General features: G+C 37.3%; 3 protein-coding genes and 2 long non-coding RNA genes across 5 annotated transcripts in view; 2 read left to right on the top strand and 3 right to left on the bottom strand.

The window, feature by feature from the left end:
- LOC140137640 (uncharacterized) overlaps positions 1-12,429 on the bottom strand; it is a 13,891-nt gene extending 1,462 nt beyond the window's left edge. Inside the window, exons 1-4 of the mRNA XM_072159374.1 lie at positions 12,356-12,429; positions 8,092-8,201; positions 5,318-5,496; positions 1-1,444 (exon numbers count right to left, since the gene is read on the bottom strand). The exon at positions 1-1,444 is cut by the window's left edge and continues 1,462 nt beyond it. Of these exons, the coding sequence (XP_072015475.1) occupies positions 1,187-1,444; positions 5,318-5,496; positions 8,092-8,146 (492 nt within the window). The 5' untranslated portion in view covers positions 8,147-8,201; positions 12,356-12,429 and the 3' untranslated portion in view covers positions 1-1,186. The remainder of the gene's footprint in view (positions 1,445-5,317; positions 5,497-8,091; positions 8,202-12,355) is intronic.
- A 9,554-nt stretch (positions 12,430-21,983) lies between these two features.
- Positions 21,984-46,610, bottom strand: LOC140137639 (tectonic-3-like). The gene is made up of 13 exons (XM_072159373.1): positions 46,324-46,610; positions 41,045-41,165; positions 39,945-40,051; positions 39,419-39,555; positions 35,673-35,775; positions 34,803-34,921; positions 33,352-33,654; positions 32,880-33,005; positions 30,583-30,692; positions 29,247-29,387; positions 27,390-27,558; positions 25,973-26,119; positions 21,984-24,257 (listed from the first exon to the last, which is right to left on the bottom strand). The coding sequence occupies exons 1-13, from the start codon at positions 46,547-46,549 to the stop codon at positions 23,991-23,993; spliced, it is 2,076 nt and encodes a 691-aa protein (XP_072015474.1). The 5' UTR covers positions 46,550-46,610; the 3' UTR covers positions 21,984-23,990.
- Positions 46,611-48,247: 1,637 nt separating this feature from the next.
- Positions 48,248-57,950, top strand: LOC140137635 (uncharacterized). The gene is made up of 5 exons (XM_072159372.1): positions 48,248-48,497; positions 53,903-54,026; positions 55,195-55,575; positions 56,401-56,564; positions 57,468-57,950. The coding sequence occupies exons 2-5, from the start codon at positions 53,910-53,912 to the stop codon at positions 57,553-57,555; spliced, it is 750 nt and encodes a 249-aa protein (XP_072015473.1). The 5' UTR covers positions 48,248-48,497; positions 53,903-53,909; the 3' UTR covers positions 57,556-57,950.
- Positions 57,951-60,327: 2,377 nt separating this feature from the next.
- Positions 60,328-60,660, bottom strand: LOC140137638 (uncharacterized). Its single transcript, XR_011856877.1, has 2 exons — positions 60,585-60,660; positions 60,328-60,491 (listed from the first exon to the last, which is right to left on the bottom strand). It is a non-coding gene; the product is annotated as an uncharacterized lncRNA (long non-coding RNA).
- Positions 60,661-60,669: 9 nt separating this feature from the next.
- On the top strand, positions 60,670-63,948 carry LOC140137637 (uncharacterized). Its single transcript, XR_011856876.1, has 2 exons — positions 60,670-60,770; positions 60,938-63,948. It is a non-coding gene; the product is annotated as an uncharacterized lncRNA (long non-coding RNA).
- Positions 63,949-72,089: the final 8,141 nt, after the last annotated feature.

Genomic DNA, 72,089 nt, shown 5'->3' with positions numbered 1-72,089 from the left:
TCTACCACTTTGTTGGTAAAGGTCATAGTTTGCATCGAACGTTTTTCCTTATTTGCAGCAATTCGAATGTCTAAACGCTGAATTATTTTAAATTATCATCGTGCGCTCAGTGTCTTACTGAGGATCAGGCTTAGGCTTAGGCTTAGGCTTTACCCAGTATGACACTTCACGCACGATTATTTCCCGTACCGTTTTTAGGAAATGGGGGGTAGGGTTGTCTGGGTTAAGTGTCCCATGTAGATTGCCCAAGTGTGATATCATAAAACGTTAACGTACCGACGCCATTGACCCGCAGAAGTTACAAGACTGATCAATATTTACGCTAGGGGGAATGGGGTAGGTTTCACGGGGCAAACAATGTCACATTCGCTCAAACAATTATATATCGTGTTCCACGCTGATTTCTCAAGTTTCTTCATTAAATATGTTGAACCCCGTTTTCCCACTTTTTACCTGAAAAATTCGTACCCTCCCCCCCCCCCATTTCCTAAAAACGTGTTCCCCCGAAGTCCCCCAATCCACTTCTTACGTAAATATTGACCAATCCGTAAAGATACATAACAATTAAAATTAGAATTCCAATTAACCTGGTCACCAAGTATTACACTAGAAGAGTAATCTGGTTTAGTATTGGTACAGAGGATGTTTAAAGACATTCCCACAACCCAATGGGGTTTCTGACTAGTACGAGGAACCCATACCGTACTTAGCTCTGCTAGTACGAGGAACCCATACCGTACTTAGCTCTGCTAGGGCAGCGTCAATAACGAAAATGTCATACCGATAAATGACACGTCTGTTTTGCCCGGTTTTTTTAAGTTTGCCTTGCGAACTAGTTTCTGACCTTGTATGTCTGGCTTTTGTACACATGTGGTACAGTTGATCATGCCTTGCATTGGGATTGTGTGCAAATATCTGGTGTTTTCATCCTATTATTTAACATTCAAAACATCGAGACTTAGGAATAAAATTAATGCAGTGGGACAATATGAATGTTTCCTGTAAGAAAATCAAATATCAGTCATAAGTCTCAACTATTAGCTTGTTGGCTGCAGTTTTAAAATTACCATTTTGTGTGTGTGGCAATGGGGACTTTGTCTTTAAAATTAGGTTATATTGATCAAATTTCCCAATCATAGTGCATTATAGGAATGCCTTTAAGCCTCCTCTGGTATTGGTACCAGACTTAATAAGCAGTGCAAATTACAAATATAATAGCGGCAACTACAACGGTGAAGTTTGATTGATTAATTTGATTGCCATTATTTTTATTGACAAAGTTGATGGAAGACCCTTTCGTACCGCCATTGCATAAGGTGCTGTTGCAGCAACTCCTAATAACTTGAGCCTTAGTCCCTTCTGGACTATATGAAAAGGTTCCAGCCTGAGTACAAGTACCAGTGTCACATCCTCGGCTTCCATGAGTCTCTCCTAATGTCGCTTTCTGAGAAGAAAAAAAAGGCATTTTCAAGTAATTATTCAAGTGAAGTTGCTGTCAGACCCAGTCCGACGAGTACTGGTAGGACTCGCTTTTCTTTGTTTCCAGACTAAACTCAGACTTTGATCACAAACTAGTTTATCTCCAATAGCCCAAGAAACACCGTCGATTCGCAAAAGTCCATTGACCGCCCCGCCCGTTTTTTTTCTCGGGCGAGTCGATTAGTGGACTTACGCGGTTAATCTGTCTTAAAGGCCTATTCAGTGATCCCAGTGAACGGTGTAAAAAATTGTGTATAATGAAGGATAAGTCATTGCGTATTTTTTAAATGAAAATTTGGAAAAAAACGAAGAAAACAGCACTTTTGACAAAGCTGAAGCCCCATTCAAATACATGTAGCTAATTTCTTTACTAGAGCTATAATATGTGATATGCTCCACAGCGACGCCCTTAATTTTTCTCAAATTTTTACTTTTTGCACGGTTGTGATGCCCAATGGAGTACAAAAATACCGTGAAACGGTGCTTTAATTACAGTAAAATTTAAGGTTTTTTTTATTAAATCCAGAGATCTCCGATTTTTATCCCGAGTTCACCGATCGAGTCAGTGATGGCTAACACGTCTCGTTCATGCGAGCCCATGTGTATCATTGAATCGTGACGTATGAACTGTGTGTATATCGCTATTCGCCTCGAAATTAAAAGAGGACAATGTGATAGTAAAAACTAACATTTAAATAGGAATCTATTCTTTATGCAAATCACTTATTGTAGATCCATCCTTTGCGCTCATTTTAGTGATAACATTTTCACCCCAGCAGGACCGACCATCAAAAATGACCATAGAGTGGGGTTGGTGAGGCCCACCATAGGTTTCTACAGTAAAATCCATGATTTTTATTTCCCTCTTGTAAAGATTAATTCGTCATACAAAGTGGTCTTATTTGACAAATTAAAATTAGTCATTGCAAATGAGATATTTATCATTCAAGATAAAAATGCTGAGAATGTGCTTTGGATGTTGAGGAAATAATTTGTAGCATTTCAAATTAATTTTCATCATGACAAATATTTTCACGATTTATAAATACAAATAAAATTTGTAAAATGACAAATTAATGAATGACAAATATGTAGTATGACAAATATTTTTAGTGCATTCCTGCATGACAAATTAAATGACGAATTGAATGACTAATTTTAATTCATAATCCATCATCAATTTGTCATGCACTAAAAATGGGTTTTTTTTCAGTGTACTTGGTAGTTAGTTTCAGTGTACTTGGAAATTTCCTTTTATATTTAGGAGAAAATTCGGTGAAAATCGGATGTTCGTAGAATTTTTAGCCGAAAATCAATTTTGCTTTATACTTTTGTACATAGCCAGAAGTTTCCCGATTTTGCAAGGGTGCGATCACAATATGACGTCATAACGACATTATGTGGGGAATGCTTGTACTTATTTTGGTATCACTGGATATAGGAGACACATAACTTTACATTAGTTAGAGAATAAAGGTATTGTTTTTAGCCGCTGGAGTTCATCTATCGTCTCATATAAATGACATTCACGGTATATGACGTTTATATTATTGAAAATTAGGGGTTGCACCCTCTCGTAGTACGTTTTGCAAAATATGGCTCAGTAGATCTAGGGTTAATTAAGCGATTAGAGTCTGAGTATAGTTTGGTAACTAAGAAAAAAACAGGTTCTACTCGTCGGACTAGTCAGGCCAAAGATTAGGGTTGCACGACTTAAAAGTTTGGGGCACTGATCTCACGCTTTGATAAAAGGAAAGACCGAAGGGAAAGCTTAAAAGCAATAAATATATAGTAACTCGGGGAAAATGATCCCTGACTCTTGGGGAATATGAAACCGCAAGGGTCATATGAGGTCAAAGGTCAGGTCAAATTTGAAGTTGCTCCGATTAGGCTGTAACTTGGGGACAATGATCCCTGACACTTGGGGAGTATAAAACCGCAAAGGTCATGTGAGGTCAAAGGTCAGGTCAAATTTAAAGTTGCTGCGATCAGGCTGTAACTTTGGGAAAATGATCCCTGACACTTGGGGAGTATCAAACCACAAAGGTCATGTGAGGTCAAAGGTCAGGTCAAATTAGAAGTTGCTCTGACTGGGCTGTAACTCGGGGGAAATGATCCTTGACTCTTGGGGAGTATGAAACTGCAAAGGTCATGTGAGGTCAAAGGTCAGGCCAAATTTGAAGTTGCTCCGATTAGGCTGTAACTTGGGGACAATGATCCCTGACACTTGGGGAGTATAAAACCGCAAAGGTCATGTGAGGTCAAAGGTCAGGTAAAATTTAAAGTTGCTTCAATTGGGCTGTAAGTCGGGGGAAATGATCCCTGACACTTGGAGAGTATAAAACCGCAAAGGTCATGTGAGGTCAAAGGTCAGGTCAAATTGGAAGTTGCTCTGATTGGGCTGTAACTCAGGTAAAATGATCCTTGACTCTTGGGAGTATGAAACTGCAAAGGTCATGTGAGGTCAAAGGTCAGGTCAAATTGAAGGTGCTCGAATCGATTGGCGCGAGGTTCATATTGGTGCGTATGCACCAAATATGTATCTTGTGTTAATTAGGGTTGGCAAATAACGACGCCGTTAGTTTTGCGAACTCAGCCTGTTCAATGCGAGTAGCAAGCTTCAAAGCTCGCTAGCTACATGTATACGAGCAGGGAGCAACCCGGTGATGGCGCACTAGTATTTCCCATCAGGCACAAGTGATTTGCTTTTTCCAGAAAGTCTACTCGTTTGAGAAGGGAATGAGTTTTTACAAAAGTAATGTCGAAATTAGGACTTGCTGTCAATAATGCGATGGAAACGCGGGACAGATGTAAGGTATGAAATACAAGTAGTATTCCAAGTCAAGCAAACCTTTGACACTCGGACATCTGACCTGCCAACATGGCGCTGTATTTGTATGTGTGTTTGTATTCCTTTCCTATCCTCATAAAAATTATCAATCTGCAATAATAGACAATAATGGTGCTTGCGGCTACCGGGGTGAAGTAATGTTTTCACAAGTATATTGCGCCAAAAAAGTATCCTTACACTTGGAAAAATAATCACAATTTCAAAACTGAACAATATTGGGGTAAATTTGTTTTTTTAATAGATGCACTATCTAGTCCTACGCATTTTGAGACCACATTGAATCCAATGTGACCCCAAGAAGTAAAGTTACAAGCAATTGAATTGACGAAGGTCCGGTTTTAAAAGTGACAAACTTGCATAAACAAGGCGCAAAAAGATTCCAACAAAGACACAACACAGTTTCTTCAATGAAGCAAGCAATTCAAGCAGTTTTATTTCAGTTTTTACTTCTCTGTACTTTTCATAACTTTCATTTTATTTGTCATTATTTTCTTTCACTTTTCTTTTTGTTCCTTTTATCTTTAATTAAAGGCACGCATACATTAGCCATTCACCACTCTCAAACCTGAACACTAGTCCGTTTAGTTTTGAATAGGCCAGTTTGTCACTTTTAAAACTGGACCTTCGTCTAATCAAATGCTTGTAACTTTGCTTCTTGAAGTCACATTGGATTCAATGGGGTGTCATAATGTGCCGGATTAGATAGTATAAAGTAGTCAATAGAATTTCGAATTTTATGCTGGGTATTGGTACCTGATTTAGCACGATGCGACCCCCCCCCCACCAAAAAAAAATCATATCAATTTTAATGAGAAAAGAGAGCCTTTCAAAGTGATTAAATGTCCATAATTATAGACGTGTTTTCTCAAATATAGATACAATAGCTATACAGTAACCTTAACTCGCCCAAGCAAAACTGACCACAGGAACTGACCCAATCATAACTCGCCATCTTGCCAGCCCCATGGCTCTTGGCCTACTACTTACGAAGCAAAACTTATCATCTGGACATGTCACTATTTGGACCTTAGATGAAGTAATGTAGCAATTCTCGTCAGAACAGACCTCAGATGAAGTAAGGTTGAAATTCTCGTCAGAACAGATGTCTGCCCTCAATCCTTTAATCCATAAACACTGGTAGCATTGCTTTTCTCCTGCTACATGTTCTGAAATTGAAGAGTATATAATAAAAGAACGGTAAAATTTTGTCCCAGTTTTTCCGAAAGGTGACACAGTCAGACACACCCCGACATACCTTTTCTGATACAATAATTATTATGACACACTTTTTATTGAAAAACTAGGGATGTAGAAAGTTATTTCTTTCTCAGCAGGAGCAAGGATATAAGCTTCCTTAGTAGGGGCCTATGCTCATTTCATAAGGCGTAAAAAGGGGAGCATTCGCATAACTTCCTTATTACAACCAGGGACCTATGTTGTAGTGTTTCTGTATTAGGCCGTATATAGCCTGCACGGCCCTGTACTTCTCTATCGCCGTGATAAGAGTTCGAAGCCCTGTCATCAACAGAGGTCAGTAACATTGGCGTATCCTGAAGGCCTTCACCCCGTGGGACCGTCTGAGATAGTTTGTGCCGCCCTGGAGAAAAGATACAGGATGGCGCCCTCCCCCCCCTCCGACACACACCCCCGATCATTTGGGAAGTCTGATGAAAATGTTACCCCCTATAAGAATTTGGACAAAATTGCAAAATGAAAGCCCGATTGAAGCCATTTGGTCGAATATTTTGATACTATTATAGTGTAAATTTATAGGTAGAAATAGTGAAAATGAAGGCCCAAATGAAGCAATTCGTAGACCAAAACTGATTTTGTGTTCAAAGAGAAGAGAAAACGGGCACTTGTTTATCCATACATAGGAGGGTGTCTGCTCAGAAGTTGGACAATTTTGCCAAATGCAGGTCCAAGTTGAAACCGTTTGGTACATCACTTTTGACTTGTTTATCCATTAGCTGGAGGGGGTGTCTGAGGGGGGATATTCCCCCTCCTCCGAAGTTGGAAAATTCTGCCATTTTTTAGTTGTTTATCCAAAAGCAGGGGTGTCTGAGCAGGGATGTTCCCCCATAGAAGTTGCACAATTTTGCCAAATAAAGATCCGAATCGATGCTATTTGGTGCATCATTTTCATTTGTTTATTCATTCACAGTGAGTTGATTGTCTGAGGAGTGACCCCCCCCCCTCATAAATTAGAAAATTTTGCCAAATGAAATTCCAAATTGAAGCCATTAAGTGCATCATTTTTCACTTGTTTATCCATACGCAGAGGGGTGTCTGAGTGGAGATGTTCTCTCTTGATAAGTTGAACAATTTTGCCAAATGAAGGTCCAAATTGAAGCCAGTTGGAGCATAATTTTGGTACATCATTTTTACACTATTATCATTGCTTACTACGTGGGTGGGGAGCAGGGCCGTCGCTAGACCATTTTCTCAGGGGGGTGTCGAGAAATAATTTTTGCTGGTATATGGCCGGACTTTTGCTGGCCCCTGCGCAACATGATTGCCACCCCTGGCTCATCAGATAGAAGACACCTCCCATCTCCAAATCTCAACTGTAATCCAAGTTTTTTTCCAAGCTGTCCCCATCCTTTACCGGGAAATTTTGAAAAAGTGCGCGTGTTGCGAGCGAAAATTTGCTATTTCAAAGGTGGATGTATCGGATTCACCGAGCCAGGGGCCGACATTTCCAAATCGTCCCATTGATTAACTAGGCCTACTAAAAGAACATTACTGGGACTATTTCGCGCGAAGCAAATTGGTATTTTAATACTAAAAGCCGGCTTTGGTTATACATTCTTCACGCACCAAGGTGAAAGGTCACAGTTATATCTCCGAGAGCCCACGAGTGCTACACAGCGTCATCATCCCTATATCTTCGTGTCAAAAATTGCCGTGATAGTACGGCGAATCCGCTCGTTTTCAAAAGCTACGCATGGCGATTTTGTTCGAGATAGGCCGAGCGACTCAGGCTAAGCATACCATTTACACTATATGAGATACCACAGAGTTTCTATTCTACACGTTTTACGATCTGCGCATGATCAGTACCCCATATGAATATGATGTTGCTATTACAAGAAAATTTGATTTGATGTCAGGTAAAATCCAGGTTTTGTTTTCAATACACTAACTGGAAATTCAATACACTAATAGGCGATTGCTGTTGTCGTTATACGCATATAGTTTACTGCATTTTATACGTTAACATTTTGAAATCGTTCGTTAAAATTGTGATATATTCAACTGTTTGAGAATTAAAATCATATAGCTCAATCCACGTGCTGTATAGAATATTAAATCACTAGTTAATTAATAGAAAGTGACACAGATAGACATGGATCTATATACCTGGCAGCCACGCCACGTTGTTACGTGTAATCAATCAGCAACTCTATTGAACTTATTTAAATGAGGCGCCTAAATTAAGGTGGGCGGTAAATAACTGTACATTGAAGGTATGTGTGCTTTTGTGAGCTGGCGACGACTCAATCACACCAGTGGGCTGTATGAGACTGACAAACGGTACCTCTCGCTCAAGTGGGCGCTTTCACATGACATTCTTTTGATCACTTTTGACAGTAGCCTGCCTGGTAAAGCGAATACGCTGTCGATCAGATCAGTTACCGATTTAATGGCGGAAACCTTTTGTCCTGAACAAAAGGTAAATGAAATCGACACAAAGGAACAATGCGTTACGTAATCTATTGCTTCTCCTTGTTATATCAATCCTCTTTGATGCCACTTACCAACTATGGTTAAGACAAATATGGCCAACACCAACAGCCCTTTCATCATGTTCATGGTTTAGTGCTGAGTTTTTGGTTGAGTAGGCCTATACTGAGTTTTGGGTGAAAACCTGAATGTATCAAAAGAAAATTTAAACCTCATTTACTTCACTGAACTAATTAGTATAACGTAGATCGTTCAGAAATCAATGGTATAGGATCACAAGATCCAGCAAATACAAATCGTTTTACAGAAAACGTTTTATTGTCGAGTTATATAATGGTATACAACTTTTAATAACGTTCCAAATACAGTTTTCAGTGACACTCCGAACGCTAGTCACCATGGTCACTCGATAGCTATTTGTTGTAAAAGGCTCACACAATCATTTAATTAGCATATTTACGATATATTGCCGTAAAATATACGGTATGTGGTATAATGTACGGCAGAAAGCCCGTAATTTGTACGGTAAAATACCTGGCAGTTCTATTGCCAACGTTTTCCCGTTAAAATTACAGTAGCGCCGTAGATATACACGATAAATTTTATGAAGTAGTCTTTAAACACAATCTGTCAAAACTATCTCCTATTAAGATGCAACACATTACAAAATAATAAAATTTAACGGTTCTATCATGGAGAGAAATAGTAATTCAGTTTACGGTAAATTACAGCAAAGTTTTACGGTTTATGCCGTAAAAAACGGTGATTTCTATATAGACCCACACGATGTACTTATAGAGTTGAGAAAAATCTTTCTTTACCGAACTATATTAGTTTGAAACAATACAAATGTAAGCCCATAAAAAGCTCATGGACGAAGTTCAGATGTGTAAAAATCAAATAAAAAAAGACACAATTTCATGCCTAATTTTAACACCAGGATGTTTAAAGGTATAGCCAAGCACTATGTTTTTATCTGACATTACTGAAAACAAATTAAAATTATCGTTTTTGATTTGACTGAGAAAATTAATTTCAAAACAAAAAGGTACATCTCTGAATAATGTGTTGATTTCAACATGTATCGATGGTCAGTGGCGTTCTGCATGTTCTGAGTGCCTCAGTATGGATGGCGGATACCTTCAAAATACGCCTAAGATAATACGCCTAACCTTAGACGTCTAAGATGCAATCTTAGACGTCTAAGATCGATTAGACGCCTAAGATTCAATCTTAGACGTCTAAGATGCGATTCTGAACGCCTAAGATTCAATCTTAGACGTCTAAGATGCATTCTTAGACGCCTAAGATTCAATCTTAGACGTCTAAGAATTTCATGATAGACTTTGACAGGATCCGAAATCCCAAACAACCAATCATCTTAGGCGTATTCAATTATTGACCAATGAAATCTTAGACGCCTAAGATTTTACACGCCTAAGATTTTTCTTAGACGTCCAAGATTGACCATTTGACCGTGACTAGTGATGGACGGTATCGCAAATTTGATCAAAACGTACGACGGACGCTGTAGAGATCCTCTCACTGGCGCCTGTTGTTGGTCAGACCCTGTAGATGATGCTGCAGGCTGTGTTGGCATGGTTGGCGGTCGTGCTATTTGGTCAAACTGATCTACTAGTACCAGATACAAAAAATATTCGAAACTTAGGCCTATATTACGGTGTACCATCTCCGCCAATTCCCCTTCTTTATTTAATTCCCCGATTTTTTTTTATTTCCTTTTTATTATTCAATTCCCCGATTTTTTTTTTAATTTCCCCTCTTTTATTTATTTCCCCCTTTTTTTATTTCCCCCTTTCTTTTAAATTCAATTCCACCATTTTTTTATCCTCCTTTTTGAAATATTAATATCTTTTTTTTCATTCATTCATTTATTCATATTTTTTTCCAAAATAGTTTATTCTTTTTGGAATAATTTCCCCTTTCTTCATCCCCCCCTTTTTTTTAATTTTTAATATTAACATAGTTAACATATCAAATAGTTTATCTATTTTGAAATAATTCCCCATTTTTTCAATTCCCCTTTTTTAATATTAACTTTTTTTTTTCTTCAAAATAATTTATCCTTTTTAAAATATTAAATTTCCCTTTTAATTCCCCTTTTATCGCACAAAGCAGAATCTCGGCTGAGTTACAAAATACATGAAATACTGGTAGTTGTCCAAGAATATGCTCGCTTCCCGCTACGTTTGCTGGTCTTCGCGTGTTCCTTTGTGTGACTGAGAGACCGCATGGTCAGACCCACTGTATGGAAGTCAATGGTCAGACCATGTGTGTGTTTATTAAACACCACTGACCATGATAGCCTGAGTGTTAGGGAATAACCCAAACGTTCGATGAAGCCCTGTAAACGAAAATCCGTTCGTTAGGGGGGTCAAAAAGTTTGATTACGTTTGTAAAGAAGTAGTTAAAACATCGGTCAAAGTTGATCTTTTTTTAAAGGATTTCATATAATTATACATTGTAAAATTTTAGTATTTTCTGAATTACGATGTTGACATTTTACAGTGGTTGCTTCAAAATGATTTCAACTAAATATAGAGTGCAGTACTCGCAACCTGCATTTTTTAAAGCAGCTGTAAGCCTACCGCACTTTGATTCTTCAGCAAGTCTTAATTTTTATGAAGAAAGATATTTCGAAATAAATGGAATTATTGTTTCTTACACGTGATCAATATCCTAGCAATGTCGCACCCCTCCACAACCCCATCGACCAAAGCGACGGCAATATGCCCAATGAATATGGGTTGGAATTTTCGATATTTGACACTTACGTTTAATAGAGGGGAGGGGGGAGGGGGTTAGCCTTCTAACGAAAGGACTTTCGTTTATAGGGCTTCATCGAACTTCTGGGTTGTTCCCTTAGAGCCGTAGACTTATTTCAAGTCACGGGACTAGTAAGAATATTTATGATCGATCACTGCGCATGGTATCTGTAATATGAGCTGCTAGAAGTCTTCTAAGGTGCTTTGTGAGCTAGGCGAGCTATTGGTGATACCGTCCACCACTAAAATATCAATCTTAGACGTGTAAGAAATCTTAGGCGTGTAAAATCTTAGGCGTCTAAGATTTCATTGGTCAATAATTGAATACGCCTAAGATGATTGGTTGTTTAGGATTTCTGGTCCTGTGATTCGTTGATTTAAGTATACCGCGAAATTCTTAGACGCCTAAGATTGCATCTTAGACGTCTAAGGTTAGGCGTATTATCTTGGGCGTATTTTGAAGTTATCCGCCATCTATACCTCAGCGTAAATCACGGCTCATGAGCAGCAACTCTGCTTGTCAACTTCTCCACGCAGACTGAGACGTTTATGGATTTGCATATCTACCCAGAATTAGTAGTATTATTAAAGCCACAATAAGTGTTTGCACCACATGCACAGCGACGCCCTCAATTTTTTTTTCTACTTTTTGCATGATTGTAATGCCCAATGGTGTAGACCTACTAAAATACCATGTGAAAGACTAAGCCTGAAGTGCATTACAGTAAAATCGGCGAGATAATGCATGCATTGTAGGTGCTGAAATGAAATAGCAATTTTCTTCGTTTTACCTCATTTGTTTGGCTCGAAAGGGGACAAATTATGTAATCAGTTGAAAAAAAAATAGGAATCTATTCTTTATGTAAATCACATATTATTGCTTAAGAGACTGGATGCTCAGCCAAATAAGCTGGTTAACAATAGCCTAACAATAACAGTCTTGACCCAATTTAAACCTATATAGGTCCTACCGTAACGCACCTGGGCATCTGCAACAAGAAATCAAGAACGTAAACCCAAAAACCGAGACTATATAGCCGCATGCATGTGCATAACACCAGGATGTTGTACATGTTGTACAATATTCAATCAAGATCGAGAAGAAGATCACAGTGACAGTTAAAGGGCATTTCGTGATCCACAGCCTCATCCCCCACTTTTCCCCAAAAAAGTTGAGATTTTTACACCACTGGATACCTCTGGCTACATAATGTTTATGTACCAAATATTTCTTGCAGATTAATTCGTTTAGCAAAAATATCGTTAATTTGAATTTCGTTCTGGTGCACCAGAACGAAATTACAACGCATTGTCTATGGAGCAGTGTAATACGCATAATCATGCATAACTCGCAAACGCAAAATCGGAATCAACTGAAATTTTGGAAATAAGCTTTTTTCGTGGATATCTACTGAAAAATGTCATAAAAAGAGGATGCTAGGATCACGAAATCCTCCTTTAAGTAAAAGATATTAAAGCAAATACCTAATTAAAAGATAAATGAACATATAACGAAACATGCTAAAAGTAAGTAAGAAATTTCGACACCTACTTTCCAAATGATGCGGCACGGTCTGAACAGTGTATCCTCAAGACCTCATGTTCACAGATTATAGAAGGATTCCTCCTATAATCTGTGGTTTTATAGTTATTCTTTTGCGGAAGTTATAAGGTCGTTTCCCCTGCTACATGACTTGCAAGATGAGAAAAAATGCATGTCACAATCACAAAAATGTTCAGATCATCAAGAAAAAGCGCGGGCGTCAAAAACGGGCGTCATGTTAGATAATAACTAAAGTTAGCTTGACTGAAAAATTCATGAAATTTTGTAGCTGTATTATGCCTAGTCGTATATTGAACATGTTGAAATATTGGCTTTCAGAGTATCTCTGTGCGTGACTATTGTCACGCGATATATTACAGGGTGTAACAATAAAATGTGTACAATTTGGAAAATAGAATGAAGCCGGTATGCCGCTTATTTCTTGGTTTGATATTTACATGTCTATCAAGATAATTTCTTTAGCCACCAGATGAACTTTTTTCTAATAAAATCGATGGTATACAAGTGAAGATATGGCCAATTATGTAAACTAGTCTTAAAACCGCTTGGGCCACTTTTGTCTGAGTATGACAAGTGACTGAATAGAGTTGAACCATGGACCAAATGGTCGGTGCTCTTCTAGGGTCTGTGTTTAAACAATGGGGTATTCGAAATGGTAGAAATTATTACATAATAGAATATCTGCTTGAGTTTTTGAAAGTCACAACTAAGCACTGACATAACAACCTCATTTACTAGGAATCGTGGCTGCAGCTCATCAACTTCAACCCCAATTCACGTTGGAAGAGCGCATTTTTATGGTTCCATTTCGGTCTGAGACGTCGGTAGCACATGGAGCCAAGCAGAGACCATGATAATTATTGCTTATAGCTCATTTTCCAAAGTCACGTCTTTCATCAAGGCGTAGTACAATTACTTATAACTAGAATGCTGGCAATAGTGGTCGCCCAATAGCTACATGATGCACTTATGGTCCACGGCAAGCCCGATTCGACCTTTGTGGCATTAAACCCAGTTAACAGGAAATTAATCCAGTAAATCGATTCAGTAAAGCAAATAAGCTCATGCATTCGATCACTAACGGCAACCAGCTTCGATCAGCGCACTGAATGGTCTATTGTTCTATTGTGTCCGATTTGAGCGCTGACATATTGGAAAATGTTGCCAATCAATATTCAAGAGAGTGTACATTCAACGTCCAATTTTCAAAATTGGGTGACTTGTGCTTGGCAGGTGTAAAATACATCTGACTGGGCGTTTTAAATACGTAACGCATAAAGGCATTGACATCATCGAATGGCTGCCTATAGTGCTGTTACTAGTGTTAGGCCTATGTGGGAGGGGGGCTGTGTTTAGTTTCTATAATAATTATTATAAGGCCTACATTTATTTGTCAATCCTTTCTTTTCCTTTCTCTGTACTTATTCTTTCCTTGCTAAAGTATCACTCCCTCTTCTTATCTCCCTTCCCTTCTCCATCCCCTCATACTTTTTGTCCCCTCTCATTCCTACCATTGTCCTTACCTTTCTATTCATTTCTTCCTCTTTCTCTCTTCCTCCAGCCCCTCTCATTCTTCATGTCCCCTCCTCCACCTCTTCCTCCCTCATCCCCTCCCAAGACCTCTCACAAAAGAGCTGCCCCCCTTCAGTACGCCACTGTTTATGACATTCTCCTTCTTAAAATAAAATAAAATGTCAATTTGTGAAACAACTTTTATATAGGCCTATACCGGTATACTTATTATATGTTACATGTATACGTAGCTATTACCATTATACATTACTATAGACATGCAGACATGGCAGCCTTGATGTGTAATCATTCAGCAAGCGCATTCAATTTATTTAAATGAAGCACCTACAGTCAGTGGGGTGACAACGAACTGTATATCAGCGGCTAATGTGTGCCTTTTGTGCTTGCGGCTACTCAATCACACCCTTCGGTGTTATGGTAACAAAGGGTACTTTTCGTTCCAGTAAGCGCTTTCACGCGACTTTCGTTTGATCACTTATTGACAGTAGCCTGCTAGGTAAAGCGTTAATACACTGTCGGGTCAGCTTACCGATTTAATGGCGGAAGCCCTTTGTCCCAAACAAAAGGTACCTTTCGATGAATAGCTTGTCAAATTTCAAATCGGCACAAGTGAACAATGCGTTACATAATCTATTGCCTCTCCATCTTTAATAGCTCCATGGCTTCGATCGATTACCCCAGCTGCAGCGTGTGTAAACTCTAATTTGCATAGAGGCTGTACGTGAAATTATTGATTGGCTCCAAACAAAGTGAATTTTCAGTGAAAAAATTTAAAATCGGGTTAAGGGCTGGGGTATGAACGTTTGGACAGTATTTATTTTGGGACATTAGAGCACATCAGACATATCGAATTGCATTCTGAATACGAAGAATGTCATTCTGATATCAAATAATTTTGATTTTTTGAAATTCGCAATTTAATACACATTTTATGGCAAATCATTAAAATTGATATTTTGATATTTAACAGTACTTGCAGTAAATTTTATAAATCTGATGATTTATACTTAAAGTGTATGTAGGTGGGATGAAAAGCCGACGATCAATTGAAAATGTTGACCTTTCGTATTGAAGATATGGAATTTTTTCCCAAAACACACAAAAAAAATTAGGTCTTTTTGGGAAAAAATCCATATCTTCAATATGAAAAGGTCAAAATTTCAATTGACCGTCAACTTTTCCTCCTGCTACATACACTTTAAGAATATATCATTAGATTTATATAATTTACTTCGAGGACTGTAATATATCAAAAATTTGAAAAATATCAAATTTTTATAATTTGTCATAAAATTTGTATTATATTGTGATTTTCAAAAAATGAAAATTATTTGATATCAGAAAGACATGCTTCGTATTCAGAATGCAATTCAATAGGTCTGAGGTGCTCTCATGTCCCACAAAAAATACTGTCGAAACGCAATAAACGCTCATTTTAGATCCCTAAAATTTCGCCAAATTTGAATTTCGTTCTGGTGCACCAGAACGAAATTACAACACATTGTCTATGGAGCAGTGTAATACACATAAGCATGCATAACTCGCAAACGCAAAATCGGAATCAACCGAAATTTTGGAAATAAGCTTTTTTCGTGGATATCTACTGAAAAATGTCATAAAAAGAGGATGCTAGGATCACGAAATCCTCCTTTAATTTAAATAAATTGAATGCTCTGATCGATTACACATTAGAATGTACGAAGGCTGCCATTTCCACATATCTATATTACACTATAATGGTAATCGCTATACGTATACATGTAAGTATAAGTATAGGCCTATAAAGGTTGTTTTTAAGAAATTTCCATTTAATTTAAGAAGATTGGCATAGAAATAGTGGCGTAACCAAAGAGGGGAGGGGGTTGGGAAGGGTCACCCTTGTGAGAAGTCTTGGAAGGGGAGGAGGGAGAAAGAGGGGAGAAGGGGATATGGAGAATGAGAGAGGGCTGGAGGAAGGGAGAAATGGAAAGATATAATAAAGACAAGTAGATAAATAGAAATATAAGGAAAATGATGGGAATGAGAGAGGGGACAAGGAGAGCGAGGGAGTGATAAAGTGTAGGCCTAGGAAAGAATAAATACAGAGAATGGAAAATAAAGGAATGATGAATACATTTAATAATAATTATTAGGGCTATATAATAACTAAACACATAACAGCACTGGGCAGCCATTCGATGATGTCAATGCCTTTATTCGTTACGTAATTAAAACGCCCAGTCAGATGTATTTCACACCTGCCAAACACAAGTCACCCAATTTCGAAAACTGGACGTTGAATGTACACTCTCATGAATATTGATTGGCAACATTGTCCAATATGTCAGCGCTCTAATCGGAAACAATAGAACAATAGACCCTGCAGGGCGTTGGGTCATCTTTGTCACTTTCTATAATTAACTACTTCGCAACTATTATGTTGTTATCATGGTTATAGAATGGTTCAATAAAATCAAACGGATTAATTCTTAATATCACGAATATCCATTTTAAAAGCCAGGTCCAATTGAGGTAGTGAAGGAGGGGTCGAGAGGTGAAAAGAGGAGAAGCGGATGGGTGATCGAGATTGTATAGGGAGGGGAGGAAGACACACAAAAAGAAAGGAAGGGGAGAAGGAGAGAAGGGAGAAGGTACCAATGTATAGCTATGGGTCTCTTCTATCCAGTGATACCAAAATAAGTACAAACATGCCCCACATAATGTCGCTATGATGTCGACATGTCGTAATGTGAGGCCGCCCATTCAAATTTGGGAAATTCTGGCTATGTACAAAAGTATAGGTTATATTAGGCTAGGCTAAAAATTCTACAAAAATGCGCATTTTACAGGAGTCAAATGAAAATCACTGATTTTACTGCAGAAACGGCAATGGTGGGCCTCACCCCCCCCCTACCCCGGGTAAGGTGCTGGGGTAAAAATGTTATTACTAAAATAAGCGCAAAGGATGGATCTAAGATTAGCTTAGGTCGTTTGGGCGAAAACGTGTGCGTTTTTTTGTGAAATAAACAATTTTATGTCGGGGGGTTGGTACCTCCTTTGCACCCCCACAGGATCGAACCAGACCAAATTTGTTAGGTGCCTGAGATGACCCAAAAACATAATCAGGATGTTCCCAAGAATATAAATTGGCACCAAAAGGGCAAAGGTCATCGAACTTTGCACAGGGTCGAATTTCAAACTTGCTCAAATTGTGTTAAAAACTATTCCTTGGAGCCAGTTTATATTTGTGGGAACATCCTGTTTATGTTTTTGGGTCATCTCAGGCACCTAAAATTTTGGTTTGGTTCGATCCTGTGGGGGAACAAAGGAGGTACATGGTCCTAGCTCGCCCCAGTAAAAGGGGCCTTTAAAATAATTGATTGAATATGGAATTAATTCCCACTTGAAAAAAAGGTCTATTAAATAGTGGATGAACTATGTTTCACCTGGCAAAACAAGGTAACATTTCTGGAGCAAGTTCACTTGACACAATTTGTTGTTCCGGCTTTGCACTGTCTATCCTCCCTGAGAAATGACATCAAGGTTTTCACTTCCCTCATATAACCCACATCTTGTTTGTGTCAACTTGACTTGAGATCCTGGTTTAAAATCTGAAATTGTTCCGCAACCAGGAAACCAAATGAAAACAATGCCTTCCTCTGGTACTCTATACTATTCAGCACTGTCATAGACCCTACGCAACATCGGTGTGACACTGGTAAAATAACATTAACCTGACAATTTTAGGATGGAACCAAGCTGGATTTCATCCTTGGGTCAATGATGGCACTACACTGGAATTTCAGTGACAAAAGACTAGTTATTGATTTATTGATCAAATATTGGTTTTCCCTCATTTTTGACTGTAACTCCACAACTGTTGTCTGTGCTGAAATAAAATTTCCAGTGCAGTAGTTGTAGTCCTTGCCCATATAATATACATATCTTACTTGTCACCAATGCGCTATAATTTTTGAGAAAATTGCAAAAACAGGCACAAAATTGGCCAGGGGTGTATAATAGTACCACCCAATAATAAACTCCAACCGAACAGCCTTTGCAAATATAAAAAAGACACATGCATGCTTTTAATATCATACGATTGTAACAAATAGTTGTATAAATCGGCAGCAAAAACACTTGTGTGAACCGGGTCCAAGTTAAGTATCCCCATTTTTGTGACTTTATCATTGAGGTATGTCATACTTAGAATAGACCTGTGATTGAAGTTTCAATGATTTTGACCTTTGGTTTGGGCTAATCTATTTAATATCCAAACACCCCCCTATGAAATGCATAACCTTGAAGTCTTAAGGTTAGCAACTATTTTAAACTGTTGCAATTTGGTAGTCCACAGTATCTTGCGAATGGTAGTGAGCTTTGGCAAAAATTGCATTGATCATTTCATAGCGAGTGTGTAGAAGAATTCAAATATCACAGATATACTTTTGTAGGTCGTGTGGTTCTTGAGTTATGTTGTAAAGAGGGCTGAAACAACAACACTTTTGTAAAACGTACATAACTCATTAACAACAATAATAAATCAAGCAAGTTTTCAAAGTATATGATTTGTAGAATGAACTTTTTTTTTGGCTGCTTTGACCAACAATACCTAGTCTATCCTTAACCATATTCTATTACCCCCCCCCCCACCCCCACCCCCATCAATTATATGGCACGAAATGGCTTAATATGCATGTAAAAGAATTATTTACACAAATAAGGTATTATCTTTTGAACAGTTTTGATAATTTATCAATTCTCTATCAACAAAAACCTTTCTTCCTAATAAAACTACCATTTACGCATCATAAAATGGTTTAATGTTGGAAACTTGCATATTTTAACCATTTTAAGGCCAAATTATGCCCTAAAAATAGCCTAAAAATTTTCATAAACTTTTTAAATATAGTCCAAAGTAACTCGAATTTCTTTTTATTATTATGTAGAAACATGGCAGTGTATTTAAAACTGTGTGAAAATGCCACATTGATGTACTCATACACTTCAAAATGTAAATCAAAATGTTTTTTTCATCATATTTGGCTATGAGCTCATTTATTATTCACGAGCTAATTTGCATAATATTTACATACTTAATTTTTAAATTTGTTTTTCTAAAAGCTTAAAGTCCAAGCTTGCCAATAGTATGCCACTTATTGGTTTTTACCCAACCGATAAGGGGCTGTGCAATAATTATGAGCCCTGGGGAGGGTAAAATAGGGGAGGGCAAGAAATTTTGGCGAGCGAAAGGGGGGCAAGCAATTTTGGCCAGCCGAGGAGGGGGGGGGCAAGCGATTTTGGCACACATTCATGGGGCGCGTTTTTAATAAAACGCTCTAAAAAGGCTTCGGAAAACAGTACGGAAACGCTTTAATATGCAAATTTTCCTGCTCGCTGCGCTCGCAACATATATCTAGACCATTTAAGGTTTGCAAATTGGGATCCCAAAAATTTGGCATGTGTAAGGGGAGGCAAAGATTTTTTGGAGAGCTGAGAGGGGGGCAAGCGATTTTTGGCAGGCCGAGAGGGGGGCGCGATTTTGGCAGGCCGAGAGGGGGCAAGCAATTTTTGGCAAGCCGGGGCTCATAATTATTGCACAGCCCCTAACACTGCAACGCAGTAGATACATGTAATATGATAACTCTACACTGCTCAAATATACCACTTATGTGGGGGTAATAGAATAGGGTAAAATAATGTGTGATTTGCACTAAGAATAGCTTCCTATAAATGTTAGTATTCACTGATAGCTACTGATCACATCGTCCCCTTTTAATTTGAGCCCAACAAATGAGTCAAAACAAAGAAAATTAATCATTTAATTCCAGCGCCTACAATGCATGAATCAGCTCGCCGATCGTATTATTGTTATGAATATTGGCGTAGTTTTACACAGCTAGGACGAACAAACAAGACATAAGACGAATATCAATATGCACACAGATTATACATCATTAAAACGGACTGCGCCAACAATGCGTGTATAATCTTGCTGATCTTATTATTATCATGATTACTGGCAGAGCTACATGCAGCTGATGTGATGTACAAACAAGACGCAAGACAAATAGCGATATACATACAGTTTATGTGGTACGTCACTGATTCAATGTACACGTGTACGCGATGTGTTTATCCATCACTCGATCAGTGAGCTCAGAATAAAACCGGAGATCACCGGTTTTATTATTAATGTTAAATTATACTGTCCGGCTTAGTCTTTCACATGGCATTTATGTACACCAATGGCCATTACAACTGTGTAAAAAGTAGAAATTCAAAAAAAATTGAGGGTGTTGCTGTGGAGCAAATCACACATTATGGTTTTAATATATGATTTTGGTCAAATTTATTTTGGTTATTATTTGCCAAATATTATAAAATATTATTAGCAACAACTGTCAGGAAAGACTTCCAAGATTCCAATGAGCAGGACTTTGGGCTATTCCAGTTGAAATCCATACACCCCCTATGCAAATTATGTCCTTATTAACCCCCCACACAAGGAGAGTGAATTTCAAATGGGTGACTGAATGGGTGACCCCATTTGAAATCAGCATCCCTTGTGTGGGGGATTAAAATTCATGTCTTACATAGAGGGTGTAAGGAACTGGAATAACCCATTTAGCATTATTTTAATATATTGTACTCTTACTTTTTAGGATGTTATATTTAAACAGTGCCACAAAAATATATTGCAAAAAAATGCCTCACCCCCTTGCTGCCAATAAATGCTTGCCCTTCGTTCATAGTATTCACCCCTAGAGATGAACACAATTATTGCACCTGCCCCGAATTCTCACTAATAATAGGGATGACCATGAAAATTTCAAGTTTCTCCTGTATTGTAGAATCATACCTTAAATTAAAGAGCTCATTAAATGGACCATTTCAGTCTTTAAATGACCTCAATAGGATAAATGGTTCTGAAGTTATATGGCCAATTTTATATGCATGTTTTGAATAGGCAGTTTGGACAGATTATGGACACCAAGGAAAAATGGCACAAAATTTAATAATTTCCAGTTTCAAATTCAGTATTTTCAAAAAACACCTTTTCAGTAACCCTTGAAAATGGATTACATAATTTATACAAATACTCACAAGAAGAAATCATTTATAAATACAGGTTTTCATAAATGCATTCGGAGATCTGGTCTTGTGAAATTGCCTTTTTGTTCTTTATTTCTTTGTACAAATCCAAGATGGCAGTCACGGAAGAAAAATTATGAACAAATTTGACCAAAAAAATGTATCACCAAATTTTGACATTTTGTTATTTAAAGGAGTATTTCGTGATCCTAGCATCCTCTTTTTATGACATTTTTCAGTACATATTCACGAAAAAAAAGCATATTCCCAAAATTTCAGTTGATTCCGATTTTGCGTTTGCGAGTTATGCATGATTATGTGTATTACACTGCTCCATAGACAATACGTTGTAATTTCGTTCTGGTGCACCAGAACGAAATTCAAATTTCATGATATCTTTGCTAAACGAAATAATCTGCAAGAAATATTTTGTACATAAACATTATGTAGCCAGAGTATTCCAGTGATATAAAATCTCAACTTTTTTTGAGAAAAGTGGGGGATGAGGCTGTGGATCACGAAATGCCCTTTTAAGGGTAGACAAGGTGTTGTTGGTCGAAGCAACCAAAAAAAGCGATTTTCATTCTCTAGATCAATAAATTATTGACCAATAGCACCTTGATGTTTTGCAAAAGTGCATTCTACAAATTATATAATTTGAAAACTTGCTTAATTTATTGTTGTTAATGAGTTATGTACATTTTACAAAAGTGTTGTTGTTTCAGCCCTCTTTACAACATAACTCAAGAACCACAGGACCTACAAAATTATTTCTGTGATATTTGAATTCTTCTACTACGATCGCAAGGAAATGAGCAATGCAATTTTGCCAAAGCTCATTACCATTCGAAGATGTTGTGAACTACCAAATCGCAACACTTTAAAATAGTGTATTACCTTAAGTCACAAAACATGTAATAAAGTTGATTTGTAGTGACGATTTTTTGTGCGAGGTTTCCGAATTTTGCATCCAAGGCTCAAAAATTATCTGTCCAAAAAGTGCAAAATTGGAAACCTTGCATAAAAATATGTCACTACAGATCAACATAATTACATGTTTTTCTACTTAAATAACAAGTTGTCAAAATTTGGTGATACATTTTTTACACATGAGACTCATCCATGTGCTCAGTTTCTCATGGGGTGTTAGACATATGAACTATGCGACTGTTAATGGCCGCTAGCTGAAATCTACAGTATATCTGAATCAAAATTTGATTTTACTGCAAATTTTCTCTAAATTCCAAGTTATATTGGATGAGTCAAGTTTTGTTTATTATAATAACAATATCGAACCAATTTCATGTGCAATGTCAAGGTCATTGCAGAGTACATTGTGCATGTAGGCCTGCGGTACTGCATAATTAAGAGGGTCTAAATTTCATCATCCAATATGCACCCCTAAATAGTAATGATATTTTATGAAATTGCACATGGAATTAGATAAATATATATAGTATAGTATACAAAAAGTTTACTCACCTAATATATCTTGGAATTTGGAGAAAATTTACAGTAAAATCACTCTTTTATACAAATAACCTGTAGATTTCACTTTAGCTAGCTGTGGACGAAAAATTATGGGTAGTTGTAACTGAAAGCATAAACTCAGCTTTACCAGAGGGGGACTTCCTGTCAGCTGATTGGCCAAGTTATAGATATATTAATTGATATTTAGGGGTGCATATTGGGACTTTTTCAAAACATGTTTCTGCCTATCTGACAAACAGCCTGATAATAATACTACTGATGCATTGTGTGTGCACTCAAGCCTGCAACCATTGGTCAATGCAGTGAGATAGTCTCTACATGGACAGCCCCCCAGGGACAGCCCCATTGAAATTGTGTGTGTTCAGTGCTGCATGTTAAATACAAAAGATGTCCAAATGAGTAAGCTGTTGTGCTGGTCATCCCTACTAATAAGTGCTCCTAAACACACTTACAGGTTACCACAGGGCTTCCCAAATTTCCTGTGACCCAATTTGTATAAGAAATATTTGGAACAACCCTCAGCATAATACAGATGCTGTTACTTTCCAAACTGAAACTTATCAGCAGCGTACTGGGCAAAATTTCCAAAGGGTACAATATTCAAGTCATCCCACCGAGTTTCCAGAATGACTTTATTGGGACAAACGCATGCGAAAACGTTTGCACATGATAAAATGGGTCAAAAGAGGGTTAAATGACCAATACACCCTGCATGGAGATGTATTTTTTAGAAATTTTCCCGGCAAGTCCTGCGACCCATTTGGAAAGTTTGGGAACTGCCGGGAAGTTCTCGACTTACATTGTAATGTAAAACATTATATACAAAATCAACATTTTGTATTTTTCAGTCTAAGGCCATAAACTTAATGAGAATTATTGCATTCCAATGGAGAACATGGCAAAACACAACAATAATGTTACCAATATGCTTTTCACTGTTTTGTCCATGTTTATCGCAAGAACATGTACTGATAAATAATAATAGCCATGTGCAACATGGCAAAACCTACCAGGAGAAAGTTCAACTTAGCAATAGTATCAACCCAGGATGTTGAAATAGGATATGGATTGTTTCCGCAGGGTCGGACAGTGAGATCAGCGACCTACATGGAAAATGCTCTCATTAAATATATGCTGTTATCCATATGAGTACAACTCGCATCTGTGAGTTACTCAAAACTGACCAAAATGTGCATATATGTGATCATCTACCACAAATCAGCTGTAATGTCAGCATTTACATTTTTTGAGATATTGGACAGCTAGGCAACTTTTCATCAAAATAAGTTTTACATTGATAGATTACACGTCCCTGTAGTAAAAGAGTTAGGAAATCCTTTGTTTTTTATTGTTTTTTGAGGGTTCAATAGACCATATCTCAAAACAAGCTCTGCTAACATTACAACCCATTCGCGACAAATTTCAACAAAACAGAAGAGTTAAATAACAAAAGGAAAGACCTAATCAGTATCAACCTAGAACTAATAACAATAAATAAATAATATTCTACTTAAAAAATACAATATCATAACCTAATATCCCATGACTGTACATATACTACAACATAACAACATATTAGTACATAGAGTAACCTAACATCTAATTGTAATCTAGTGGAGCTACCAAATGTGAATGGATAGAAGAAATCATTTGGCAACTTGGAGTCGAAGCTTGGTCTTTCTGCCAAGACTGCTTCCGGATAATCGGATGTCTCTACAAAGCCTACGGAGGAAGCGACTTCGAAACTCTGGGTAAGAGAATCTGCTCCAACTTGACAGTAGGCACCAGAACACTGAAAATCAATTAAATTGAAAATAGTTAAGTAACAATTAAAAACTAATGACATTACTTTATATTATAGTCCCTAAATGCATGTAAACATAGTATAAACTGGATTTCATGTAATTATTGAGGGGTATTGATGGTGACTTTTGCTAAATGTATTACTAGAGGAGGGCAGCAAATTAGATATCATGTCATTATTGACTGGAATTGATCATGTTGACGGTGACATTTGATAAAAGTATAACTATATTATAGAGGGCAGCAAATTAGATTTTATTTTGTTTTTGACTGGTGTTTTGTTGGTGACTTTTGCTCATTTGAAGTATTTAAGCATTTCTACTTTGGGTGAGTGCCCGGGGGGGGGGGGTTCACTCCCATTGTGACCTGTACACCATCCGCGATAATAAAAAGCAGCGTAAAAAGGGTAGTTTTTCGGGAGTAGGCACGATACGTGAGTATCGTAAATAGGGTGTCAAAAACACGAAAAATTGGAAAAAAGGGTAGCAAAATTGCAATTGCTAGTACGCGGAAATGAAATTTAGCGTATGAAATTTGATGCAAGGAATAAAATCCCTGTTTATGATGTGAAAACAGGCGTGTGTTACTTGTTTAGGGTATCATTTAACCAAGGGTTAAAAATCCTTATTTAGGGTACTTTTCAAAAGTTGATTATCGCAGATGGTGTACAGGCCACAGTGGGAGTGACCCCCCCCCCCCCCCAGGGGTGAGTGAGTATTTAATTCCCAGGGTAGTCAATCACCCTTCATAAACAGCTTGGCTATAAAAACAGTTAACCAATTTGTCATGCAATATCATATCACGACATGGACAAATGTGTACTGCAAAACCAACATGCGTGGCAGTTTGAGACATACTATTTGTTTGATTAACATACCGTAAAAACTCGATGCACAATTAGCAACCTCTTTAGTACTTTTTTTCTGCGACAACTTTTCTGCGACCTTTTTCACAGAATCATTTAATGAATAACATGTCAAGTTGACTAACCACCCTGCTCCCAATTTCAGCAATGTACAGCACTAATTGTTTTGGGATTTAAAAAATTTTTGCTCAAATGAAAGATAGCTTTTTTGAATCCTTCAGCTGCAACTAACTGGCAATAAAAGTCAAAATGATTTAACTTTATATTTGGGCCCTCCTTCTACTAGTCTTCAATTAATTCATACATGTTAAGAACAAACAACAACAACAAAGCTTGTAATGATTTGAAAATCAATGCAGAATGCAGGTTTTTCCCCTTCCGGCTCAAAACTTTCATTCTTATCCACATAATGAAAAATTTCACCAATTTTTCACTTAAATTTTGTTTTGTTTTTAAAATCTCGAAGACAAATGTGTACTGCAAAACCAACATGCGTGGCAGTTTGAGCCATACTATTTGTTTGGCTAACATACCGTAAAAACTCGATAATTAGCATATGTGCTTACTATCGAGCGCTTTTGAAAACATAAAATTGTACCAAAGTCCCACGCTTTACCAACTGAGCTAATGGGGTTGAGACACACATTTTGTATATAACTATGTGTATCGATGATTTGCTCAAAACACCTTACACTTTTGTGGATGGGGCTCTTCATGTTTGCATGTTTTAAAAAGCGCTAAGCACATATGCTAACTATCAAGTTTTTACTGTCTGCCAAAATAGGCTTACTGGGTTAAAGAAGTCCCTATTTATTATGACAGTGATAGTAATTACTTACATGATATTTAAGTATCTTTCCTTCAGCATAGTTGTATCTCACACCGATGACTTTGGCTTGAGGATTAGCTAAGGAGCCTACGTTGGCATATAACACTTCTATATGCAATGCCATGACCATGTTGATGCAAGTACCAGATGATGGACTCTGAGGTAGGAGATATAGTGGAAATTAGTGGTTAATTGCAGAGATACTTGCTAGCATCATGCTACTTAGTTTTGTCAGAACAATTTTAAGGTATATAAATACTTCTGACATACAGTCAGTCTGCTCTGAAGTACGAAGTACCGACACGAACGCACACATTGTGCCGACTATGAAGGCACGCATACCTGCAGCAGAGACGCAGCACTGCGCCCTGTTTACGCGCTGTATATGCGCGCATTGTTACGTTGTACTTCAGAGTGGACAAACCATAATGCATTGAGGATACTCTATTGTGCAAGACAGGGCATGATGAAAATGAACTATATTTACTCGCCAACACACCCCCACACACACCCCTCATGTGTTTGTCAGCAAACATGGACCCTGTATTGTTTCTGATTTTCTGTGTCTAACCAGGGACTTTGACCCAGTTTTACACATATTATACACAATTTGTTTGGATTTTGAACAGTCTACCAGGGACCGATTTTTATATCATCAAGTACCAAAACTAAGACAATCCCCGGTGGCAGTAATATCCACAGTTGAAATATCAAGTTTCATTTAAAAAATGTCTGCGTTTGACAGCAAACATACACAAATACAAACTTACAAAAATGTAAATTAATTGCCATGTAACAGATGATGTAAAAGACTACAGAAGTCTGGACAGTATATCTGTTTTATTACAATAAACGTTTTACACAAATTTTATAGAAACCTTGACCTGCCATCTATATTCACTATTCCATGCATTTTTATATTTTGTTTATAGACCATGGCACATGAAAAGAGATCACTGACTTTCCACAAATGAATACACGCCCCACAGATGGCAGGTGTGAAAACAGGTGAGCATCCTTGAGTGACAGCGATGAGTGTACAATATATAAAGACATACACCCCTTACCCAAATTGTGTGAAAACCAGGGCAAACTGGCCATCTTACAAAAACTAAGAAACAAACATGAACTAAATAAGGGATGAAATCAAAACTCGACTGCCGGTTCCGGGCGGTTCAGTCCGGTTGGAGCCGGTTTCTATTGTTCTACACAATGGAACACAGTTCAACCGTCGGTCAACCGGCGGTCAAGTTTTGCTTTCATCCCTAAGGTCACCATGTTTGACCATTGTAAGGTGACCAGTTATAATATTTTAGGGTATTTGCGCATTGAGATTTGACTGGCATCATGTCCCCATATGGATGGTGTCCCCTGTTGGTTGATAAAAGCACTTTGCACACCTAAAACTATTTTTGCTGTCTACTTACCGATGGCAACCCTAATAAGTCATCAACAATAATTGGCACCCAGTCACCAACAACTTCCACTGCCGAGTTTCCAAACATGGCTACATATTCAGGCATCTGACCAGTCAAGGCGTTGAGAGCACTAGCTTGGATGAATTCACAGATGTTGGATACGTTCTCATACGAAACTCTGAAAGATGAGATAAAATACAGGTAGCTAGGCTAAGAAATTGAGTTTTGATTAATTTCTTCATGGCATCATACCTGAGTTGCATTAGACTATTTCGTTTCAAATCCACGCACTGTGAAAGATGCTAGAAATATCTTCCACAGCAGGGAGTAAGAATTTCAAATGGAATGAACACGTTAGGTCCATTTGAATTTCATACACCCTCTGATACAACCCAAGAGAGAGCGAGTTTCAAAAAGAGTTAATGTGCTAAATTCATACTCCCCATGTGGAGGAATGTCCAAAATCTTCCACAAGGGGAGTTTGGACTTTAAACGGATTACCCCATTTGAGATAGCATTATTAAAGAAGTGACTTTCTCTTGACCCAAAGGCTGCGAGTAAAATTTCTCATCTGATTTATTAGGAATAACCATCTTTCTTTAGTCTATCATCTTCAATGTGTATCTTTCTCTTCATTCAATACAGGTTAACATGTTTACAGGCTTTGTCATGGAAACACACTCACCCAGAGGGTAGCATTTGAGATTGAATCTGAGATCAAATTCATTCACTCACTTATATCTGCCTAATATGCTTACAAAAGGATGCAATGGGCTATTCCAGTTGAAATCAATACACCCCTATGGAAGACATGGCCTTAATCTTCCTCACAGGGAGTGTAGATTTCAAATATAGTCTCCCATTCAGGTAACCCCATCAGGGTTTTCTTTAAGCATTTTGCTGAAGGGGTATTTTCAAAAAATTTTGACCCTTTCAATTGTGAATTTTTCCTCTGAAGGAGTCAAAAACATTGCCCAAGGGGTATTTTTATAATATTATTTTTGAAGACATTTTTACCAATATGTGTGTTTTTGGAGCCATAGGCATAGATCCGGAGGGGGGGGATCTCCCCCAATATTTTGCCATGGGGATGGTCCATACAATCATCCCCCAATGTTGACGCCTGTATATTTGGCCAAGTTTTGCGTGCTTCGCACGAATTTATTCCACTTTTGCACCATATTTCAACAGTTTAGCTTCAAAATGGCAATTTTTTTGTACCATAAACTTATTCTTTCTCAAAAAGGTGCTGGATTAACAATACTTCCAAGACATTTTTTTCACCCTCCCCCCTCCCCGAGTCAAAAAGAAATCTATGCCACTGTTTGGAGCAGTGGCGGATCTAGAGCAGTCAGAAGGGGGTGGGGGCAATTTTAGAAGAAAATAATAATATTTAAAAATGCCCCCTGAGAAGTAAGATGCTGACAAAATGTGATGGACCTTACATATCGAGAGTAGGTCCTAAATGCCAAAAGCCGAGAATAAATGCACAATATCGGGTGTTTCTCTATTCAAATCTTGCAATATCTGAGCAGCGTGCGTTTTCAAGATTTTATGCGCATTGGACTTTGGGGACTATGGATTTGAAGGAGTCAGAAAAGTGCCTGAACGCGTAAATATGCGCGTTTTGTGCATTAAAGTAAACCCTGAACCCCATTTGAAATTCACCCTCTCTGTGTGGAAGATTAAGGTCATGTCTTCCACAGGGGGTGCATGGATTTTTACTTCCCACACAAGGGGTGTAGATTTCAAATGCAGTCTCCCATTCAGGTAATCCCATTTGAAATTCACACTCCCTGTGTGGAAGATTAAGGCCATGTCTTCCATAGGGGGTGTATGGATTTCAACTGGAATAACCCAATTTACCTTATAGTACACCCTGATCTGACGTCTTCACCAAAGGTGACAGGTGTCCTAGAGTCGGCATCAGTCACACATGTACCATCTGCCGTACCTTTCACTATGGTCAACCAGTTGTTCCGATCATTGCCAAGCTCAATGGATTTTCTACAGAACAAAATATGAGAGTAGTTTTATCAAATCAACATGCTGCCAATGTGACATATACAAAGAGTCAAGGACAAAACATTGTAGGTTTAAAACTTTTGTAGGGATACACTACTTGGGGCAACACACGTAACTTGAGTCATCAACAGGTGGTGTATGACGTGCATTCCCTAAATTCAGTAAATTTTCATCGTCAACCGTGTAATTGAATGGGATTATTTTGAAATTTTAAAACGCTTGAAATATCACAAACAAATAGGCCTATGTTGATAAATAATATAAATACAAGCTAAAACCGTTGGGGTTCGATAATGAACCCCACAAAACTAACTGAGTATATGGAAAATGCCATACGGCGAGGCGGTTTCACGAGTTGCCGGCTCGATCATGTCATCCGCCGCCTGGTCATCAACAGGCATTGCATAGATACAATATTGATAAGGTATTGACACACAATGATACATCATAAGATATGGGAGGGCGCAATACTGCATTGACTGGATGAGATGAATAAAAACCGCACTTAACATGAGGCATTAACATCTTATACAAAGGACTCCATATAATAGACATTTTCAGCACACATCCATTTACACTTTTTGAATCAATTAATTGTCCTGGATAACATCAAATTAATGCAATAGAACTGTACCATATATGTTATGCATGTAGGTTTGCATGTTTAAGTTGTTTTTCTTCAGACTGTATATTTCAAGCTTACTCTTTTCCAAAGGGTTTAACAGTAATGCAGACACCAATGCAGTTTGACCAAGGTAATGGACTATTCCAGCTGAAATCCATACACCCCCTATGAAAGACATAACCTTAAGTATGGGGATTTCAAATAAGATTACCTGAATGAGCAACTCCATTTGAAATCTACACTCCCTGTTTGGAGGATATATAAGGCCATGTCTTCCATAAGTGGTGTACGGATATCAACTGGAATGGCCCAATTATATCAATTTCACAAAAGACACGGTGGTGTATGTAGCTCCAGGATTGTTTACAGAGGGAGTTATGGGCTACAGTGATTGTCAAAGACCCACAAATCTAAACAAATCCTGGTGCCAGCATCCCAGGGTGGGGGGGAGGGAGGGAGATGAAAATCCCACAGGGGAGACAGGTGTCCCTGGCCATCCCACTGTAAAGACAAATACTCCTAAAGAAACTTGCAATAACACTTTTGACCTACTTGATAATACCATCAGGTTCTGCCAATTGCACCAGGTTTCCTGCCATTAGGGGCTCACCGATGACATATCCAGGGTTACCGCTACGCTCAAATACATCAACTTCATCAAACTAGAAGTAAAGGAAAAATACAATCATGATGATGAGTGCTAAATGATTATCTGAATTGATACACATACCCATAGTGGTACAAAACCAATAAAAAATCACCTTAAATTACAAAGAACATTGATGTGAAATATAAATCAGCGGGTATCTTTGAAAGTGGAATAATAAGATGATGAAGGTTTTAGCCTGGCATCCAATCAATAACAATCACATACGCACAGACTGCTTGATGACTGTTCATGGAAAATATTGTGAAGCAAAGTATAGTAGGAAACTTTGCAATACATGGCTTCTGGTGATAGAAGTTTTCCTCAGATGGCTACCCCATCTTTTATCGGAGAAAATTCTGAAGAAAGAATAATTTTCATGTGTTTGGATCAAAGTTTCAAATTTTAATCATTCAATATAAAAACCAACAAAGATGTTCTTTCATGAATGTGGATCCTGAGTTTGTCCTCCAGAAGTCTCAATTTGACTGAAATTCCTTCCCACAGCAATAACAAAGAAGATGGATTAACCTCTGAGCTGTATTTTATGCAATACACCTATTACCTTGTGGGAAATAATTTGGTACAAACTGACTTCCGGTAGTGAAACCCACGATCCATGTATTGAGACAGAACCACAAGTTTTTCAGCATTAAATGTGTAACATTTGATCAAACTGGTTAGAAATAATTGGATGCATCATGCATGTAAATTCCATGAATAGTAGTACCCCAGCTTTGAAATTAATAAAAAAATGAAATCATGCAAACAAATAATTTATGCCAAAATAGAGCAATGTCCGGTTGTGATTATTTGAAATAATTTTTAACAAGAATCGTACAGTAGTGTACTCTGCAGATGATGTATTTGATGTGTTAAAGTTAGTTTTATGTTAGTTTGACAAACTGAAGGCAAACAAAGTGACTGAAATGCAATAGCTGCCCTGTGAACATTTGGCAATTTACACACAGTATATTGGGCTCATCTACACATGGCAGCTACACACGGCGGCTATTGCACTTACCCACTTCTGGCACTGAGCAGTCGAAAGGTCAAAACAACCTCTTTATGAAAATAATGATAATAAAATTAAATAAAATACAACATTGTTCAATAACTTGAACAAATGTCCTAAAATTCAGATCAAAGAACTAATATTAAAAATGTTTTTAAAAACAACACCCTTGGGTCTAACCAAAAACAAAAATACTAAAAACAAACAAATTAACAATCTCTTTTAAAAATAATAATAAGATGGAAACAATTTTTTTAAAAAAAAAAAGACAGAGAAAATGAAAACTGCAAAAAAGAAGTTGAAAATTAAAAATAAGTTTCTGCTCTGGTAACAATATTTTTACCTTAGACCATGTAAAGTTATAGGTGAAAAACAAGGAGTGAAACAGGTGCAAATGTTCCATCCTGTATCTCTTTGGTGGGTTACTTTGCTAAAAGACATTTGAGAATAAAACATGTTTGGTTTGTGGATGCGATTGGTATGTGACAGGTGGGATGGCAAGCTAAATATTCAAAGAAACACTCGTAATGAATTGGGACAACCAGGGGTGTTTTCATCCTTCTCTTCTCAAAATTTACTGTGATTTCATGTACAGGCATGGCTTGCTGTTCACAGGCTCACTTCACTGACAGCTCAACATCCCCTCAGAAGGATAAAGAATTCTCATGGATCCTTAAAATTAGTATGGGGAAATATATTTCCATACTGTCATACTGACAAATCTTATCTTTATTTTGCGATAGGCCTTTTCATCAGCTGATCGGAAAACTTTTAAAAAAATCAGTTCATACAGATGACTTATGCGGTAAGCAAAAACTGCACGATCAATCACACACTGGCGACATCGCATTGGTGGTGGTGTGGTATGATTGTTCACACCAGTCATGCACCATGTTGCTATACTTGATGCAGCATATTGAACAGTGTCCACTGCGGGACCAATATGTGTTCAAATCGCAAGAAATTGATTAGTTGAATGCTTTTTTGTAAAATCCTCCCTAACAGGTATATTGCATGGATGACAAGGTATCCCATGGCAAAACTCAAGTTTGTTTGTTTGGGTCCTGATGCGTGCAGGTTCAAGCAAAATGCTCAAGCCTAAAAAGCATATAATTATAAGCATGCTGGCCTATATGGGAAGAAAAGTGTACATTAAGTAAATAGTACTTGATGAATCCATCAGATTACCTTTATAAAGCTAGTCGAGAAGAACTGAGTAAGAGACAAGCCATCCATACTGTGTGAGCCCAATACTAGTTGAACCTCTGCATCCGTAATGCCATTGGTGCCATTGTGAGTGATGTAGTAGTTGACCTGTAAGAGAGACATGAGAGGAGAATAAGAGACGTAGACGGAGAGTTGGTCATCCAAAACATCACATCAGGTAACAGTGTTACCCAAACAAAAAAATACCAAACCTATTTTGGAAATTCCAGGTAAGTTTTTTTTGTTCCTTTCCGAGTCAAAATTTGGACATCCTGAAAACAGTTTTTTCACAGTTCTGAACTGTCTTAAACATGAATAAAGTGGTATACAGTAGAGAAATATCCCAATTCACACCTGTTTGAGCTATTTATAAAAGTTAATGAAGCCTATGCATGTTTTGGCTATGGCTTTAAAATAAATTATAAAAAAAACTGACTGACCACACAAATCTTACCTCCTTAAGGATATACTCGCAAATCCCTGATGTAGAATTATAATCTGGTATTGGCACATTACCACCATCAAAATTGCATGGTATATGCACTCCCAAAGTTGATTCACAAAGGACAGGTTCCCTGACTGTGATCTCCAGGAGTTCTAAACTGTCGTATAATGAATCATTATCTGAAAACGTGGTGGGGATGGGAATGTTTGTTGCGTTCGGATCAGTAGTTGGTGTGGGCCGAACTGTAGGGGTCTCTGTCATGTTCACAAGGCGTGGATCGGGAGGAGAGAAGTCCTGAAGAAAGCTGGGTGTCTGTAGAACAACACAAGATAGGAAAGAACTTTATAGGAACTTATATCTATTGATTATTACATTCCGTACTACATTCATAACCTCATGAATATGGCCGATGTGGGTGATCCAATCATATTTTATTTGTAAACATGCAGATGCAAATGTACATCATTAACACCTCACAATTGACCGCAAGTGCGTAATTGTTCCAGTCTCACACATATATAACCCATATTATTTTTCCTTAACACACAAACAAGCGCGCTGAATCGCAGAGAGTTTAAGCCGCATACTTGTGCATCATGTATCAAATGCGCATTAAAACAGTGAGCGGAAAATAGATTTCCAATTATCTTTATGGCAGTAATGAGTTATAATACTTTGCACCATGTGTTTTACAGTCATTGCGTGAAATTATAAGGGTTTGTGTTAGGCCTCAGAGTGTTTTGTTTTTCCTCAGCATATTACCTGTTGCCGCCATTGGTATGACTGGATTAGATTGTGTCACAAATATAAACATAAATGCACACACGAAAGTCACAATACTATGCCGCAGAATCTCGTCTACAAGCATCTAAATGAGGGTTTTTTGATGAAAGAGATAAGAGGCAGACACCCTCCACAAAAACATTACAATATATAGATTGGTCTTACAATGATACATGTTTGTACAGTCTTCTGTATCTGTATTATAGTTGCTCACACTCCAAATAAGGTTTTTGTGGAAAGTGTCTGCCTTTTGAGTCTTTCATCATAAAAAAACCACATTTAGAGGCATATAACATGATAGTTAGCATATGTGTGCTTACTATCAAGCGCTTTTGAAAACATGAAATTGTTCCAAAGTCTAGTGCTTTACCAACTGAGCTAATGGAGACACACATTTGCAGGTTTACTTGTTCGTATATAACTATGTGTATCGATGATTTCAAAACCCTTTACACTCTTATAGATGTGACTCTTCATGTTTGCATGATTTAAAAGCACTCGATAGTAAGCACATATGCTAACTATCAAGTTTTTACAGTATGCTTGTAGATGGAAAAATCCTACAGTATTTTTTTGGAACTTTTTTGATATCGCATAGAATACACATCCTAGCAGGATGCATGAAATGAAGTAAAATTGATGTCACTTATGCTTACCAACTTTTGAAAATGACTTACTGTTACAATTTTGAATCCTGTATAGTAGGACAAAGCAGACAAGGCTGGGTCTCCTTGGCATTGGTCTTGTAAGTTGGATATCCTCCTAACACACTCTGTTCCCTCATTATACAAGTAAGCTGTAGATATAAAAAAAAGTTTTCAATACCGGTACTTCTTACTATTATGTTTAATTAGATCAACGATATGAATCTTTGTTTTTATATACTATCCTTTATACGTTAACGAAGTGACGTCATAATCAGAATAACTACCACAGCAATAGATGAATACAATTTTTGAATAGATCGCTCTGCACTACAGCAGGTTGCACACCTGATCACCTGTCTTCAATCATATAATAGATTGAATACAATACCGCTCTTTTCAAAGAAACTTATCTTACAGGTGCAAGTGATTAGCATTTCTTTGACATCTATGGTTCAATGCATCGGTACCGCATGAACATTGTAGTGCGGAGCGATATAGTCAAAATTGAATTCATCTATTGCTGTGGTAGCTAATCCGATCAACTACGTCACTTCGCCAGCGTATTGTGATTGCAGATTGGCAGGTAAAATAATTGTATCCCCTCGCTCCTGGCCCCCTCACTCCTAATTTGCAGCAGGTGCATTGCAACAGATATGAAGCATAAACAGGTACATTGACTTGAAAACTAGACCTATTAAATAATGTGTTCTGTAAGATACCAGGCATATATAGAGATGAACAGGGTACTGTACCAGTTTCAACCTAATTAGTGCCTGGAGAGTTTAAGTCAGCCTTTTCAGTCAGAATCTGTAAAAGGCACTACATAAGGGCCAGGCACAAATTAAATCCAATACAATAGACCTTATTCTTGTTGTTTATTTTAGAACTATATCAACTTACAAGCTGGATTGCCATCTTCACATTCACTGGTATGTAGTGGCGCTGGTAAACCAACGACTCCTAGAGACAAACTCTCATAAATGGTGTAAATTGCATCTCCTGACTGCATTGTATAAGAAAACAACAAGTAAACAAAAATTGATCAAAATAGTCTGTACATTCTTGCAAATATATGTACATCCATATCAAAACGATGCACTTGTCGGCTGCTACATGTGTCTCATTTCACATAATAGCTAGGAATAAATACCAGACTATCTAAAGTGGACGTCACTTCCCCAGATCACATAGTTTAGGAATATGTTCTCTGTATTCCTAAATCAAGTGACTTTGGTATGATTTGAGGTGACCTCCACTTGAGATGAGTCTGGTATTTATTCCTAACTATTATGTAAAATAGGACACATGTAGCAGCCGACAAGTGCATCGTTTTGATATGGATGTACAAATATATTAAATTGTCCCATTCATGTCGCACAGTGTCGACTTCCTATTCGATAAATATAAATTTAATACTCCGTTGATGGGCGACTGGTATTTCACCGAACGCAAGAAAAGGAGTTCTGTCTGATTGGCTAGCAATCGATCGCTTAGGTCGCTTAGTAGTCAACTACAAACTCAAAACTGAGCATCGTATTCAATTCGATTGAAATCGATATTCTATTATTGCCGTAGATAAAGAGAGTGATAGTGTGTCAATAATGTACATTGTATTGCAGCTGGATTTCACATGCATTCTTTTATATAAATTTTTTCTCAAAGAGTTGAATATGATCAAACTTTTTACTCAGGATTTCAAATTTTTTACCCGCAAATTGCAGTTAAACATATCCACAGCAAAATACCGGTCCTCACTAATTAGTGTATTTAATTTCCAGTTAGTGTATTTAAGATAAAACCTGACAACAAATAAAATTTTCTTGCAATAGAAATATCATATGGGATACTGATATGGTAGGCCGCAACCGCCACAACGTGGAGCTGCTACGCGTAGTTGACTTTTTGCTCCGTGGAGCCAAATTGACCAATCATGATCATGTTAGAGTTTTTCATTACTCGGAGGTAAAACTGACTAATTAAGTACGACTTACTCATTACGTGAAGCTTAATTTATTCATTAAGAATTTGCCAGACGAAGCGTCACGTGGTTGCAAGATATCCTCGGTCACGAAAGTTATGATTCAAAAAGTAGTTTATGAAAAGTACGAACTGACTTATTATTAAGATGGACATGCACTCATAAGAAACTCATACAGTATTGTACATAACTATATAGCTAGGCAGAGTGGTGGTATACTATGCACACAGTTCTGCGATCTGCAGTGTATCGCCGGGAGCTAATTTGTATAACCTGCGCGGTGTCCCTGCGGAATTCTACCTTCAGCAAACTGCAAACCAGTTCGGATTTACTTTATATACTAGTAGTAGGCCATACATACTGTAGTTACTGTCCGTTTTCCTATACACAATACTCAGTGCGCTCACCATTGACGCGTGACCTCTACAAATAGTGTATGTTAGAAGTATAGGCCATTGCCTAGTTGACGTCACTACTGTGTAAAAAATAACCGGCCAATATTTAAAGAATTCTCTGAAATTCTAGAAAATATAGTTTTGTAACATGTCCTAAATTTTTAGCTAATTTAGGTGTAGAGCTAATTTAGGTGTTTGGAAATATTGGTACTTTTGTACCAAAAAATATGAAGAAATTATTTCTAACCCGTGTTAAGTCATTAAGCTTCTCATTTTCAAGAACGCTGGTTAACAATAAGCAGACTATTGTCTCATTTCGTAAACAAAAGCCCACAGTATTGTTACCTAGCGCTCGCCTTATAATCGCTCACCAAACTGAAACTATAATACCAGCTCATTGCTCATTGCACAGGTAAAACAGACACAAGTGCAGTGTGTATTTAACCAGAGAAGATCTGATGTAACATAGTTGAGCCGTTTTCATTGAGTGCTATCTTGGTTTAATAGCTTTTAATAGGGTTTAAGTCCTTCAAAGGTCGTGGTGAGTTCTACTGTAGACATGACTGCATCATGATTATTTTTAAGTCAACAACATTCAACAATATGATCACCGTGATAGTATGAGAGTATCAGTACCGTGGGAGTCAGTGATCCTGGCCTGACACAGTAGACAAACAAACAAACAAACACGCCACACACATGACACATGCATGCAAGGTAACATTGACTATACACTAATCAAACAATGGTATTGATCCTGTACAACTGGTCGTGGTTTATTTACAATCGATTCATTTAAAATCCCCATAGTAAACATTAATTTTGGCAAGAGTTTTCTCTCTCTGGAACGAGGATGCATCCACTGGCTCCGCGTAATGAAAAGATCTAACATGATTGGTCAATTTAGCTCCGCGAAGCGAAAAGTAAGCTACGCGTAGCAGCTCCACGTTGTGGCGATTACGGCCAGCCATATATTGATCATGCGAAAATCGTAAAACATAGAATAGAAACAGTGTGGCAGGCGCCAAAATCTCAAATTGTATGCTTAGCCTGAGTTGCACGGCCTATCTCGAATAAAATCACCATGCGTAGTTGTTGAAAAACGTGAGGATTCATCGTACTATCACGGCAATTTTTAACACGAAGATATAGGGATGATGACGGTGTGTGTCGATTCACATGTGGATTTCAATAATATTTTTTAATTATAAAAGGACAATTATTCTTCAAATTGGTACGATAAGATTCCTGGATTGCAGCATGGAACTTATATTATTTTTGACATCAAATAAAGGTAAATAAAGGAGGCGAACCTGTGAACGGAGTATCCATCTCTTTCATTGGCAATTGGGCCAGACTATATAATGTTGCTGTTGGAGGATCGCTACACCTCCTCCACAGTCAACTAGAGTCTGTTACCTTGGCAGCAATAAAGAATGCTGGTACCCATTTTTTCTCACTTGGGTAGAGAGAAGTAATTGAGGTCAAGCACCTTATTCTAGGGCAGTGGGCACCACAATATGCATGTCCACGGTGGGCTCGAACTCACAATCTCACATTCATGAAACCTGTGCTCTACCGCTAGACCACACATACCCTACTATTTTTGACATTTGGCTTGTAATGCAATCTCTTTGTACATAGTAACGATTCAGCCTTCCAGAAACTCTCGGAGGCAACTTGACGTTGACATGGTGGTGTCATCCATTCAAAAAGCACTCTAACCTGTATAAGAATTTATTTGAAAGTGCACCCCTAAACAAGCATGGCAAATGTCATTTCAAGATAAGCACTGGCATTATCTTACTCTAAACCATACATTACACTTGGGATTTGAGATACAACTCCCTGATTTTATTTTGGAAAAAACACTTAAAACTCTCAAGGTCAGAAAGTTTACCTGATTTCATACACGTTTGTTCTCAAAGGACCCTTGATGAGATTTCTTGACCAAGAAATACTGTACATGTACCTGTATTTCTCAATTTGCTTGTTTTAAATATGGTACACATATTTGTGTGTTTTTATTTTTGCGGTAGCTGTTTTTCGCAAAAAAAATTCCACTTTTACAGTATTTCGTTCTTGAAAATTACCCTTTTGATGTTAATCTTTGTTCATGGATGACACCCACTGATCAATTACCAGTGGACCCACCTGGGTAAAAACTCAACTCAAGTTGTATGACTCCAGTGCAAGTCTAGTAGAACTCTGTATTCAGCACATCATTATCTAAGTTGTGCATTATTTTCAATATACATTGTGCAAATACATACCTTATAAAAGTCTGCATAGGTTTCATTTTGGTATGGTGGTGCAGCATAAGACGTATCTCCATATTGGTCAGTCAGTTCTTCAAAACGCTCTACTGTTTCAACTGTCTGAGGAATGGTATAGTAATTCCTTTCTTCAACTGAGAAAAGCAAAAATGACAACAAATTAATCAATTTTTTTTTTCATGGAGCAACAAGAGAAGTTCCTGAATCCTGAATCAAGCTCATCACACATTCTGTTTTCCCCTCATAACACAAGATATTTCATAACAACTTTTTATAGACATAACTTTAGAATATCTTGCACCCAGTGCTTGGTTGGTTCATATTAGGGGATAAAGCTTAATTTTCTCACCTAAATCTTCTGGCCATAAGAAATGAGGTAAATTTATGTGCCCTGTTAGTATTGTGCAAACTTTCAAAGTTATTCCCTTTTTTTGCAAATTTGAAAAAAAAGCATACAAGCAATGCTATCTTTTTCAATTTAACACTGATACAAGTCAGTGGACTCATTTTGTAAGTTGCTTACAATTATCAGTTACGATGCAAAACAAGCTTGGATTAGATGTGTCTACCGTTTCTGGTGTATTCTCAAGAAAGATGATGTCACTCTGAATGCACAAGCGCTCATCAACTCTGAAAAAAGGAAAAGAAATGAACAAACTTTTCACTTTGGAAACATTTCCAAGATGTTTGATTTACTTGGTGAAAATTCTTCACCATTATTTGTTGACATCTAGCATATTACGTCAATGAGTGACATATTTTGTTCACATTAATTTTGACATCCAGCACCAAGGGTATGGCTATGGGAGGGTCGGGGCACATGTGAAATTCTGGCTATGACCTTTATTCTTTCAAGAAGCTAAAGGGTTTCTTCCATTACCATGATTTGAGGAAGGGTGCTCAAGTTTATGTTTAGGGAAGAATATGCCGCTCAGAATTTGGAATTATCGCTGCCAAAGTCAACATTTTTGGCCAATTAACTTAAAAGGACATTTAGGTTAGATATTTTTAGGAAAAATATGTGGCCCATGATTGCAGCACATCCCCGTATGTTCATTATAATTTATACTGAGTAACCCCCATGATTGTAAACAATTTGGACTATCCCCTTTTGTATTCACTCAGAACTACAACATTCAGTTGTACACACAAAAAAAGTGAAAATATCCACTGAAAGAACTAGGTCTAAATCCCACTGAGATAGAACCAAAAGAGTACAGGGAGGGCAAAATATTGTACCTCTGGATTATGTGCCCAGCAAACTTAGATTCAAGGTGTGTTGTTGTTTGCATTCTGTTTATAACACATTCCAACAAAGATGTGCTGCTGCATCCACAAACCTTTGAAAAACTCAAGCATAAAGATAAATTAATGACACTATTTGACCCTTCAATGGGCTATTCCATTTAAAATCCACACTACCCATGTGAAAGATTTTGCTGAAGTCTTCCACAGAGGGAGTATGGGTTTCGAATAGAATAGACAATTGGGAACTTCCATTCCAAATACTCACTCCAGTTGTGGAAGATAGAAGGTAAAGCCATAATACAGGGGGACTGGGGGAGTATGGGTTTCAAAATATTAACCCAGACCAATTACATTTGGCCTAGTCTCATCACTTACACATTGGTATCTTCAATACATTCACTAAATGTATTTCTATCATCTGTGGTGCAGTCTGGATCACAACAACAGTTTACATCACAACCATTTATAGTCAAATCACAAATGCATGGTCCCAGATCTGAAATGAAAATATATCACAAAGTCAACTTTTCTAGAATAAACACAGGAGGAACGCAGTATTGGAACTTGGAATTAAAAAAATGCACCTCCATTTTCTAAAAAACACACCATGATATGAAAAAGGAACATTGTCATGCTTCAGCAAATCTGATTAGATTTTGAATGCAATGGTCTCTAGCCTAGAATGTGAAGCTATCGGTGAGCAAATTCTTGGCTAGACTTCTCGAGCAAAGCAATGGACAGGATGGAAGTTCAGAAGTAAACACAGCCGATCACGACAGCGACAGGCGATTGTATCAAAAAAGTTGCTAAAATTACACCTCAGCAAAATTTTAGAGTTCTCGAGTAACACACAGCTGGTTCTGGTTTTCAAAAAAATATATATTTTATGTGGATCTGGATCTGTTTGTACGAGTAACCCTCGTTTCATCTTTTCTGTTTCGAATTCGGTTTCAGTTTTCCGTTTCGGATCTCATTGTTATCAATCCTTTTCTAGTCTTTTGTTGACTACAGAAAAGTTGAACGAAGATAAGTTCTGTTTCGGTTTCGGGAGTTATGTTAATTTCTGACATGAAAAACGTGAGATGAGAGGGTCGGTGCTAATCTAGACAAAAGAAGTGTCTAAATTGTACGGTCGTAAATTCGCGATAAATTGTACAGCTTCAATTGACATGCGTTGGGTGTATAGGTACTTTAGCCTAGACGGGAGTGGCTCGTGAAAATGACCCAGAGTAGAAACATATACATTAATATACATTAATCGCTAGTAATCAGTGTTGCCAAGAATTAGGTATAGGGGGCTTACTTGTTCACGCATCGTGCAAAAATCGGTCAGATGAGATGAGATGAGATGAGATGAGATGAGATGAGGAGATGAGATGAGATGAGATGAGATGAGATGAGATGAGATGAGATGAGATGAGATGAGATGAGATGAGATGAGATGAGACGAGAAGAGAAGAGAAGAGATGAGATGAGAGGAGATAGAGAGTGAGAGGAGAGGAGAGGAGAGAGAGGAGAGGGAGAGGAGAGGAGAGGAGAGAGAGGGAGAGGGGAGGGGAGGGAGGGAGGGGAGGGAGGGAGGGGAGGGAGGGAGGGGAGGGAGGGGGGGAGGGGAGGGAGGGAGGGGGGGGAGGGGAGGGGGGGGAGGGGAGGGGAGGAGGAGAGAGAGAGGAGGAGAGGAGAGAGAGGAGAGGAGAGGAGAGAGAGGAGAGGAGAGGAGAGGAGTTATGATTTTAAAATTTGTCCATGTTGATGATAGGCAAACTGCTTAAGTTTTCCAACTGCATAGAAGGGTAAAATTAGCAACAAAAAGATGAATTAAGAAAGCCCAAAGTTTACCAACATCAGTATTACAACAACATCGGTATTAGAGGACATTCAAGCGAAAGGGGCGCTAGACCACTAAATACACATGTCTTCCACACACAGTTGGTGTCCCATAATCTCGTCTTATCCATCCTTGTTTATTAACAACAGGTATCTACAGTACCTCTGTTGAAATAAGCTGAGGGGAGGGAGGGGGGAGGGAGGGAGGGGAGGGAGGGAGGGAGGGAGGGAGGGGAGGGAGGGAGGGGAGGGAGGGGAGGGAGGGAGAGAGAGGAGAGGAGAGGAGAGAGAGGAGAGGAGAGGAGAGGAGAGAGAGGAGAGGAGAGGAGAGGAGGGAGGAGAGGAGAGGAGAGTAGAGTAGTTAAATGAGTTTATTCAGTTTACTAAAATGTGTCCATGTTGATGATAGGCAAACTGCTTAAGGTTACACGAAGAAACGATAAAAAACGATAAAAGACGTATAAAGTTGTTCTCTAAAACCGCGTTTTCTCAGCAATCAAATATCGCAGTGAGTCAAATGTTGGTGCATGGACGTATCTTAACATTATTGTTGTGTCTTTATACAAACTTTTAGAATCCGTTTGAAAATCCTTCGTTTATATCATTTTTACGCACCGTGTTCACAAGATCAAAAACACGCTCCATGCAGTTTTTTCAAATATTCGCTCCGTATAAAACTACGCCGAGTGATTGTTTTCTCCTTTTTGTATTGAACTACAAATCGACCAAAGAAATAATGTTGCCATGGGGAAGAACCAAAAACAGTACCGATTAAACTTCATTAGCCCGTTTTTGGGCACAATTCTCGAGAATCTTGTACCACAAAACACTGTTATGTTACATTATCGATATCTGGATTGTGGAACATTAATTTTGATTTCTAACTGCCTACATTATTTCTCAAAAGTATGTCGATTCCTTTCCCATTTGAATTTCACTCCAAATTTAAGCTACTTTTGCAAAAATCGAGGTTTTTCGCCATCGATACCTCCGACATTTACAGCGGTGATGAGATTGTTTACCATAAGAGCCTGGTATGCACTATTCCATAATAGTCAGTTTGAGCTCAATCGATTTCACAGATCTCTCAGTAGCTCAATCGGTTAGCGCGCGGTCACGTTCGACTATATAATACTATAGTTTTGAGCTGGAAAACTTTGGTACGTGTTCGAGTCCCTATATGGTCCATTCCATCTACGGTATTTTATTTTATTTTTCTCTCACTTTTTTTCTTTTTTCTTGTTCGCTTTTTCTTTCTGACTGCAGCGATTGATTGTTTTTGCCCGCTTTTTTTTCATTATATAATTCAGGAATTTTTAGGCTATACTAGTCTAGGCGCGGCCTATGAATATATTTTTACAAATTAGATTAACAAAATATTGGTTGTTGGTTTTGTTACTGTTGTTGTAGTTATTGTTGTAGGCCTATATATTGCATAATCAGGGTATAAATAGGCATACTAGGGCTATTATAGCCTATAGAAGCATTGATTTATTTCACGACAGATATCATCCAGGATAATCTTAAAATTGAAAATTTAGAAAATCCAAAGGAAAATTGTCAAAACGGCTGCCCACAATCACCCCCCTATCAGCCCATATGGTCCTATCATGGTCGCCCCTTCCCTATCCCTGCAACATATAGGATGACTCACGAGCCGCGGTTTGTCCGTGTTCTAGTTCAGATTGATTGAGTTCATTCTTTTCTGCGTGGCTGTTTCCATTATTAACTTCCGCCCCTCTGGAATCAAGCCTTGAAAATCAATTGCATTTAACCTTAAGTTTTCCAACTGCATAGAAGGGTAAAATTAGCAACAAAAAGATGAATTAAGAAAGCCCAAAGTTTACCAACATCAAAGGCCTATCGGTATTAGAGGACATTCAAGCGAAAGGGCGCTAGATCACTAAATACACCGGTCTTCCACACACAGTTGGTGTCCCATAATCTCGTCTTATCCATCCTTGTTTATTAACAACAGGTATCTACAGTACCTCTATTGAAATAAGCTGATTGGTACTTCAAAGTTAACAATGAATTCAAGGAACAGATCAATATTTAACACAATCCCTTGCATTTTCGTTTCTGAACAATAGAGCTCCCGAAACAGAAAAGATAAAACGAGCCTAAGTCATTGTAAGGCATTGTCAATGATGGCCGCAGAAAAATGAAAAATTTTAAAAACAGACATTTGCCCATAACTTTGTTGATATTTGAGCTACATACATGGTTGACCCCTCATTTTTTAAGTTAAATGATCACCTTTTTGAACAAAATAATTTCCATGTGAAAAAACCTACTTGAAAATTTTGTGATCATCATGCCTAGCATTGGACTTGGAGTGCATGAAGGAAAACAACTTATCGCATATTTTTATTTGCAGAGAGTCGAACCTGTCACAGTATAGGTATGCTAAGAAAGTGAATTCAAATTTGCCATCAAACTGCATCATTTTATATATCAAATTAAAGCCCTTAAACAAAAGCCAAAACTGAAAACCTTTTTTTCATCACTTTCCGTAGCAAAGTTACATCTTGTCAAAGATTGACTTTCATCAAAAAGATTCAGCTAGCAAAATTCCCCAAAATGGCATTTCGGGGGTGTTTCTAGATCTTAGTCTCATTATTTATGATAGCAGCTTTTTTAAAATTACAATGAATCATGGAACTGCTATCAAAATCCCTCTAAAATTCCATGTGCGATTGTCTGATCACCATAAAAATCATATATTTGGGTCAAGTGAAGTAGGCCCTATAGAAAACATATATAGGTTTCCTTGACCAGCCTGTTCTTTTACATTTCTATGACTACATGTATGACATGTAAAATATGTACCGGTATTGAATAGGCGAATTTGGTTGACTAGCAAATGTGTTAACTAAGGTTTGCCTGGCATACCTACAATGTACATGTACACAGTACTCAGTAATGTGATAACTTGTGATACACTCCCAGACACTAACCTTAACATCATTTTCCCGAGGCGCGGAAGTACACCAAATTGGTGTCGGGTGACCTTTGACATTCTTTTGTGGTGAGTGACATGGTCTTTCAATTCACGCCGAGTGTCCTTGACAGGCTTGACTATGCTTCAGTGGTCATGAAAGAATTCAAAAGATAACCTCTGCCGGGGCTGCCCCAATAATCCAAAGCTATTGTCTGAAACTGCACCTCAGAAGATGTATGCTAAGCCTAATTCTGTCCTCAAATGATAGTCAATTAGTCATATGTGACGTGTCATGTCAAAAGGAGACACTTTTGGGCAGGATCGTAAATGGAGAAATAGCCAAAAATCTGCCCGGCCCCGGGGTTGATTTTTCACAATTTGGGTTTGTTGCGAATTTGTGATGTTATTAATGTTAAAAATATTGTCTGATAGTTTCAGACCGGAATATAACTGGCATCTTGTATTTTTGGAGGCATTTTTCAAGGTAATTCCTACTCTCAGGCTCAGCATTGGCATTGGCAATAATATTTTTAAAGGTCGATATCTCAATTTCCAGTTTTATAATACCATAACTTACGAACTCAATATCTTCGCTTAGGAATGTTCGATTTCACTGGGGAAAACAGTGTTGTGGAGCAAAATATCTCTATATTTAAGATATGTAAAAATCTCAAAATTGATAACCTGCCCAAAAGTGTCTCCTTTTGATTGACACGTCACATATATAACGACCAAAAGATAAGTGACTGACTATCATTGAGGACTGAGTTCCGCAGTCTAATACACTCCAGAGTTCAGTGAATGCGAATGTTGTTTTCACTCCAGTCCTATTGTCAGCCGGTTCATGCCCGGATGTCCGACCGACAGAATATTATAAGCTTACCTGTATTCTCTGGCAATTCAGTAGCGTCCGTAGGAACGGCAGTGGTTGGTAATGGTGCCTGGCTCGTTACAACGACTGGTGGGTCCGTGGGAGCGTTGGTTAAAGGTGGGTCCGTTACTACACTATTATCTGTCGTAAGTGTATCTGTTCCTTGCTGAGAAGATGGCCAAGTAAACAAAAAAAGAAGAACAAACGAAAGCAGTCTTCCTCTTGAAGCAGACGCCATTTTGGTATTTTTGTTTTTCAAAACATGGTTGGGCGGTATCGGTATTTGTGTCCCAGACCGATACTGAACTAGACCATTAGGTATTGGAGGAAATACCTATGACTAGACTACCCCGTAGTCCACTTGCCCATTGTGCATAGGGGGCAGGGGCCTACTCTGGATATTGTATTTTAAGCTTAAAACTCTGATTTAATTAATGTGTGCACAATTGATAGATTTTCACATCTGATCTTTTCAGTCACCCTACTCCCTCTCTTTGTTAGCTTCCCCTTAAGTGGACTACTGAACACGGGACTCTATGGAGAGTTAGGCCAATTTCTGGCCTAACTAAAATTGGCCATGATGTAATGCATCTTTAAATGGATCTGCCTTGTGATTGGTCGCCCATATCTCGCTATGGTTTATCTTCTGGGCCCGCACCATTACCATTAACTACTGTGACCGTAACTGTCTGTGGTAGGCCTATCATTGCGGCGCTTTTGGGTTGACGCGAAAGTTAATCTCTCATCAAACATCTAGCGCGTCTTGTACTATACCATGGTTAGTACTTGTGGTTAATGGACTAAAGAGAGCAAAGTCCAGGGGGTAAAGTTCTGCTTACAATTCAAAGTCCATAGTCGAATTTTCGGGGTTCGCTATCAATAAAACTTGATTCCAAAATCAGAATTGTTCAGTATTAAAGTGAGCCATTATAATTATGCAAGATAATGTTGCATTCAATTACTTTTATTGTCACTAATCATCTGATACCGGGTAGGGCCTATAGGCCCTAGTTTTTAAAACTCTTTATGACCATTTTACTATTGAATACTTTAATTTTAATAAACATCAGTATAATTTTGAGTTCAACGAAATGGGTTCATCATGACTAATAATAACATATTTTTAATAAAATTCGTAATAAATTTTCATCCGGGTAAATTCATTCATTCAATCATTCAAGACATTCATTCATTTAACAATTAATTTATTCAACAATTCATTCATTCATTCATTCAACAACTCGTTCATTCAACAATTAAATGTAATCAATTGATGAGCATTAAATGCTCATTTTTGGTTTTAAAAAACGGTTGTTGTTTTTTTGGGGGTTGGGGTTTTTTGGTTTTTTTTTTTTTTGGTTTTGTTTTGTTTTGTTTTGTTTTGTTTTGTTTTGTTTTGTTTTGTTTTGTTTTGTTTTATTTTTTTTTTTGTTTTGTTTTGTTTTGTTTTTTTTTGTTTGTTTTGTCAGTTTTGTTGGTTTTTAAGGCCTACGAAGAGCTATCCGAATTGGAATTGAATAAACAAATATTATGAAGTGGAGAATCAAATTGGAATCGAATCTAAATAGGCCTAAGTTTAGTGGCAAGTGAATTGAATTTTGAATCAAAAACCTGAATCAAAATAGCAAAAGCAGACGCCTTTCTCATTAGCAGACGCCTTTTCATGGCGTCCAATTTAGTTCCCATTGCATGATGGAACTATAATTTTTAACCTAAAATTCAAAGATTGCCAATTAATCAATCACTTAAGTTTTATTAATCACATTAGCAAATTCAGCTGTTAAGTATTTTGTCTTAATTATATTTGCATAATTAATTGAGTTTAAAATACTATTGTACTTCCTGACCAATCAAAAATATTGTAACTGCTCAATGCGAGCAGGGGAATTTCTTAGCAGTGTTTTGATTGGTTGGGTACTAAATTGACCTGCCATGCATCGCATTGAAAGCTATCAACAAAAGACCGGCAATGAAGCTGATTGAATTGAATGATACGGATTTTCCCCCGTTGTTTTAAAAGGAAACGGCGTGTTTGTGTTATTAGCGTGTGTATTGTGAAGTAGTTGTCAGCTCGATATTAGCTCGTTGATGACCTCTTTGTCAGCGTTGATATTGTTTAAGCGTTTACAACGTTGTTTTCATCGCATCGGTGAAGAAGAGAAAGCTTAAAAAATACACGCAAAATTGTAAGTCAGCATGCTGCAGCAAACATGGCAAAGAAATGGGCTTAAAAAAACAACATTGTAATTGTAAATGTAATAAGGTGAAAGTGAAAGTATTTTGTTTTCCTGTGTTGCATTTTTTTAAGTTGAATTAAATTCGTGACCCATCCTCATTTTACATGTTTTATGACATTTTTCACTTAAATTTCAGTAGACATCACCTGACTTGGTCTGGTGTAGCCCGAGGTACTCACACCTCCGTCACTATACTAAAATGCAGTAAACCTTTGACGAGCCGCGTATTGTAAGGATACGTCACAGTATTTACTGCGTTACGCGACTTGTGTCTGATTGGCTGCAGAGGCGATCTGTTGTTGCTGAGTGGAAATTTATGAATGAACTGTGCGCCGTACGCGTTGTTAGCGCCGAATTTGCAACATCACGGTAGTCGCGCTCGTAAAAGGTTTGCTGCATTTTAGTATACGATTTCCACTGTCCTTCTCCGTACGAAGGTCTGAGACTCCTGAGGCTAGCATATCTGGTCCAGGGTACACATAAAATACCACTTTTCTCATAAATATAGGTATGCTAGGCCTAGTGAATTCAAATTTGCCATCAAACTGCATCATTTTACATATCAAATTAAAGCCCTTGAGTAAAGAAAGCCAAAACTGAAAACATTTTTGTCATAGCACTTTCCATAACAAAGTTACATCTTGTCAAAGATTGACTTTCATCAAAAAGATTCTGCTAGCAAAATTCCCCAAAATGGGATTTAGGGGTGTTTCTAGATCTTAGTCTCATGGCGATAGCAACTTTTTTAATGGAACTGCTATCAAAATCCTCTAAAATTCCATGTGCGACTTGATTATCACCATAAAAATCATATATTTGGGTCAAGTGAAGTATAGAAAACATATTTATGTAGGTTTCCTTCACCGACCTATTCTTGAAAAAAATTCAAATTTCTATGTAAATAATTAATTAAATGCATTGTGTTTGGGCCCCGGTCTCGGCGAATTTCGCTGACTAGCAAATGTGTTAACTCATGAACTAAGGTTTGCCTGGGATACCTAATAAATACCACTTCCTACCATTCCTCACGTGAAGATGAGACTTAAACAAAACATATTTGGTGCATGTTCGTAAATTTTGAGCACATTTGAGGATGTAAAAGACCAGACTTGTGACTGTTATCGTCGCCGTGTTTTGAACTCTTCCTATAAAATAGATGCTGTCAGTGTGACGTCATCACCGCGACGTGTTTTCTCGGTGCCCCGTTTTTACGTACGTAGGGGCATTCATGGCCCTAGTGAGGAAGGAACAGGGCCATGATGTTTCTGGCTAGGTCTGGTGGTAGATACAGATATCCACGACCACGCTTAAAGTTTTTTTTTTTTTAAACTTCCGTGGTTATGCCTGTGCGGTTCAAGCGTACATGAGCGTAAACGCAAAAAGCAATAAACAATCACGCTGATTGGCTGATCAATGCACTTGACAACACACCCGCTGACCCATTATTCTTCAGCGAAGCGCGGAGCAGCCACCAATGTCAAAACTACGCGATCGCAATTCACCAGCGCGTACCCGGACCACGGAAGTTTAAAAAAAAAAAACTTTAGTGCCGTACTATTACGCTGACTTTCGTATTCGGCGAGGAGGACGATTTCGACCTCCTGGACCTGGTTTGTTTACAAACAGAGAGGTAGACAAAAAAACGTTCCGCAGCGCTTGTCCAAACACTCAAGTATCAGAAAGATGGTCCACAATAGCGTGATTCACGTAACATGAATAGGGATTAAAAAGCTGTCACGTAGAACCAGAGGATGTTTAAAGACATTCCCACAACCCAATGGGGTTTCTGACCTTGTATGTCTGGCTTTTGTACACATGTGGTCACAGTTGATCATACCTTGCATTGGATTGTGTGCAAATATCTGGTGTTTTCATCCTATTATTTAACATTCAAAACATCGAGACTTAGGAATAAAATTAATGCAGTGGAACAATATGAATGTTTCCTGTAAGAAAATCAAATATCAGTCCTAAGTCTCAACTATTAGCTCGTTGGCTGCAGTTTTAAAATGACCATTTTGTGTGTGTGGCAATGGGGACTTTGCCTTTAAAATTAGGTTATATTGATCAAATTTCCCAATCATAGTGCATTGTAGGAATGCCTTTAAGCCTCCTCTGACGTAGAACCATGTGCTTCTTTTGTCCAATTTGCCATCAAGCATGCAAGATTTCATATGGAAACAGTTCAGACCCAGAACAGGATCATGTCAGAAATTAATATTTTGTTCTGGGTCTGATTTATCCGGACTAGACCACGATATATAATACACAGACACCATGATAGATGTAACAAAAAAAGCTTTATTTCCCAAAATTTCAGTTGATTCTGATTTTGCATAATTTGCGAGTTATGCATGATTATGTGTATTACACTACACAAGCTACACACGGGTCCATAGACGTATAGACAGTGTCAATGATGACTATATGACTCGCAAGGATGCAATGTCATGAATGTGTTGTAATTTCATTCTGGTAAATATATTGTACATAGTCATATTTTAAAACATTGTATAGCAGAGATTAATTTCCAGGTATAAAAATCTCAAATTTTTAGAGAAAAGTGGGGGGATGATTTAGTGAGAAACATCCCACCGCGCCGTCACATTCTTCATCATATGGGTGTCTATCTCGCTACGGTGGGAACTTCTTGTGTACATTTCCCAGACAATAGCAAACTTGTACTGCCTCACAAATTCAATTACTGCGGGTAAAAACCTTCCTGCAGTTCGCTGTGTCATGTTGGCTCCCAATCTCCAAGCATGCGGTACGGATAAACTTATTGGGGACCACTACCATCTTCCGCTACATGTTTCAGGGCTATTTTGTCCAACTTAGTCGTGTAGTGGAGAGTTGTGTTCTGTTAAAAAAATGTCACTTACCGGTACCGTATGTGCAGTTACGTTTTTTCAACAACAACAAAATAATTTTTAATTTGTTAATTAAAAGAACTCAAGGTGCACAATATAGACAAACAAGTTTACATCTGTAAATCTAGAAAAGCAAAAAGAAAAAGATGAGTTTTAAGTTGCTTTTTGAACGGAGGCTGTTTGGAATCAAATTCCAAACAGCTGGAGCAGCAAAATGAAAGGAGCGTTCACCGGCCAAGTAATAGTTTGAAGTGTAAATGTGACCCATCTTATCAAAAACCAACCAGTTGTCAGCTGGCTTCATTTGCAGATAATAATGAAAGAAAATAAAAAGAGCTTGTTTCTGGGTCTTAGCTAGACATTGAGGGTTGCCCGTCATTTGAATAAAATTGCCTGTCCAAATTTGATCTTTAAAACATTTACCAGACATCTATATAGCTCATTGGGGGTTCAAAGAGTTCAAATATGTGCTGATATGGCCTTGTTCTACAAACCTGATCTACTAAAAAGGTCAGTTAGCTTCTCAAAACATACAATATGATATAGCATCTGTCAAAGGCATTAATTTTGCCCGTCCCAGGAACAAACTGGCCGTCTAAAATGACTGCCAGACGGGTGGCTAGCTAAGACCCTGGCTTGTTTTGCCTCATGAAACATTTTTTCAGTGTGGTATCTGATTTTAACAAGAAAAAGATGTAATTTTATACATGTACATGTAGTTGGGTCCTGGTAGTGACCAATGCCACTAAAATTGTGATTACCGGTAGGCCTACATGTATAATGTGGTCGCATGTCATGAGTTGGGTACAATTTCCATTACATGGTCAAAAATGACAAAAAATTTATTTTTTGATATGTTGTATATATTGACAACCTCTAATAATTAACACCATTTTTAACCTTATCACATGCTTAATTTATGAGATAATGCTTAATTACTAATTAATTAATACACAGGCGTCTAAATCTCAATTTTCAAATGAGTTTTTCTCAAATCGGACCTCAATTACAAAAATGACTGTAAATTTTTTATTTTATGCAATAATGTCATCAGATTTGGAGGGTATGGTCTCAATACATTAATGCTTCAAATGAACTATGTAAAATAATTGTACGTATGTCAATTACATTGTGAAGGTCAATGACCTTTTTACGAGTAATTAGCGAGACGATTATTCTATTATTTTAAGGAAATGAATATCAAGAAGAGAAATGTACATTAGCATGTTGCTAAAAATACTGAAATTCAACTAGGATTTCATTCAAAATGAAAATAAAATAAAACATATAACCATTTAAAGGGGCATTTCGTGATCCACAGCCTCATCCCCCACTTTTCTTTAAAAAAGTTGAGATTTTTATATCGCTGGAAACCTCTGGCTACATAATGTTTATGTACAAAATATTTCTTGCAGATTAATTCGTTTTGCAAAGATATCGTGAAATTTGAATTTCGCTCTGGTGCACCAGAACGAAATTACAACGCATTGTCTATGGAGTAGTGTATTAAACATAATCGTGCAGAACTCGCAAACTCATAATCGGAATCAACTGAAATTTTCGGAATAGGCTTTTTTCGTGGATATGTACTAAAAAATGTCATAAAAAGAGGGTGCTAGGATCACGAAATACTCCTTTAAGGTGGTACTACACCCCTAGATAAATTTGTGAATATTTTTTGCATTTCTCTCAAAAAATAATAACACATTGGTAACAAAAGTTATGTAAATTATATGGTATTAGGAATCAAGTTACTACACTGGAATTTCAGTGACTCAAGATAAGCGGTATACTTTATTTATGATAAAAGAGGTACCGCTAGAATGTACCTCATTTTTTAACTTATATACCGTAATGAAAATGAACCCCTTGTCTTGAATCACTGAAAGTATATTGGATTCCTTGCCCCAATAATATACATAACTTTTGTTACCAGTGTGTACACAAAATGTAGTAATTTTGAAGTTACTTTTTGAGAAAATGCAAAATTAGTCACAAAATTTATCAGAGGGTGTAGTACCACCTTAAGTAGTCAGTAATTATTTTAGTTATACAAATTCAACATTCAAAGCTGTCAATACATCATACCCTCACTAGATTTGAAAAAGTAACCAGTAGTTTTGACATGCTGACATGTGAATTTTCACATAGGCCCTATTGCACAATCCCGCATCCGCCTGCTCCACATCCGCCTGCTCCACATCCGCCTGCTCCTCCACCCCTGGCATTTTTCATTTCAACTGATGTGATTTTTTTACTGAATAATGTATAATTGTATGCTTCAGTAGATTGAAAGAGTATAAAATTAGGCTTAAAATGAGGTATCAACCACTGCTGTAGGATATGGGGTTACGGAAAGCCAATCAAATTTGTAACGCAATTTTCAGAAAAGTGTAATCCCTCCACCCTTTTTGCATACCCAACTTATGACATGCGACCATATATCAGTTTCCAATGTATCAATTTTTATTAAATTTTGTGCAGATCTTCCATGATGGCAGCAGATCTAAAGTTTCCTTGGGGACTACAACCGTGCTTCCAAGTGTATGGAACCAAAAGGAAATTCCAGCACAATGGTCATTCAGAGCCATTAGATACAACAGATCAGGTATGGAGGTCTAAGGACCGTAATGATAAAAACAAAATTGATATTGGCCCCTCATTTTTTTGATAATCAATTTTCCTTTGACTCATGAAACTAGAGTACATTCATCCATTACTATGTGCTACACAAATGTATAAGTTCATGCCTGAGTTTTATCTTGCCTTGGGACTACATTGTAGGGTATGATATTGTCATAAGCTTTTTTCTTGATTATTGGATACAAGTTTGTTTTTCATTATCGGCACTTTAGATTGATTTTCTTCAGAAAGTGAAATCGGTGATGTCAATATTATTAGATACCGTAGTCGATTTATTGATTATTATCGATTTTGATGGTCCTTACGGAGGTCTATGCTTGCCCTGGTCACCCATATCCATGTTATATGGGAATATACCAAAAGACTGATTAAACTTTATGAATGTACAGTTTTGAACTTCATTCAATCTGTCTGCCTAGTTGATAATGATCTTGCTGATTGAACTGAAAGATCAGGCCAATATTTAACCAAATTTGAATTTAACTACACATGTTATTTTTGTGGATAAGCAGTTCCCAACAGCTCCTTTTTACTTGATTCTTCATTTTAAAAAGCATTGATGTTATGCCTGCCAGGCCAAAGTAATCAGCAATTTTCTGAAAAGTAGTCTAAATCACAGATTGGATTTTTAAGGAGAGGAAAAGCGAGCAACATTTATCAGACCTCGATCAAAATTAACAACTGCCAGTCACCCAGTCTGCCAGCGGACCAAATGCCAAGATTTCTTGGAGGGTCCTCAACTTAAAAGCAAAACATGCACATGCTCTTTTGATAGCAGGACACAGATTACATGTAGGCCTACAGCTGTAAACTAGGTTTAACACTAACAGGTGGGTCCTTGTTTATTTGAACCTCTCAGGGATTGAGTTTTGAAAAGAACAGGCATGCTACAAATCACACTTCTGGCGATGTCAAGGTGGGCTGTTAGGCGTGCTTTTAAATTGCACTCAATAAGAAGTTTAGGAATTGAAGTGTGCTATAAATTGCTGCGCACCCGGATCTATAGCAATGTAAGGTGTGTGATCGCACTCGCACGCCTTAAAACTCAATCATTGCCTGTAAGACATTCCCAACATTTCTTTCCAAGATCTGCGATTTGACAATGATGTTCTTGTGATTTTGTTTGTTTTCAGTCTATAGCAAAAAGACCATGTTTTGTGCCAAGTCCTCTACAAACAGATACCCATCCTCATTCCAAGCTACACTTGCCAATTCATGACAACCACACTGCCTCAGCACCTCCCAACAGTCAAACACCGTGCCAACGTCGTGCCGCCTCGCCTTACGAAGATGACGACATGCCATCAGCATGTAAACAAAAGAGACTACCCATGAACAATGGCACTGAAATGTGTGTGAATGATAATATTGAATCAAGGAACTGGCAACACTCTCAAGAGTGTATTAGGCTACAAAGCGGAGAACAATCTGAAATATCGGAGCAGAAGAGGTTGCATGAAGAAGCTGTTGCAAAACGAGCCGATAAACTTCAAAGTCAATTAAATTTCTTGCAGGTGAACACTTTTTGCAAATTTTATGGTTACCGTAAAAACTTAAAAAGGAGTATTTCGTGATCCTAGCATCCTCTTTTTATGACATTTTTCAATAGATATCCATGAAAATACATTGTAGCTTATTCTGTCGGTCCGTGTCACGTCACTTCCGGTTGATGATGTTCGAGTGAAAACAAGTCCCTGATTCGATTTTTGTTGATGATTTCTGTCATTGGTGTTATGTAAATTTCGATCGCAAATAGTCAGTGGAATCAAACAACCGCTTTCTAAGTCTTCAGAGTGGAAAAAACTTACTTGATTTACCGCTTATATACTGACAAACTTAAAATTAAATTCCATGGTCGAGTGTTGTTTTTTCCGAAATTGAATGTCACTCCAACAACATCGCTATGTAGCCTCCTTCACAGCCGGTTTCTGTTGTGCACAACAAACCGTGAGCCACATGCAGTTTGGGCCCGAGACTAGAGATACATGTAGCCCGGATGTTGGACCGACAGAATTCCTTCAAATTTGACGATATTTTGGCTAAACGAATTAATCTGCAAGAAATTTTTGGTACATAAACATTATGTAGCCAGAAGTTTCCAGTGGTATACATGTAGTAGGGGTAGTGATATAGTCAATAATGAGAATTCCCTCATCATGCTCATTGTGATTCTGGTGATTACAAAAATTTAATAAAAACAAACTGGAAAAAAGTGATTGGAAGAAAAAATATGTCACAAGCTTTCTAATTTTTTCGATCAATCGTGGAGGGCAGCCAATTTGTTTGGCCTCATCAGGGAGTGATAATGAATGATTCTAACATCATAATTTAATTTTCAGGAAATCCAATCTCAGAGCAATGACTACTGGGCAGTACCTCAGGAGAACCAGTTAAAAATGGCTGATGAACTAGAACAAGCACGAATCGCCATGGATACAGATTACGCTCCTGACTACCACCAGTATAGATGCCTACCTGCTTCCGCTGCTGTGCCAATGGCTGGGTAAGTACAATGACTGCATTGGGCCATTCCAGTTGAAATCCATACACCCCCCATGGAAGACATGACCTTAATCTTCTACACAGGGGGTGTAGATTTCAAATAAATTTACACTCCCTGTGTAGTGTGGAAGACTATGGTCATTTTTGACCTGTAAAAGCAACTGGTTTCAAAGTAAAGTAGGGGTTTAAATCATTTCTACTGTACAAAAACTATACATGGATAGACTTACAATAAGCCACAGTTTTGGGACACTGCCCTCTGACCTATTGGGAAAATTCAGAAAAATGTTTTTTTTTGTGCGTACAAAATAGAATCAAAAATGTTTTAAAAGAATGAAAACAAACCCCAAAAACATTATTATTAAACAAATTAATTATTTAAATATTTTTAATGACAACATTATGACTATAATAAATAAATTAATAATAATTACAGCAATTTCCCCGATATGTCAGAAGTCAAAGTGTCCCAAAACTGCTCTCAAAAACCGAAAGTTACATGTACAATGGTGATAGGGCTTATTTCTTAGAGGAGGTGTTCTCAATGCGCGCCCTGTGGGGTGTGGGCCATATCCGGCAAATGTGGTTGGCCCTTGAATTGCTCTGAAATGTACAGTTGGTCCTCAAACACATATCTTTGAAATGAATTTGGCCCCCTGGCCCAAAGCAAATTAGTTGAAAACCGCTGTATTACTACTAGAGTGAAGTTTGTTTTACCCATACTTGCTGAGAGAAGTAGCAAAACTGAAATGAACTTACATGTGCCACACCCACTCCTGTTCATCCAGATATAGTCAAAAAAAGAAGAGGGAACAGCTTCTATAGCAAATTGTCTGTAGAGCTACATACATACCATTATAGGTAACATAATTGCCAATTATTGATTTTCTTTCATATTTGACAGTCCAAATGCACATGCTAAAACTGGACACATCAGATGTTACTGTAAACCAACCTGGGAAGGAATGGCGGAACCTATGAGCTATTTATAGCCTATACTGTAACCAGAAGTCTACTGAACAACCTACGACCAAAAAACTACAGTTTGTTTGATCAGTTGTTGGTGCAATGACTAAAGAAGACGTTCAATTTGATCATATTTGGCAGGAATACTGGGGACATTTTGTTTCAGGAGGATGTCTCTGTGGATTGCTAATGTATCATAGTAATCTCACTCATCTAGGATTATACCATTTTTCACCCTAATGTGGCAGTAACGTCAGTGCACATTTCATTGGGTGCAGCAGTAGCATTTGCTTGTTGCGCTTGTGTACACATGCATGTGGCTTAAAGATGCCGCATAAATGCTGCTGCCTCAATGCGTTGATGTCTGTGCCACATCAGGACGAAAAATGGTTATAGTCTTTTTTAGAAAACAACCATGACAATATAATTCTGTAGACACGGTCTGTGCTCAGTATTTTACAAATTAATGTTTGGCGATATCAATTGCATTTTATATGTATTTTGTATTGTTATACAAATGTGTGCCGTTGTATATTGCGCTTACGTTAAGACGCTAAGTTCGAAGCATGCAATATGACAATTGTGTAGACACAGTGTTGGGAATTCATAATATATGTTTTAAAACTGGGTATGGTGCTATATTTAATGTCACAGTTGTATTCTCTGCATTGTAAATCGGTAAACAAAGTGCCCTGTTGAAGTGAACAAAACTGATTTAAAATTAGCTTCAAAATGTATAATACATGTATAATATTATACATAATCTTCAATCAGCAAGGCATTAGATATAAATCATATAATAGACTCTGATGCATTGGTGTATGGCAATATAAGATTGAGCCCCAGCGCCGTCCCTGTTTGATTCGATTGTGAAATAATTGAGTTCCTGATATTCATCTTAAGGAAATTTGCTGATTTCAGGAAATTTTGCTTGGAACTTCCCTGTACAAAGTATAGGGAAATACACACTTTCAGGAAATGTTAAAGCAGTTTCAGGAAATTATTTCAATTCTTGTTCTCATCCCTGCCCTGGGCATAAGCCTGAGGAGAGCTTGCATGGCTCAGTTTTACAATTCTCACTTCTGGTGCCTGAATTTGAATCCTGGTAACTGTGTCATTATTTAAACTACACAGAAATAAAAGGGGTTAGTGTGTTGTCCGTATGCTTTTTGTAAAAACCAAGATAAAATCTTTGATTGCAAACAGCTAAGTCTTCTGAAGACGAAATTGCAAAGTAGGACAGATGTTATTTTGTACTGCATATTTAAACAGATTGGTGTATTTATAAACATATTTTTACACAGAAGTTATTATGGTTACCGATATTGTTACATGTATTGTAACCGGTATTATTGTTAAATATTTGTTGTATCCAAAGAGGTCAAAGACTTAAACTTTATACATGTAACGTTCAAGTATAAAGGTGCAAGTTACTGTTTGATTCGGGATTTTGTGCTCATAAATGTGGGAGTAATAGTCTCTGGTGTGTATGACAATCTAGTACATGGTGGATTTCAGGGGCTATCTTTTGGAATTTGCAGAAGAGCATTAAATAGCTCGAAGAGCATGAAATAGCTCCTCTGGAGCATTCAAGGACAGCTGTTTAGAGCAATTACAATTTAGAAAGTAAGGAGAGGAATTGTCAACCAAGGAGAGCTAAAAATCACTCTCCTATCAGATTTAAGTAGAGAGCAATTGCTCTCGCTCTCCTCAAAAGACAGTCCCTGGGATTTACCATAGCATTATGCACTGCAGGGGGTATTCAAATTTCAGAGTCCAGACTCAATTAAGTCTAGTCTCTTTACTTATGTTATATATTGTGTGCATGATTAGAAGGTGCATAGATGTATGTGAATGGGCGAAAACGCACAAAGTACGATGGTGACCATCTTCCACGAATGGGCTGTAATGTGGGTCTAGCTTATTTTGAGATACAGTCCATCAAACTTCACAAAAACCGATAAAAATAAAGATTTCTCAACTCTTACTGATTTTTGTCTTCTTTGCAAACAAGCAACAAGGACATGAAATTACTATCATTGTAAAGTGTATTTTGATGAAAATTTGCCTGTCCAATATCTCAAAAAGTGAAAACGCTAACATTACAGGCCATTTGTTGTGAACGGTCACATATTAATGTAGGTTTGTACATGATGGTGCAACCGTGCAATATCCATTGATAGATAGTGCTTTGCTTTATTTAAATTATGTAGACTGGTAGGTGGTGTGTTCATGCACTACCGTAAACGTTCGCCTATTTTAGCACCCCTGGGCTCCTTTGCCTTGGAGTAAATTTCATGTACAAATAAATAGCTTCCTCCTCTAAAAATCCCAACAAGAATTAAGGGTATGTGCCTTTATTTGCATGTAGGATTTTTATGGGAGGGCACTTTTAGTCTGTGTCTAAAATTTCAGCTATGACAAGGGAGCCCATAGCGCCATTAGGCGAACGTTTACGGTATGTTATTGATTTCATGAAGAGTGCCTAACCCAGTCTGTACCTCATAACCCACCTGAAAAACATTGCCGTTCGGTGAGTAGATTTCAATGGTAATAAATACATTTGAAACAGATGCTTTTTTGTTTTGAAAATGTAGTCCCATTTTATTTTTAAATTTTGGAATAAAACCCCAGAATGTGACAAAATAAACAAAAAGGTATTGGAACATTACATGGAACAGAGTAGAAGAAAAGAATTAGAATATTGATATTGACACTAAATCATTTGTCAATGATTGGTTGTAAAAAGTAGACTGTCTAATCAGATGAAAGTTGGTTATTTACCATGTTTCTTATTGTTGTGTTTTTTGTTTGTGTTTTTTTTAAATGTAGAACTGTAATAATTGGAGAGTGTTATGATTGCACAAATGTACAAAGGATAGATAAAATTATAACGTTGTTGATGTGCTATAGAGATTATAACTAATAATAGTGAAGGGAAAATGAGGTAAAACAAACTCAACTTTATGTACAGATTTTAGGTGACAGACCCTACTTTTCGTGTGAAATTCTACCACTAAATATTTGTAGTGGCATGCTTCACTATCAATATTACATTTGATTTTGCATACCTAACACCCTATAATGAAATCAATGAAACACAAGATCAATCAAGTTTTTGTTTTCTTGGTTTTTTTTTTTTTTTTTTTTTTTTGTGACACAAAGCTTTGAAACTGTTTTGCCATAACCTAATTGAAATCCATACTCCATGGAAGACATGACCTTAATCTTCCACTCAAGGGTATTCTTTGTCAAAGACCTCGCGATCATAGGGGCGAGCAAGGGAAAAAAAATTTATCAAAGACCTCTTGATCCTAGGGGGGCGGCTGTCATGAGCTGCGATATACATGTAGGTGGCGCTCCCACTACGGTGCTCCAGGCAGAGCCTTGTTGAAAGGCTAACTCAAGGGTGTAGATCTCGGATTTTAGGTCATGTGATCCAAAGGGGGCACATATGGATTTCAACTGGAAAGGCCCATTTCAAATTACAAACTTGTTCTGCATGCTCCTTTACTTATCACTTATCGTCACCCTACTACGATAATTGGTTACGTTATTTTTTGAGAACAAAGTCCAAAATGTGGTTCAACCGTTCAAGTATGCATCAGTTACATAAAAATAATTAGGGGGATTACAATGTGCTAATCACCCAAATTATTTTTGATTTTTTTTCCTTTAATTTGTATCTAAATCATTTGTTCTTGTGCAAAGATTGGTGAATAAATGTTTAATGCATGCTTGAACCATATTTTGTACTTTGTGCTCAAAATTACAAAAAATGACTTGGGCAATTAGCGTAGTAGGCCGACGTTATGTTGTGTATCGATCCATGGACGTATTATTTAGTATGTCCATGATCGATCATAAAATTTTCTCAATATGATTTTACAGTGCAACCTTGTTAACATAAAATTATTATTGCCTCAAATTTTATATGAATTTGTGGTATCAGGTCAGTATACTGATACGTTCAAGCAAAATGAGACGTTTGTCAAGCAAAGTCAAAATTCAGTTGTAAATTTCATTGTTTGATTTCAGTGTAAATTCGATCTAGTGGATTTACGGTTCTAAATTTATGGCCACTTAAAAGTGTTGCTCAGAACAGTAAGTTACAAAAGAAGTTGAGTACTCTCATCACAATCAGTATTAGCGACATACAATTCATTTAGCTTTATCACTTATGCCTGTGACTTTAAAACGCTAGTGCTAAATTAGGTTTTACATGTATGTGTTAACAGATTTTGTATTTTCGAGATTCTTATGTTTAGGGGGTTCAGGTTATGACTTGAGATCTTGTATTTTAAAGTATGTAATTGTGTGACCAAGTGAGCTTGTATTATATACTTTGTGCCTTGACTATCAGTTTTTGTGCTGTACATTCCACATTATGCTGCATTGAAATCCTCACACACAGAGTTTTTGTATATCATGAAAACAACTCGACAAAAATTCAACTTTTGAAGTAAAGGAGTGGTTAAATGTGGTTTATTCTTGGGCAATATCAATTCAGATTTCAGAACAAATGTCTTAGTAGATGAGGTCATGGATTTGGACATAGAAAATATAATGTACAGTAAACAAAGCAAAACAATGCGTATTGGGTTATTCCTGTTGAAATTCATATACCCCTATGGAAGACATGATCTTAATCTCCTACACAGGGGTGTAGATTTCAAATGCGAGTCACCCTGGTAACCCCATTTGAAATGCACACTCCCTGTGTAGAACTTCTATATTAACCTTCTACTAGAAGGTTAATGTCACATCTTCCATATGGGGTGTATGGGACTTGTTTTGTATTGTGAAAACTTTTGATCTTCTCGATCCAAAAAAAAAAAAAAAGATGGGCATCCTTTGATTTGATATACTTAAAATTATGTGATGAGGCCATGTCATTTTATACAGTTGTCGAAATGTAAAAATGTGTATAAGCTATGTATTGCAAAGGGAATTGTAAAAGGTACATGCTATATAAGCTGTGATTTGATAAAGCTAAGTGGGCAGTGTGGTACATGTGTATAAATCATTTCTGTGAGTGGTCTTGTGACCACATGATGAGTACATGTATAGTACTGGATAAAACTAAATAACATCAACAAAATAATAATAAATCTTGGTGTAGATTATTCATCCAGTAGTTCAAAACATTATTTTGTAAATTAAATCTAATACTGGAACTGACATTTGCAACTCACTTTGCTACGTTGCGTCCGAAAACATCGGACTTCGTCAGGCATCTGCTGTGATGTCAGATGTGATCCCGTCAGACAGCGAAGAAAGGGGGACTCCGCTTCCAGTTGTCACACGCATGGGACCCGGCATTACAAGACATTCCTCGCCGTCTGACGTCATCACATGTGACGGCGCAACATCTTCAATCAGATGCCTGACGAAGTCCAATGTTTTCGGACGCAACATAGCAAAGTGAGTTGCAAATTTCAGTTCCAGTATTAGATTTAATTTACAAAATAAAATGATAATAAATTATAATATGAATGACTGTGATAATCAAACGATACTCCATAGCAAGTGGTCTTCAAACCACAGCATTCACTGTCATTTGTCCGTTCTTTTAACAATCAAATTAACAAAAAAGGTGGAATGGATACTAAAAAGTGTGATTTTGTTTTTTAAGAATGTCATTGGTACCATTTTTGTAGGGCATTTAAAATGCAGTTGTACCAAGCCTTTTTCATCTTCCTGTAATAATAATAATTACATTATGTTACCATAATGTAGTATTGGCTATGTTGATTACATAAATGAATTCAGTTTCTGTAGGCATTCACTACCTTGTTGTTCACTAGAGAACCTCAAAAATTAATGCAATTTAATGGGTATTTGTATGTGAGAAATTTGATTGTTAGTCATAGCCAATATAAAAGTCTTTTTTTTTTTTTCAATACAAGTATAATTATGTTCATTGGACCAAAGTAACAAATTTTGCATTGTATTTTGTGTTTCTTGTAAAAAGTGACACAGTTGAGATAAACTGGGCTCAAAAAGAAACTTACAATTTTCACAAATGTGGTGTAATAAAAAAAATACATGGTATTTTCAGGGAATTGGGCTCACCGTTCAGGTGTAGACATGTTAGCCAGTACCTCTATTTCACTGGAGTAATAATGAAATGGGAGGCTGTCAAGTATCTTTAATAATAAAAGTATTAAGTAATTAATACTAATTTTTCCAAATGACGTGCAGAAATTATCATTCTTTCATGTACTAATTTCAATAATTTGACTTACCTTCATCAAAGTTTGTTAACATCTAAAGAGAAACATTTTATTGGATATTGAACATTTTAATGGATGTAGAATAAACATTTTATTGGATGTTGACAGTATATAACAAATGCAAATTAATGTACTGTGAAAACTAATAATTATATGTGATAGATAATTTATTGAAAAGTATAATTTAAAGCAACATTTTAGACAACTTTTTCTGAAAGTTGATTTGTCTATTCATTTTGTGTTTTGGAAATATTTGCATTTTGTATGTTTGTATCTAGTGAAATACTTTTAGTTTGCATAGTTTTATAGTTTTGTTATAACTTTAGGATTGACAGAGTGCTTGCAATACAATACAATACATCTGATATAACTATCAGAAAAAACAGAATTGTGTGTGATGTCTTTTGTGTGCAGTCATCTTTCTTTGAAGGGTTGTGCAGATCTATCTAGATTAATACATAATTGGGTGATTGAGTCCATGTACCTGTGGAAGACATGACCTTAATCTTCCTCAGGGAGTGCAGATTTCTAATGGGGGTCACCCAGTGTTCGAAATATGCCTCCAAAAGTTACAGGCCAGCCGGGCTTGACCTTAAAAAGTTACCGGCCAGCAGGACCAGCAACTGAGATGCCAGTCAGAAAAGTTACCGGCCAATCCAAAAAGTTACAGGCCAATGGCCGGCTGACCGGCCCTATTTCGAACGCTGGGGTCACCCATTCAGGTAACCCCATTTGAAATTCACACTCCCTATGTGGAAGATTAAGATCATGTCTTCCGTGGGGGTGTATGGATTTCAACTGGAATATCCTACTGTTTCCTTAACTATTCCAATAATTGACCAATAGAAGATGTGCATCTTTTTTTTTAAAGTCAAGTTTGCCTTATCCTGATTATTATAATTGCAGTATTCATATATATCTATCTGAGGAGATTTAAGCAAGTGAAGGACAAGTCTGAGGGGACTGGTCATTGACCAGGGTGTATCATGCATGACCAAAGATTTACATAAAAAGGGTATATTTTCATGATCAGGCACTGTACACCATATAGGGTAACTATCTACTAAGGCGTGACAAGGGGGGGTGGGGGCAATGTGCCCGGGCGCTACCACTAGGGGGTGCCAAATCGGCCTCACTTAAAAAATATTGAACCCAACACACCCCCACAGGTTGTTTTTTTGTCTGTTTGGTTTTATTTGACTGCTATGTGCACAGTGATTTTCATCACTTCCAGTGTACTTTTGTACTGATTTCCTGACACTTTTGTGGGCTCTGGACTCGGCAATTTTTGGCCATCGAACTTTGCCTGTTTTTGTGCCTACACTGGTTGTTTGGTTTAGCGTGTCTGTTTATATGCACAGTGATTTTCATCACTCATCACTCGTTCTAGTGCAGTGTACTTTTGTACTGTTTTCCTGACACTTTTGTGGGCTCTGGACTCAGCAATTTTTGGCCATCAAACTTTACCTGTTTTTGTGCCTACACTGGTTGTTTGGTTTAGCGTGTCTGTTTATATGCACAGTGATTTTCATCACTCGTTCTAGTGCACTTTTGTATTCCCATTGATCATTGTTGTTTTTGTAGGTTTAGCACTTCTGTGGGCCTCACTGGTAATTTTTGGCTATTGAACTTTGCCTACTTCTTAGGCGCGCGCATTTGTAAATTTGTGAGATTTGGAAAAAAAATGCAGAATTTTTTTTATTTCAAATTTTTATTTTTTTAGTTTTTCGGAAAAATTCGGCAAAAATCAGATTTTTTTCTCCAAATACCATGAAAAAAGTCGGGAATAAAAAAATAAATAAAAAAATAAAAATCGCATTTCGCATTTGTTTTCAAACCACTTGTGAGCTTTGAGACAAACCATTTTTTTTTTTTTTTTTTGCTTACTAGTCTGCATTTTTACAATGTACTTCTCACATCAAGTTGGTGTACCTTGCTTTTTTCTTTCCTGCACTGTAATACTTCTTTAGGGTACCCGGTAGCATTTTCAGACCTCAAAAATACTTGTATGTGCTTTTTGCCCCCTGGGGATGAGGCTATGAAAGTCTCAGAATGTTGTTTTTTTCATAATTATGAAATATTTACAAAAAGGGAAGAACACAGCAGTGGTGAAAATGGGTGTCATTCAAATTTATTCAATATTATGTATTGCTGCATGCTGTAGTGCGGACAGATGGATCCAATGTTGACAAAAATGCATGACATTTTGAGATTTTCCGATTTAGTAAATCACTGATTTATAATGTCACTCATTGTTGCGTTATCACCAGTTTGTCAGCTATCCACCTGTCATTTAGGATGGGCAGTTTGCTCCTGGGACAGGCAAAATTAATGCCCAGGTGACATATGCTAAATTCTGACACTAATGCTTGAGTAAGTTCTATCGAGGCAATAGCAAACCCCAATAGCAATTTGAATTATTGACTGGGTCCCCAGAAGGGGTGAGGTCTGGTTTTTTTGTTTTCAGAGTCAAATTTGGGACCGGCAGTTTTGGTGAAAATGACGGGCACTTCCCAAATCCTACCCAAGACCCTGGGAATGGCCGTTTGGTAAGAATAGATGCAGTTTTGGAAGTTTCATTTTGGTCCATTCAACAGCCACAAAGAATGCTGAATATATAGTCTCCTGTAGGTTAGGTCTACTGCATTTTTTACGAGTTCAATGGATCAAAGTGCAACTTTCAAAACAGCATCTTTTCTTGCATAATTAAAGAGCCATTGTGACCAAACGCAACAATGTAAATTGAACCGAATATGGTCATGAAAATTTACAATTCTGAAATTTTTGAATTAAAAAAAGCTGAAACTTGTCGTCTGCAGTCAAGACCCCGTGTGAAGTGAGTTCAAGTGCCAAAATTGGGACAAAGAATTACTCACTTGGTAATAACCCCAAGAGATCACGTTTGAAACATGTCTTTAACATGTTTTACTATGATCACATGGCTGAATACAAGGCTTGCACTGAAACAGTGGCATAACCAGTAGGGTTGGTAGCACCCGGGGCAAGAAACAAAATTGGCGCCCATACCCCCACCCAAGAATATCTTAGATGCGGGCAGTGGCGTAGCTAGGGCTTGTGGAGCCCAAGGCTAAGGATACATAATGCCCCCCCCCCCCCAATCTTGAAACAGTTGCACGTGAAATTTTGGACAAATAAGGCCTATCACTAATTAATTTTGGTTACTAGAAGTTGAATATCGGTCTTAAGATGTTCTTTCAATTGATTTTGTGCTGAAATTTTGACTTTCATCGCTTGGAGGGGTGCAGAATCGATGCTGAACTGGTCAATTTGGCGCCCCCCTGAGGGTGGCATCTGGGGCATGTTGCCCCCCTAGTTACGCCACTGCACTGAAATTGATACCATGACCAATCAAATGGACATGCTTGTACACATATTCTACAAGCATGCAAAGCTGTAACAGGTCACAGCTGTTTATTTTACTTTTACCTAGAGAACCAGCAGGATTTTTAGATGAATAGAACATTAAAATTGCTTTTGCCATACCGCGGAAAGTAGGCACTTAGTCCATACGGGTCGACGATAAATGCAGGGTGCATAGCGAACTAAAAAATAGTGTATATAAGCATAAAGGAGTTTGCCCATAAAGCACTGACAAGTTGAGCACTTTGTGTATGCTCAGATGAGCTCAGGACTTTCCTATCTGGAGTTTAATAATAATTTGTGACATGATCAATGGGAATGAGTCACATGTCGACCTTGGTCGAAAATGAGTTTTGCATACTTTTCTAAAGAGAACATCAAGAGCTTTCAGAAACTGAAAACCACATGTTGATACAACTTTTCTTTGCTAAGTTACATCAATTTATCAATCGCTTAAAACAATACAAAATAAAATTTAAACACTTTCTTTGCCAATACCTCAAAATCAATGTCAGCGACATCCGACTCATTTCCCTTGATCGTGTCACATTTAAAGACAAATGCACAAACATTATGAAAGAAAGACACACACACATCCAATCTTAAATAATAATCTTTTTTTTTTACTTTTCCAGGATTTTCCTCTTCTTCTGTGTACATACAGATAACAAGATATTTACAGATGCTTTTAAAATAAAAAATCTTATTTATTTCTCTACATGAAGGCACAACCACAAATTTGAGGAAAAATCTCGTGTTATTTCTTGGTTGATTTCCATGGTTAACTGTAAAACACATTTTTGTACCTTTTCCTTAAGCAAGCAAGCTCAAAATTGGAAAACGGAAGTTAATGCATGATTAAGCATGAGTGTTGATGCACATAACTCCAAAACCAACTTTGAGCAAACAAACTTGTTGGAAGAGCAGAGAATTATCATACACATACAAACAAATTTTACAGTCCATTTTCTTGACTACGTATGGCAAAAGCTGTGAATAAGACCAAACTGTACTGAAGCGGCAAAGCGTAAAACAAATGTAAAATTAATGGTAAAAATGATTTCAAAAATACATGAATATGATTTGTATTTAATGATTGTGATATTCACCATGATAAAAAAATATCTGTACAGAAAAAAAAAAAGTATTAAAGTGTTTCATCACCAATAAAAATTGAAAACAAAACCATGTTACTATATACATGTACACTGTCATAATGGATGGGTACTATCCAGAGGATTCCATAATGCAGATTTCACAAAACAAGACATAGATTAATGTACCCTATTTGCCACCATCTTTGTTATTTTAAGAAAGCAATTCGTGTTTTATCCCACACCCCATTTGCCAAGTATCTGTGCAAAATACACCATATATAAGTTCAGACGGCAAGTCTTGAATAAAAAAATGTTGTGAAGGCCAGGCTTCAGGCAATACCTTTTTACTCCAGTCCCATTATTGTTGGCCCATCTTACAATGTTTATTTCCTGATTTTTACAAGAATATATGAAAACCTGTTGACACCTAAGACCTTAGTGTTTTTGTCCAACAAAATCTTGTATTTGAAAAATCTGCCCTTATGTAGTCCCTTGCAGTGTTAGCAGTGCTCGAAATAAGTATGGGCCTTGAGTTGAAATCTACAGGCCCATGTCAATTTTCAAGTCGCACAGGTTCACATTTCCAACACTCTGTAAATACTGACTTCAGACTCGAAAATCAACAACAGGCAATGTCATGGATTGACGCTCAAGTCCATCTGTCTTACTGGCTTTGGTGTCAACATTTTACGGGCCATGCAGAGCACTGTAGCATATCGAGGGCCCATTGTATTTCGAGCACTGATTTTCAATGAGATTCTTTCCATACATAAAACTGACTTGTTAAGTTGAAGATTTCTATTTGTTATGAAGAAATCGCAACCTTCCATGCTTTTACTATGACCTCCAAATACCAATGTCACCCAAGTACCCACCTACCCTTGGTGACGCTGCTCTCAGGCGATACTGGTTTGCAGAGACCATACAATGTAGTAAAAGTACACCTAGTGCAATATATTAGGCTGATATTAAAGAAAAGGAAATTGTTTGCACTACATACATAGTGAACAGAAGTTGTGCAATTTGAGTTGAGAAAAAAACATGGCACTACAATTACCAGATTTCAGCTACATGTATTAATGAAGAAAATTTACAATGATATTGATAAAACATTTGTGGTGTGATCAAGCAAAATCAGTTTGAAGTCGGGGATATTCAATTGCAACATTTCTACTTGGATGTATGAAGCATTTGCAAAGCTACATTTTGCAGAAAACCCCATTGAAATTGGACACTTCGTTCGAAAGATAATGCAGTTAAATGAAGGGTTTCCAAAATAATAGGAAACAAAAGAAATTATTCCCTTTGTTTGGCTATATCTCAAAATCAATATTTCCGACTTCCGACTGATTTTGCTTGATCACATGACATTTGCCTTGATTGACAAGTGTAAGTGTTGTGAAGTGGCAAGTTTTTAACCATGAAAGAACATAGAAGTGAGTTAAATTACAAAGTTATTTTTAAAGTAAATCTAGACACAAGTTCAGGGGGGTAATCAGAGGCACCAAAGGCCTTGTGGATCATGGATGCCACATGTACATGTTTTTCGCCTTGGTGCCTGCCCCCATGTATAACTTAGTCCACATTCTTCAGCATGCCATTACCTTGGTGCCAGGCCTTCATTTCTGAAAATAGCAGGAGCTCAGTTACTCCCTCTCTTTTGTGTACTGAGGAGCTTGACAAGGAGCTTAATTATATAATATCAATATTAAGCCATAGGATTTTCAAGAAGTGAGAAGCTCAATAAATTGAGCTCCTGAAATACTGTTCAGGAGAGCTGTAGGAGCTCCGGCTCAATTGAGCTCCTCAAAAATGAAGGTCTGTGGTGCCCAGCAGGATTTAGGCAAATGCCTTGGTGCCCTAGCAACATGTGTTTACCAATGTATTAGAATAGCACATTTTTGCATACATTCAAGCCACTCTAAAACCACTGAGACTTTGATCATGGCAGCTTGAGCTATCATTATGTTTTACCTTTACCAAAATTCAGGACGAGTTAGTTTCGCAATTAGTGAAACCAATGCAGCATAATATTACTCTCAAATTAAACTGTACGTGACCTGATTGACAGCTCACTCTAACCCCCCCCCCAATGTGCCCCGTCATTCCCATCAAAATGCATTTTTTGGTATTAGGTGGAAGCTAATACTTTAGCATATTTTTCTCATAACCCCAGTGAAATTATTTTAGGTTACAACCCTGGAAGTTATGTATACATACCATTCTATGGGTCAATGTGATACACTTTTTTCCTTCTTGAATCCAAACCCAGGGATGTAAGTAGAACTGAAGAAAAAATCCTACAAATCTGGAAAAAAATCCTGAAAAAGCGAGTGAATTTGGGCTAAAAAGCCCCAAAAACCGGCTGATAATAAATAAAAGTGCGGAAATTTGGACACAAAAAAATCCTACATTCAGGATTAATCCTACAAACTTACATCCCTGCAAACCAGTCGAGCATTATTTAAATAGAACTTAGGAAGAATGTTTGGATGGAGGGCCTCAATGTGAGGTAGAAAATATCATTTATAATCAAATCGGACCATCTTTCATGATTTAACAGCAAAATTACACGTAAAAGGTTCATTTTCAGCAATTTCAGCAAGACCTGAAATATACATAATGTAAAGATATTTCTCTCTTTTCTTAATAATTCAAATGCACCTTATCATCAAAAATTTATTGCTGTAGTAGAAAAACTATATTCTGTCACAATGGTCATAGTTTGCTCTTTTTGACAGAAAAAATGTCAACATGATAGCTGGACTATCGTCTGTTCTCAACAGGAAAACAAATATTAAAATTATTATGGTAAAAAAGATAATATACATTATTTTGGTACAAAATCAAAATGGGTTGTAAACCCTATAATAACCAAGAATTCAATCATTTCAAAATTTTGCAAACTTCTTGTTACATCCTCTGATTACATCAGGCACCAGCAGCTCGATTTTGGTGTTGGCGACCATTAAAAAATCTCACAAAATTCACACAATTACTTCTAAGCCATTGATTTGAACGGGATGACTTGCATTCATGGGCAAATTCATCTAACACACCCACTTGGGCTTCAAATCACAGGTAATTGTACCAGGAATTCTGGTCACATGAGTTGTATGACATCATTAAAAAGAAGCCCTTTCCTTGGACCACCTTCAGAATAATGTTGACAGCAAATCTGGCAAGATCAAATTTCTTGATAATAAGTTGTCTGAAATTAATTTCTTGAGAAAATCAATCTGTGAGAAAATACAGCTTCTCAAATGACATACCTGGCACGAAGCTAATCTAAATGCCAAAATATAGAAAACATACCTGTTTTGATCATTTTTAAACTTCAGAAACAACGGCTTACACGGCAAAGCCAGTAATCGGATGTAACAACAAGTTTGAACTGCTGCGGTGGTGTTCAGTTGTGATACAATCAAACAAAAACGGGTACTTTGTTGAATATTTTTATCATTTCCTATTTTCTCACCCCATTGTACAGGCTACAATATAAATTCCCACCAAAATTGAAAATTAAATTAAAATTTCCTGAGATAACAACTCGGACAATAATTTTCATGATGAAATATTGGCAAAATCATTAAATTCAAAAATAAACTAACATTCATACCGTCCAAAAATTTGGGGCAGAGAGCCGGAAACAGCATTGAAAGAAATTTTGCACTTACTGAATCGTTCGACTCTTGCAAAAAATCTACATGGTTTTTGAAAATTTACAATTAAATCAATTTTGAATCACACAAAATCTTCTTCGGCAAATCTTTGCAAGAATCTTACACTGATTTGCACCAAAATCCTAACCCTGGCACTCCTCTTGACTTTAAACTTAACTTTCAG

Source organism: Amphiura filiformis, chromosome 17 (genome assembly GCF_039555335.1).
Source record: "Amphiura filiformis chromosome 17, Afil_fr2py, whole genome shotgun sequence".
Lineage (NCBI taxonomy): Eukaryota > Metazoa > Echinodermata > Ophiuroidea > Amphilepidida > Amphiuridae > Amphiura > Amphiura filiformis.
This window is presented reverse-complemented; position numbering and strand designations above follow the sequence as displayed.

Bases quoted from the DNA above. Each gene is read 5' to 3' on its own strand.
- LOC140137639 (XM_072159373.1), bottom strand. From the start codon at position 46,549: ATGGCGTCTGCTTCAAGAGGAAGACTGCTTTCGTTTGTTCTTCTTTTT. The intron at 40,052-41,044 runs GTAAGTGATGAG...TCCTTTTTTCAG, and splicing joins TGTATTGAAGATACCAATGT to AGTTGATGAGCGCTTGTGCA. The intron at 24,258-25,972 runs GTAAGTAATTAC...ATTGATTTTCAG, and splicing joins GAAAGATACTTAAATATCAT to TGTTCTGGTGCCTACTGTCA.
- LOC140137635 (XM_072159372.1), top strand. From the start codon at position 53,910: ATGATGGCAGCAGATCTAAAGTTTCCTTGGGGACTACAACCGTGCTTC. The intron at 54,027-55,194 runs GTATGGAGGTCT...GTTTGTTTTCAG, and splicing joins CATTAGATACAACAGATCAG to TCTATAGCAAAAAGACCATG. The intron at 56,565-57,467 runs GTAAGTACAATG...CATATTTGACAG, and splicing joins GCTGCTGTGCCAATGGCTGG to TCCAAATGCACATGCTAAAA.